This window comes from Anomaloglossus baeobatrachus, chromosome 4 (genome assembly GCF_048569485.1).
Source record: "Anomaloglossus baeobatrachus isolate aAnoBae1 chromosome 4, aAnoBae1.hap1, whole genome shotgun sequence".
NCBI classification, from domain to species: Eukaryota; Metazoa; Chordata; class Amphibia; order Anura; family Aromobatidae; genus Anomaloglossus; species Anomaloglossus baeobatrachus.
The window spans coordinates 293937622-294009710 of record NC_134356.1 but is presented as its reverse complement, the minus strand read 5'-3'; the positions used below and the strand labels follow the sequence as shown (position 1 = coordinate 294009710).

Genomic DNA, 72089 nt, shown 5'->3' with positions numbered 1-72089 from the left:
CAAATACTTTTGAGGGAAAAACATTTTTTTATATATTCTTCATTCAAAAGCATTTTTAGACATTCACACATAACAAAATAATATTTCTGATAAATTATCTTTGAAGTAATTGTCATATATATTTAAATTTTCCATTTTTTTTTTTAGCAATATCATTTGGCAATAAATTACTAGAAATATTATTTTATTCATGTAGGTCATGATATTGAAATGTCATTTAACTAAATTAAAAAAAAATATTAAAAATAAAAAAACATGAATTGAAATTGTGATACTAAAATTAGACTAATAAAACAGGGAATTTAAAAACACATGACAGTTTAATCAGTTAATTAATTAACTTCATGAAGAATTCAAAGTCAGATTACAAAAATAAGTATAATTTGATTTTTGTAAGTTATGAAATGTTTGGTTAACTTTTTAAAAATTTAACATGAACTCAATATATAGAGTAGTACATATACCAATTCTTCACAAAGATTTTTTAACTAAAAGACAACATAACTATAACAAAACATTCACAGTTTGTAATTATTTGAAAAATCCTAATATATATATTAAATAAATAAATATAAAAACATACAACAACTTACCATATTTAGCACGCTTTGCAGGCGAACATCTAGCCCATGCATTATTGGGGTACACTTCCTCAGCTACTTGATTCCAATGGCGGTCAACTGTCAGTCGGTCATGGTAACCATCAACACGTGTATCCCATAATGGTGGGTGAGTCTCGACAGCTGTTATCAGTTTCTCCGTGTCCACCCGTGGTGCCATTATTATATTTCGAAGCCGAAATTTTGCTCAAAATATCTCTTACAATACACAGAACTACAACTGCTTGCTTGCTCACTCCTTCTGCAAATGCATAGTTAGTTTTGTGCAAAAAAAATATGTTAGCTACGCCACCTGAAAGTATTTGAGATTGTAACAACCTTTCTAATTAAAAAACGGACACGGACCACACGGATAGCATACGGAGGCCATCCGTATCACGTACGTGTAAACACGGACCCATAGGATTTAATGGATCTGTGAGGACGTTATGCCGGTGGAAAACGGACATGTCAGCGCTTTTTCGGCACGCTCAAACGTACGCACGGAACGGACACACGCTCCGTGCGCAAACACTGACGTGAGGCTTTTTATATTAAAAATACTGTGTCAACATCAGCACGTGTCTCCGGTACGTGTAAAAAATGCCAAAAACGTACCGGAGGCACGGATGTGTGGCGCAGGCCTTAGACTTACATTGTGCATCGAATATTCGTATAGCGGCGACCTATTCGTCGGATATTCGTGAAGCCGAATTTTTGAGGTATTCGATTATCCCTAATTAATATCATAAAACAAAAAGAAATGTGATTAAAAAACTGTTGTACAAAAAAATACAGTGAAAAACATTACAATTACAAAAATGCTCCTTACTGCACTGGTTATTTGGTTGTGAGTTTTCCCATGGATAGATCACGCCTACCAGTAAATTGCTACCTTAATAAATAAAACACGTCTGGGAATATAATGATGAGATGATGACTTGACATTTTTTGTATGATATTATCCAGCTATAATTTTCAAGCTAACAAGTATATCATTCATTGCTCTCTGTGAGCCACAGGATAATCTTGTTGATGCAATTGTAACACTAATGACACCTTTCATGACTAAGAACACAAATTCAATAAAAACACAGAAGGGAAAGGCAGAGATTAAGTGCATTTATCTTTTCTTCTCACTGTATTATGTCTCTAAACATGCAGGGAAGATTTTCCAGCTTGAAGTAGTGAAGCCAAATTCAAAACAATATGGAGTCGTATTTTGCCGCACGTTCAAGGGAATGTTTCATGGAAAAAACGGCAGTAATCTTTTTTTTTTATATATAGCGCTAACATATTCCACAGCGCTTCACATACATCAGGAACGCTGTCCCCATTGGGGCTCACAATCTAAAATCCCTATCTGTATGTCTTTTGGAGTGTGGGAGGAAAAATGAGTACCCGGAGGATACCCATGCAAACACGGAGAGAGGATACAAACTCCTTGCAGATGGTGTCCTTGGTGGGATTCGAACCCAGGACCCCAGTGCTGCAAGGCTATAGTGCTAACCACTGAGCCACTGACAGTAAAGAATAAAGCCCATTACCAAACACTGTTTTAATGCGTATTGGTGGTTGTTAAAGGGTTAAACTCTTTTTGGAGTCAGGAGAAAGCTTTATGGCTTATACTTAGTAAAATCACAAAAACAAATGGGTTTCACATCCTCCTTAATTTGTATAAACAATGCAGCAAAACGTGAACACGTTTATATATATTTATATATAAATTTTATATGAGCAAGGATGGTTGACCTTAGGGAGATCAACATCCACCACTGCGGAGACACCATCACGTGTTTCTCAACGCAGTGATTCTAGAGCAATGCCCTCTATATATATACAGTTAGGTCCAGAAATATTTGGACAGTGACACAATTTTCGCGAGTTGGGCTCTGCATGCCACCACATTGGATTTGAAATGAAACCTCTACAACAGAATTCAAGTGCAGATTGTAACGTTTAATTTGAAGGTTTGAACAAAAATATCTGATAGAAATTGTAGGAATTGTACACATTTCTTTACAAACACTCCACATTTTAAGAGGTCAAAAGTAATTGGACAAATAAACCAAACCCAAACAAAATATTTTTATTTTCAATATTTTGTTGCGAATCCTTTGGAGGCAATCACTGCCTTAAGTCTGGAACCCATGGACATCACCAAACGCTGGGTTTCCTCCTTCTTAATGCTTTGCCAGGCCTTTACAGCCGCAGCCTTCAGGTCTTGCTTGTTTGTGGGTCTTTCCGTCTTAAGTCTGGATTTGAGCAAGTGAAATGCATGCTCAATTGGGTTAAGATCTGGTGATTGACTTGGCCATTGCAGAATGTTCCACTTTTTAGCACTCATGAACTCCTGGGTAGCTTTGGCTGTATGCTTGGGGTCATTGTCCATCTGTACTATGAAGCGCCGTCCGATCAACTTTGCGGCATTTGGCTGAATCTGGGCTGAAAATATATCCCGGTACACTTCAGAATTCATCCGGCTACTCTTGTCTGCTGTTATGTCATCAATAAACACAAGTGACCCAGTGCCATTGAAAGCCATGCATGCCCATGCCATCACGTTGCCTCCACCATGTTTTACAGAGGATGTGGTGTGCCTTGGATCATGTGCCGTTCCCTTTCTTCTCCAAACTTTTTTCTTCCCATCATTCTGGTACAGGTTGATCTTTGTCTCATCTGTCCATAGAATACTTTTCCAGAACTGAGCTGGCTTCATGAGGTGTTTTTCAGCAAATTTAACTCTGGCCTGTCTATTTTTGGAATTGATGAATGGTTTGCATCTAGATGTGAACCCTTTGTATTTACTTTCATGGAGTCTTCTCTTTACTGTTGACTTAGAGACAGATACACCTACTTCACTGAGAGTGTTCTGGACTTCAGTTGATGTTGTGAACGGGTTCTCCTTAACCAAAGAAAGTATGCGGCGATCATCCACCACTTTTGTCATCCGTGGACGCCCAGGCCTTTTTGAGTTCCCAAGCTCACCAGTCAATTCCTTTTTTCTCAGAATGTACCCGACTGTTGATTTTGCTACTCCAAGCATGTCTGCTATCTCTCTGATGGATTTTTTCTTTTTTTTTCAGCCTCAGGATGTTCTGCTTCACCTCAATTGAGAGTTCCTTAGACCGAATGTTGTCTGGTCACAGCAACAGCTTCCAAATGCAAAACCACACACCTGTAATCAACCCCAGACCTTTTAACTACTTCATTGATTACAGGTTAATGAGGGAGACGCCTTCAGAGTTAATTGCAGCCCTTAGAGTCCCTTGTCCAATTACTTTTGGTCCCTTGAAAAAGAGGAGGCTATGCATTACAGAGCTATGATTCCTACACCCTTTCTCCGATTTGGATGTGAAAACTCTCATGTTGCAGGTGGGAGTGTGCACTTTCAGCCCATATTATATATATAATTGTATTTCTGAACATGTTTTTGTAAACAGCTAAAATAACAAAACTTGTGTCACTGTCCAAATATTTCTGGACCTAACTGTGTATATATATATATATATATATATATATAAACAAACATATATTTATTGGTATAAAATATGAAAAATTATATTTAAAAAAGTTGTGATATTTTCAACTTTTAAACACTAGGGGGAGCTAACATTTGCCATGAAAGCCTAGTTTAGTACTAGCTCGCATTACGTCTGCAGTAATTATGTGCAGGGTCTGCTAATGTGTCTGATATCTTCTCTCCTTTTCAGGGTGTATACAAAAGGATAATGGAGAATAAAGTTTATAATGACAGTGCAGAGACATTTTGTTGGTGACTGCAATGTGATTACACATGTAATAGGACTAGATACACAAATGAGGGGATATCATATATGATAGGATTAGATATACTAGATTAGATACACTGTATCACACATGATAGGATTAGATACATGGCTCTGTGGAATGTATGACATATGATAGGATTAGGTACATGACTCAGTTGACTGTATTTTACAAGATAGGATTAGATACACAGCTCAGCATACTGTATCACATATGATAGGATTAGATACATGACTTGGTGGACTGTATCACATATGATGGAATTAGATAAACTGCTCAGCAGACAATTGCTGTGATAGAAACGGCGCCATCGTGTCATTGTGGCACTCAGATCACAGTAAGTACCGGTAAGCACAGGTACAGGGCACTAATGCTGACTGCAGCAATGATTTCCTTCAGTAATGTCTACTCACTGATGGTTGAAGTCACCGCCACAACTCTGGTGCCAGCTTTGCAGATGCAGCAGTAAAGCCTCATTCAGACATCCCCGCATCACAGATGTCAGAATGAGACTTTATACTGACTAAGCAGAGCTGAGTAAGTGTTCAGTGCACAGCAGCACGATGAATTTACTACTGTGCTGACTAAGCAGAGCTGAGTATGTGTCCAGTGCACAGCAGCATGATGAATTTACTACTATGCTCTGAACACTAGTGGTGACACTGGCAGCGAGACAGGTTGGACAGCCTGACATTGTAGCATTAATTCCAAGCTACCAATCTGTTCTCACCACTGGCAGAAGATACCATCACAACCCTACTTTCATTGCTCAGAGCAGGACTGTAGAGGTAATGTTAAAAACCCACACAGCGGATAGCAGTGGGTTTTCCATGGTCGCACAGGCATCCGGTATATAGCTTTTATATATATCGGTTCTTTAAGGGTTAATTTGATGATTTCATAATATGGAGTAATCTACCTGGTAACACGGACAGCTGGAATAAACTGGTTTTGTCCAGCTGTTGCGCGCTTGGGTTTTTCTAGGTCCTGATTGGCTGAATGTAAAAAGTGCGGGAATTTGAATTATATTTAAGGCAGTGTCCGTGGGTCAGCTGTGCAGTTCCAGCTGACTGAAGCAAGAAGCATGGAAGAAATGCTGCAGGAGCTGGTGCGGAGAGCGGGGGAAGAAGGCGGAGAAGACTGGCTGCGGGCGTGCCTCTCTACTGCGGCACCGTTACCCGAGCCTGAAGTGAATGAAACAGCGGCGATGGATGAAGCGAGCGAAGAAGAGGAGGTCGCGCCGCGTATGGATTCGGCTACTAGCAAGAACCTGCGGAAGAAAAGAAGCCGTCGGGATGTTTACTCACCTCCGCCGCTGCCAGCGAGGAAGACGACAAGCAGGAAGACGTCTGGGAGGCGGCGAGATCAGGACAACGCATCGCGTGAACAGAGTCGTCAGGGAAAAGCGACGGTCGGCGTGTCAACAGGAAGTGCGACGTCATCAAGCAGCGCGGACCGGAAGAAGATGGCGGCGACCAGCGAACGCGGCCGCTGCAGAGACCGGAGTGTCGCGCCGCTGCCCATGCAAAAGAACCTTTCTGGGGCAGCGGCGGCGCTCAGGGTCTGGGCAGGCAGTGCGCCTGCAACAGCGGTGAGCGATAGCCGGTCGGACACAGGGCGGCAGCAGATCGTGGAGGAAGAACCGGTGATCCTGGACGCGGCCCCCAGTGTGAATAGGGGTGAAGAGGTCCGTGGCTTGCCGACAGATGGAAAGGGTAAGAACACCCATACAATGTCTAATATGTCAAATACGAGTTTTGATGCTATTGAGTTTAGGGAATTAGTGAATGAAGCTGTATGTCATGTATTGCAGAATAGGGTTTGTACTAAAAAAGCATCTGAGGTGTCTGCCTTACGTAAGGACAGACCCTCGGGTGTAGCGGACACTTGTTTTAAGGAGACACTTACTTGTGAAATCTCTCCTTTAGGTTTCCATTTGAGTGTCTCCTTGAAAGAAAAAATATGGAACAGGGAGTTCATTGATTTGTTCTCCCTGTTGCCTTGTACTAGAGAACAGCAGCATAAATCGGATAAAAGAGATGAGAAACAGGATTTGGAGGGTAGGAAGGTGTACAAATCTTTTAATAATTGGGTGCAAGCGTTTGCCATTTATGCTGCTGTTCTAGGTGAAAAACGTCCGGAGCTGTGCAGCGGACTTTTCCAGCACTTAGATATAATATTGGAGGCATACCGTAACTTTGGCGGTTTGGCCTGGTTAAATTATAATGAATCTTTTCGTCAAAAAATAGCAATTCATCATAGTTTAACATGGGGTGTAAAGGATGTTGGGCTTTGGCTCAATCTAATGCTTCCACAAAGGAATGTTGGATTGAGACAAACATCTAATCAGACAATTAGGAAGGGAGTGTGTTTTGCCTTTAACGAATCCGCTTGTCGCTGGTTAAACAATTGTCGTTTTCGGCACGAGTGTTCGTTTTGCGGCGGAGCACACTCCATGTCAAAATGTTTTAAGAAACAATCCCAATCTACACAGCAGGTGCATAACACTAAAGAACACATTTCTAAAAGCAGTGACGCCAGTGAAGTGGGAAAACATGCTGCCATGGTTAGAAATGTTTCCAGACAGGGAGAAGTGTAATGTTGTTTTGAATGGTTTTAAGTCAGGTTTTCCGGTGCCAAGGTTTAATGGGGTTGGTTGTTTAATGTTTGAAAATTTGCGTTCAGTTAATGAGAATAGGGACATAGTGAGGGATAAAATTGCAAAGGAGGTTGAAGCCGGTAGAGTAGCAGGGCCCTTTGAAGGGCCACCATTTGTCAATTTTAGAGTGTCTCCATTGGGCTTGGTGCCAAAGAAGGAATTGGGTACGTTTCGGCTTATCCATCATCTTTCTTACCCAAGTGGTTTCTCTTTAAATGACGAGGTAGATTCATCGGTGGCCTCAGTGAAATATGCGTCATTTGATATGGCGGTTGATTTAGTGAGGAGGTTTGGTAGGGATGCTCTGTTGGCAAAATCAGATATTAAATCGGCATTTAGGTTGTTACCTGTGGATCCTGATGGTTTTAGTTCTTTAGGTTTTTCTTTTGATGGTTATTTTTATTTTGATCGTTGTCTCCCTATGGGTTTCTCCCTGTCGTGTTATTATTTTGAGGCTTTTTCGTCTTTCCTACAATGGGTGGTTGAGTTTGAGTTACCTATAGGGGGAATTGTTCATTATCTTGATGATTTTTTATTTGTGGGTAAGGCTGGTTCGACGTGTTGTCAAGAGCTGCTTTTTAAATTTATGGCAATGAGTGGTCTCTTTGGTATCCCGTTAGCAGAGGAAAAAACAGTTTTTCCTTGTACTAGTTTAGAATTTTTGGGTATTTTGATTGATTCTACAAAAATGGAATGCAGTTTACCAATAGAGAAGATTGTGAAATTAAAAGAGCGGGTGTTGGAGCTGCTTGGAAAGGAAAAAGTGACATTGAAAACGTTGCAGTCTCTGCTAGGATTGTTGAATTTTAGTTTGAGAATCATTCCAATGGGAAGAGTTTTTTCCAGGAGCTTGTATGATGCAACAAAAGGGGTTAAATCTAATAGGTGTCATATTAGAGTGACGAAGCATATGAAAGATGATTTAGTTGTTTGGTTGGAATTTTTGGAGAATTTCAATGGGATTAATTGTTGGCAGGATGAATTTCAGTCGTCAGATGCGTTATCTTTATTTTCTGACGCAGCCGGAGGTGTTGGTTATGGAGTATTGTTGGGTAATCATTGGTCAGCGGAGTTGTGGCATGAGTCTTGGGTTCGACAAGGTGTTACCAAGAATATTTTAGTATTGGAATTATTTCCAGTTTTAGTGGCTTTAGTGCTTTGGGGTAGTGTTCTAGCAAACAAGAGGATATTGTTGTTTTCAGATAATCAGGGTGTTGTATTTAGTGTTAATACATTGGGGTCCAAGTGTCGGTGGACTGTCAGGATTTTAAGACAGATAGTGTTATGCTGTCTTAAATTCAATATTTGGATGAAAGCGAAGTATATTGAGGGTAAGTCTAATGTCATGGCTGACTCTCTTTCTCGCCAGCAGTGGGAGGAGTTTCATCGGGTGTGCCCAGAGGCAGATCAAGACAATACAGCCTGCCCACCGCATCTTTGGCAGGTTTTATGGGACTGATTCCCATGGTTATTCAAAATTCAGTAGCGCATAGTACATGGAAGGGGTATGCATCGGCATGGCTTAGATGGACAAAATTTTGTGCTCTGAATAATATTAATCCGTATGTGACTAATTCTGTGTCAGCATTGCAATTTGTTAATGAACTGCTTGAGGCTGGTGTCACTTATGCTTCATTGGCAAAATTGATAGCGGGTATTTCCTTTTTTCTGAAGCTTAGTGGCAGTAAGCCTTTGAGCGGTTTGTTCTCAATTGTGCAAGTGATGAAAGGGCTGAAAAGATTGAATTTTCAGCCGGATACAAGAAGACCTATATCCATTGATTTATTATATCGGTTATGGGAGGTCTTGAACTTTGTATGTAAGAATGAGTTTGAGACTTGTTTGTTTCAGACAGCATTCATTTTAATGTTTTTTGCTGCATTACGAGTCGGTGAATTACTTAGTGCTAGCAAAAGTCGTCCTTCAGGGCTGAGAGTTGAGGACGTGGCTTTTGTTAACACTCAGTTGTTAATTAATATTAGAAGATCTAAAACGGATCAGATGGGGAGAGGGTCATTAATAAAGTTGAATCCTTTGCTTTACACATCTATTTGCCCGATTGCTAATCTTAAAAAGTGGCTTCAGGTACGGCCTGTTGGTAAGGGGCCTTTGTTAATACATATTGGAGGTGACCCTGCTACAATATTTCAATTCAATAGCGTATTGAAGAAATGTTTATGGAAGCTGAACATGGGTAAGTGTAACATTTCATCACACTCATTCAGAATAGGTGCAGCTACAATGGCTGCAGGGTTTGGTCTCAGTGAGGATAGTATTAAAGCTATAGGGCGGTGGCAGTCTAATAGATTTAAGTTATATGTCAGGCCTAATTTACTAAATTAATTGATCCTCATTTTTTTAGGCCCAATAATTGTCTGGATTTTGGGACATTCTTACGTTCATTGGGCACAGAAGAGAGCGAGTCAGCGGCAATATACAGAGAATTTGTCGTTTGATTTGGACTTTATTCAGGTTATGTGGTTTGGTTATAGAGGCATGGTTTGGTCACAGTTAATGGGTAAAATAAGGAAGTTGTTATTGTATTATCCTTCCCCTGATGTGATCATTATTCATCTTGGTGGGAATGATATAGGTAAAGTAAATACTGTAAATTTGTTATGGGAAATGCATAGAGACCTTGTAGCCCTAAAAAATTATTTTCCCAATACATGTCTAGTTTTTTCAGAAATAATCCCGCGTTTAGCGTGGAAATTGGGTGGAGTGCAATTTATGGATAAAATTCGAAAGAGGGTTAATAGAGATTTAGAGAAGTTTTTCAAATTGTTAGGTGGCTATACATATAGACACCTAGATCTTGAAGGTTTTACGCCGGGATTATTTAGACATGATTGGGTTCATTTGTCGGATATAGGAATGGACATTTTTAATCTTGGCCTCCAATCAATGGTAGAAAAATGGCTGTGTGGTTTTGTGGGGGGGGCCACGCCTGTGTAGTCGTGTCCTGGTGGGAAAAATCACCCAGTTTTTGCTGGGTGGATTTGGTGTTTTTTTTTAAATAGATATATGGTTGAAAAAATTGTTATTAATTCAGTTAAAAGGTGGAATTTTGAATATTTAATTTTCTATGTTTCTGGTTGTTTTAATTCTTACGAAACTCTTAATAAAACATCACGGCCATTTTTCACCATTATTGACTTTGCTGTTTTTATTTACTATTGTAGTGTTATTAATGTAAGAATTATTTATATTAAGGTATGCCTTGTGCTACCATGTCTTCCACCAGTGAGAACAGTTTGGAAGCCTGGCATTAGTAGTACACTGTTAGGCTGCCCAACATGTGCTCACTGCAACTGCCCTGGAGTTCCTGTCACTGGCACTGCTTTAGTGCTCCTGTCACTGATACTGCCCTGGTGTTCCTGTCTTCACTCACCGCTGAACACTGCATGAGCGATGAAAGGGGGAAATTGTAGCTCAGAACGCTGCTCTAGACTATAATTTGATGGTTGCGTCGGCGGCTCCCACCTTAGTTGTGAAGTGGATGGCCCTCAGGTTGTACCTAGTCTTCTACGGCCTGAGGCTGCCATATTTTCATTGTGTAAGTGTCGTGTGTTCTGACAATTACACACGAGGAAATAAAAATGACACCCCCAGTGGCTGCAGAAAAAAAATGGTCAAACATTACATTTCATTGGGTTTAAAAATAAACTATTATATAATCAATAACTATTAATACAAAAATAATACTCCTGACACATTCCTTGTAAGGTGGGTTAGCACCACCCAACTGCGGCATTCGGTGACTTGTGGATATTTACTGTTCGGCAGTCGTTTAATAACCTGTTTGCACACACAGACCATGCTTAGCGATGCACACTCATTGATCTGTAATAGATAGTTCAGTGTGTATAGGCTGCTATTGGACAATGTGCTGCCAAGAAGGCACAATAGATTATTTCACCTGACAAACAAGCATTTTGCTCAATCATCGGGTGATTGTCAGCCTATTTAGCATGCACAATGATCATGAAACAAGCTTTCCAAGGAACGCTCATTTACGATAATCCTGAAGTGAAAATAGCACCCTAGTAGTAGTTTTTCATAGGCCAGAGTAATACATTGGACACTACAAGAAAGGCACAAACGAGTACCAGTAAAAGTGAAGGAGATCCAAAACGATTGACCCAAGTCATACAGTTTAAGGACAATGGTACCAAATACTAATGAAATGTACGTAAACTTATGACTGCAGAAAATAATAAAAATGACTTAAATCATTCTCTCTCTCATTATTCTGGCATTTGGCAAATATAAATAATTCTGGTTCCTAATTGACCTAAAACGGGAAAGGTTTATTCTGATTTCATGTCAGATAGTGAGGAAAAACATGCAGATATGTCTTTTTAGATAGTGTATGCGAAATTCTGGTTTCAACTGCATCTGCCCTCCCTTCAGTGTTGGCTTCCTGCACTGTCAGGCCTCTTTCACACGTCCGTGAAAAACTACACATGTTTTGCACGGATGTATAAAAGGTGCGTATGGTCCTCCGTGTGCCCTTGATTTTAGCACGAGTGTCCTCTGTGTGTTATCCATGATAATACACGGAGAACAGGAACTTTATGCTCACCTGTCCCTGGTGCTGCTGTTCGTGGTGCTGATGTCTTCCGCTCTGCGGTCTCCAGCCCTGCTGACTCCCCTCTGCTGCTGCTTCCGGTCCTCGGTGCAGTGCATATGCGATGAGCATAATATTTGGGGGTCAGAAGCAAGTGACAGCAGGGCCGAAGACAGCAGCAGTGGAGAAGGTGAATGTAGAAATTCATTTTATTTCACAGAAACTTGGTTTTCTCCGGTACATGTCCCACTGAATGTGAAAATGTCCATGTGAAAACACGCCCGTGTGTGCAGACATATTGATTTTAATGGGTCTATGTGTGTCAGTGTCTCCGGTACGTGTGAAAACGGACGTCACATGTCCCGGAGACACGGATGTGTAAAAGGGGCCTCAGACGTAGCTGCTCCATTCCCATGGGCGGTGCTAACAGAAGTAGTGTGGACGTCTGAGCTGGGTGGCTCTTATTCCATCAGGGATGAGGACTGGGCACCCCTGTTTCACCATTATCAAACATTCAGGGCATAACCAACCAAGTGGCACCTATAACATGTACAGTCATGGCCAAAGGTTTTGAGAATGACACCAAAATTATATTTTCACATGATCTGTTGCCCTTTGGTTTTTAATTGTGTTTGTCTGATGTTTACATCACATACAGAAATATAATTGCAATCATATTGTGAGTACCAAAAGGTTATATTGACAGTTAGAATGAGTTAATGCAGCAAGTCAATATTTGCAGTGTTGACCCTTCTTCTTCAGGACCTCAGCAATTCTCCCTGGCATGCTCTCAATCAACTTCTGGACCAAATCCTGACTGATAGCTGTCCATTCTTACTTAAGCAATGCTTGCATTTTGCCAGAATTTGTTGGTTTTTGTTTGTCCACCCGTCTCTTGATGATTGCCCACAAGTTCTCAATGGGATTAAGATCTGGGGAGTTTCCAGGCCATGGACCCAAAATCTCTATGTTTTGTTCCATGAGCCATTTAGTGATCACCTTTGCTTTATGGCAAGGTGCTCCATCATGCTGGAAAAGGCATTGTTGGGCGCCAAACTGCTCTTGGACAGTTGGGAGAAGTTGCTCTTGGAGGACATTCTGGTACCATTCTTTATTCATGGCTGTGTTTTTAGGCAAGACTGTGAGTGAGCCGATTCCCTTGGCTGAGAAGCAACCCCACACATGAATCGTTTCAGGATGCTTAACAGTTGGCATGACACAAGACTGGTGGTAGCGCTCACCTCTTCTTTTCCTAATAAGCTGTTTTCCAGATGTCCCAAACAATCGAAAAGGGGATTCATCTGAGAAAATGACTTTACCCCAGTCCTCAGCAGTCCACTCCCTGTACCTTTTGCAGAATATCAGTCGGTCCCTGATGTTTTTTTTGGAGAGAAGTGGCTTCTTTGCTGCCCTCCTTGAAACCAGGCCTTGCTCAAGCAGACTCCGCCTCACAGTGCGTGCAGAAGCACTCACACCAGCCTGCTGCCATTGCTGAGCTAGCTTGGCACTGCTGGTAGTCTGATCCCGCAGCTGAAACAGTTGTAAGATACGGTCCTGGCGTTTGCTGGTCCTTCTTGGGCGCCCTGGAGCCTTTTTGGCAACAATGGAAGCTCTCTCCTTGAAGTTCTTGATGACGCGATAGATTGTTGACTGAGGTGCAATCTTTGTAGCTGCGATACTCTTCCCTGTTAGGCCATTTTTGTGCAGAGCAATGATGGCTGCACGTGTTTCTTTAGAGATAACCATGGTTAACTGAAGAGAAACAATGATACCAAGCACCAGCCTCCTTTTAAAGTGTCCAGTGGTGTCATTCTTACTTAATCATGACTGATTGATCGCCAGCCCTGTCCTCATCAACACCCACACCTGTGTTAATGGAACAATCACTAAAACAATGTTAGCTGCTCCTTTTAAGGCAGGAATGCAATGATGTTGAAATGTGTTTTGTGGGTTAAAGTTCATTTTCTTAGCCAATATTGACTTTGCAAGTAATTTCTGTTAAGCTGATCACTCTTTATGACATTCTGGGGTATATGCAAATTGCCATTAGAAAAACTTAAGCAGTAGACTTTGTAAAAATCAATATTTGTAGCATTCTCAAAACTTTTGGCCATGACTGTATTCTTTGCATTCTCTTTTATACAGCTATCTTGTGGAGAAAGAAAGTTTGAGTTTAAAGCTGAAAAATATCTTTAGGCCAAAGCCATGTTCAATAAGGTTGCATTCAGAGCTCCATGTTTCTCATACATGTTCTATCTGTGTTTTTCATGAATAGAACCTGCACCCATTATATTCTGTAAGGCTGCTTACATGTCCGTGTGTTTTTGAGGACTGAGTGCTCCCCAAGCAGCCACCACCTCAAAAATGAAGATGTGATTTTGATTGGAGTTGATCGATCAAAATCAAACATTCAAGTGTATGGGTTTGTGAAACCTTGCACAGCGCACTGATGGCACTGTAGTTGTAATTGCACCCTAATGTTCACTAATGATCGCTGTCCGCTCATCCCCATCACGTGACCCGGGCTGCAGTGACCTCTGATGTCCGGTGATGTTAAGTTAACGTCTGGAATTGGAAGTTGACCCGGCATCTCCGTTAGTGACTGGGCTGTCGGAGAAGTTTCATCGCATGTTACAGCCCATCATCTCATGCGCTCGCTCTCTCCCTCACCGCAGAGCGCCACAAGCATGAGTGATGGGGGCTGGGATGTGCAGTGAAACTTCACCCACAGCCAAGTCACTCATGGAGATCGGGTGCCACCTCGGTGATGCCGGGTCCAATTTCAGAAGTTGACGTGACATCATCGGACATTAGAGGTTGCTGCAGCCCAGGTCACATGATGGCGGATGAGTGTACAGCGATAGCGCCGCTCACAGGCAGCATTGACAACAGAAGGTATTTAGAAAAAGCCTTCTATCGCCACATACATCGATGTAGATAATATGCTTTGTAGTGGACAACCCCTTTAATCCATGGATGGAAATTAGTAAATTTTTTTCATGTATAAGACAAAAACGGGTATTAGAAGATTAGAAGAAGGCCAAACAGTGTACTCACTGATTGCTCATAAATGCCCAAAATCCGTCTAAGGGTATGTTCACACATTCACATTTTCCTACAAAAATGTCTTTTACCATTCCAGCAAAATAAGAGATTTCTGAAATCTTGTACACATGTTGTGTATTTTTTTGTTGCAGACGTGAAGCAGTTTCATTCTGCAGCATGGCAATTCTTTAAGCGTTTTTGCAGAGCTTTTCATCCATTCTAATCAATGGGAAAAAAAGACATTAAAAGAAACTTAAAAATGTATGCAAAAACACACATTTTCTTATGCTGTTTTTTTTTCTGCCAAGAGACACATTTTTGATTTAGAAATGTCTGCAGAAATCCTTATGGTGTGCACATGCCCTAAAGGAACCTTTGAACTTGGAACCGACTTTACCAAGTCAAGGTTGACCATATAAGTGGGCGGTGATTGACAGAAGGCCCGTCTAGTTACGGGTACTAAATGGTTACATCTTGGAAGGGAAAGATGTTTTCTCATTACATGTCAATATCTGTCAGGCCAGATTCAGAAGGCCATACGAAAACTAGAGCCAATGGAATGTGCAGATTGTGGACGCCACCATGAGCAGAATGATGAATGGTGTGCTGCTAGGGTTGTCTTCCCAGCCCTACTGCTTCCTCGCCACTTCCAGGCTTGTGGCTGAGCCCTCCTTACAAAATCCCAAGCTCTTATGTCTCTGGATTGCTGCTGCCTGTGGGCGGGAATTGCTTCAAAAGCCAGAGGGGAAGATTTTCCAGGGAAAGCTCAAGGCTGCAGCTGTTGCAGTCACACAGGACAGAGTTGTGCTCCCTATTACAAGCCTGTCTATTTTACCGGAGGATTTATTTAATATATCTATATAGCCGCCTGCTGGAACCTAACACATTACTCCGCTTCTTGCCAAGTAAGTATCACCACTATTGTGGGGATCGTTATTTAATAGCATAACATCCTTCCCATAAAGGCCATGTAGAAGAAATAGACTTCATTTAGTTCTATATTAATATCAATCCGGTGCAGTGTAGTATATTACTGTTGTGCTTATCTCCAGCAATCTGTAATGTTATCCATAGGGGGAAATGGGATTTATCTGTTCCTTTATTCCTTGGAGCTGCATTGTCCTATAAAAAGCCATAGATGCCCTATTATTATTATTCTGTATCAGATTCTAATTACATTTACTATCTTGGCATGAAACATTAATGGTTTGGATATGTGGCAGTGTTGGCACTAAGTGCCAGCTGTAAAGTAGACCAGTAAAAAAGGATGTAGAAATCCTGTAAATCAAAGTTTATAGACACAGGTTCACTGTCATCACCTACAGTCATTGCATATACGTTATACCAGCTGGTTGGAAATAATAATATGATTGTATATAATTTCATGCAGATCCTAGGACATTTTTATATTTATGTCCTATCTACATTTGCTTTATAGATGAATGTATAATGTTTTCATCAACTTTAGGCTAGAGGGAACCAGAGGGGGAGATTTATTGTACTGTACCGAAATGACTGATCTGATCCATTCAGTCTCCAGTTCTCAGAATAGGGTTGTCCATCTCTGGGGACATCTATTTGGGGCCAAATGCCAATTATTCAATTTCATTGACCATTTTGCACCATTTGGCTTAGGCTGCTTTCACACTTGCGTTGAACGGCATCCGTTGCATTGCGTTGTGTGACGGATGTGTTGCATATAGTGGCAAAATGGATGCAACGGATCGTACAAAATAACGCAATCCGTTATAGTTTTTTTCCTTGACTTTACACATCTGAGCATGCACAGTTGTGTAAAGATGGATGCGTTAACGGAATCCGTCAAATGACAGATTCTAACGAAATTGCGTCACCATTGGCGTCCATTATAAAAACAATGGACGCCGACGGAATCCTGCAGGTTGCGTTTTTTTGACAGTCCGCCAAGCGCAGAAAAACAGTACATGCAGCGTTCCATCCGCCAGGCGGATGCAACGCAGTGTCGGCTGATGCATCCATTGCTATCCGTAGCTAATAGAAGTCTATGAGTAAGAAAATGGTTTCCTGCAACGGTTACCGTAATTCCTCAAGGCGGCGAATAGCAACGGATGCCGTTCAACGCAAGTGTGAAAGCGCCCTTATACCAGCTCTTTATTGCCCTGTAAATTCAACTTTGATGTGGTCTATGGTTTATTGCCCTGTAAATTCAACTTTGATGTGGTCTATGGTCATAAATCAGCTGAGAGCAGCAAATAAAATACATATAAAAGTTGCAATTTCTCCAATTGGACCTCAGAGCAAGCTCACTGATTGATCGATTCTCAATGAAATGAGTTAACAAGAAATTGTACAAAATGTTTAATAAAAAATTGTTTAAAAGAACTGAAGTTCTCAGTGGTTTATACCTTTTAATGGCTAACTGAAAAGATGGTAATAGCTAATAGCAAGCTTTCGAGACTACTCAGGTCTCTTCATCAGGCATGGTAGAGACCTGAGTAGTCTTGAAAGCTTGCTATTACAATCTTTTCAGTTAGACATTAAAAGGTATCAACCACTGAGGACTTCAGTTCTTTTAAACAATTTTTTATCTCTACTGGCTAACACGGTACAAAGATATGTTTTACCTGTAACAAAATGTTTAATATCACTCAATTACAAAAATGATTTTTAGCCAAAACTACATTTACTTGAGAAATTAAAAAAAGACCCAAAATGTAAGTATAATAAAAAAATACCTTTTCACAGCTAGGCAATAAAATAAATACATAGATCTAGAGCTCTGTGAAAAATGAGCTGCAATGATGCACATTAGCCAGCAGGTGGCGCCTACTGCCTAGCTCTGGAGAGCGCCATGTTCTGGGAAGTCTCCAGAGCAGACTGCAGCTGCTGCCGTCACGCTGCCCACAGTGCTGCTGTCTGCTGCCACATCTCACTGTTAATGATTCCTTTTCAGAGTCTGGTCTCGCATTGGATCTCCCTGCTCAAGTCGTCTCCCACCCCTGTAGGCTCAGCAGGGCTTCACCGTTGGCACCTGCACCCATCAGTGACTAGTATGTTGGAGAGCAGCTGTAAGGTGGTGAAGGAAGGACTTCTGGAGAAGAGGAGCGATGGCTTGCTGCAGCTCTGGAAGAAGAAGAGGTGCCTGCTGACCGAGGAAGGTCTTCTGCTCATTCCACCCAAACAGCTGGAGCAGCCTCAGCAGCCTCAGCAGCCTGGCTCTCCAACCGAACCGGCCAGGATCAAGGAGCTGCATTTCTCCAACATGAAGACTGTGGACTGTGTGGAGAGGAAAGGCAAATATGTGTATTTCACAGTGGTCATGGCAGAGGGCCGGGAGATAGATTTTCGGTGTCCACAGGACGAGGGCTGGAATGCAGAGATCACATTGCAGATGGTGCAGTATAAGAACAGACAAGCCATCCTGGCAGTAAAGTCCACCAGGCAGAAGCAGCAGCACCTGGTCCAGCAGCATGGGCACCGCATCAGGAGTGCCTCCAACTCCGCATAACCCCAGAGCCTGGGCAGCACCCTCCAGATTCCAGGTAATCCCCAGGGCACACACCAGACATGGGTCACCCTGGAGCTGCTAGAGATAAAAAGGACTAAGAGTGCCTAAAAGTTTTGGGTTATAGAACAGTTCTGGATCATAGAGTTCTATACAAATACTTTGTTATCATATTTTGTAAATATTGTGCTGTAGTATCCTGTCTGTTGCATATTCTTATAGGGAATACATATCCTTATGGGAAGGACTGAATGCTTATTAAGGGATTTTGTTTCTGACATTGTAACATGTTCTGACTTGTCTCTAGACATTTCAGGAAGGTCCTATTGTTGGCTCTGGGAGCTAGGACTACCACCAATGTGCTAATATTATAGGCAAGCTAAATACACCCCCATGGGCACTCTGATGGGTTCATTGTAGGTTAGAATTGTGCCATATGAGGGAGATGAGCAGGGCTTTATGGAGCTGGCATGGCTTTATACACTCTCTATGATAGTAGTAGAGCTGAACACATTCCACTATTCTATGGGTTGGTTGCTTGCTGCAGACTTTTGGCTGCTGCACCTGGAGAAATGGTGCTGTTCTTTGTTCTGCTTAATGATACTCTTGCTTTGCCAGTCCTGTCACAGAACACACTACAATCATCTGGCCCTGCCTGCAGGGAAGTCGCACATCTGCACATTGCTAAGAATAACACTGCCATAGTAAGGAAGCCCATGCTTCAGTTCCCTGCCACTAAAGATTTCATGGGAAGCCATCGTCTGCATGGCTAATGTGGGGTTATCTTCTTCACATGCCACACAATCCTTCACAACTGAAACATATTCTGCATCATTGGCTAGAGGTGGGGATCCTTACAACTTATATAGAAACAAAAGGAGGGCACATGGAAAAGGTGTTATGTAAAACGGAAAATATACAAAAATGTAAGGTCCATGTTTCCAAATTTAGTAAAGTGCGGTTCTGTGAAGAATGACTTCTTGAGAACTGCACCTTTATCCCTTTTTACACATTACCAACAAAACCATCTGGTTTAGAGTTCAAAGGGGACTTGAGAATAGTGATCCTTGAAAGTTTGCAAATCCTTCAGAATGTTTCATATTTCTGCATTAATTTGATCCAGATTTGCTCACAAGTAGAGAAATGAGGAACATCAACATGTCTTAGGTCAGCAGAAATCTCCTTTGTTTGTGCCATGACACACTTCTACAAACGTGTGGTGAAGATCAGGCTGATAGATCCCTGTGCTTTAATAAGACAGGTTACCCACTAACCCCTGATTATCAGCCCATTGATGAAAACACCAGACACTAAAAACAGGTTACCCACTAACCCCTGATTATCAGCCCAATGATGAAAACACCAGACACTAAAAACAGGTTACCCACTAACCCCTGATTATCAGCCCATTGATGAAAACACCAGACACTAATTTCACCTTCAAATTATCATTAAGTAATTTGTGAACAGCAATTTTAAAGTCTTGTAACAGATTCTCAATGGGATGAGGGTCTCGACTTTGACCCCCATTCAAACACAATAAGCTTTAATCTTAATCATTCCATTGTAGCTGACAGTAGGTTTAGGGTCGTTGTCCAGATAGAAGGGGAACCTACTCCTCAATCTCAAGTCTTTTGCAGCATCTAACAGGTTTTTCCTCCAGCATTGTCCTGTATTTCGTTCCATCAATATTCCCATTAACTGACCAGCTTCCTTGTCTCTGCTGAAGAAAAGCACCTCCACAGCATGATGCTGCCACCACCATGTTTGACAGTGGTTATGGTGTTTTCAGGGTGATATGTAGTGTTAATTTTCCACCACACGCAGAATTTTGCATTTATCCCAAAAAAAAGCTCAGAGCACATTCTTTCACATCCTAGCTGTGTCCCCCTACAATGCTTTTTATAAACTGCAAACAGGACTTATGGCTTACTTTCAAAAATGTCTTTTGTCTCCCCAATCTGATTAATAGCCAGATTTGTGAAGTATATGACTAATAGCTGTCCTGTGGATAGATCGTTCCACCTGAGCTGTGGATCTCTGAAACTTCTCCAGAGTTACCGAGGGCTTCTTGCCTGTTTCTCCAACTAGTGCTCTCCTTGCTTGGCATATCAGTTTAGGTGGATGGTACGATACGATACGATACACTTTTGTTGATCCCGTGGGAATTTATGGTATCACAGCAGCACAACTTAAATCATAACATGAATTACTATTTGACAAGACAGTAGAGTTGACAGGAGAACATTATACATTAGATTAGGTCATACACAGTGGGTAAACTGAAAAGTAGAAGAAATAAAGAAGTAGAAATTCACCTTGATGAATGGTTTGCAGTTGTGCCGTACACCTTTTCATTTTTGAATGATGGATCTAAGTGCTCAATGGCTTTTTTTTTTTTTAGCTTGGGCTATTTTTGTACAACCTATCCCTGCTTTGCTCTTCTCCACAACTTTTCCCCTGACCTGTCTGGTGTGTTCCTTTTTGTTTGTGGGGGTTTTTTTATATATTTTTTTTAATGATTCTGTTTGATTCTTAATATTCTCAAACAATCCTTCACAGAACAGCTGTAGTTCTACTGAGAATAAATTCTCCACAGGTGTACTCATTTTGTCAGGTGATTTGTTGAAGCAGTTGCTCACTTGGGATGTTATTGAGGGGTGTTGGACTACAGGGGGCTGAATACAAATGGACCTCACAATTTCCAGATTTATATTTTTACAATGTTTAGAAAGCCATGTATAATTTCCATTGCACTTCACTAATGCTTGCTATCTTGTTTTGGATATCACATAGAATCTAAATAAAGTACACTTAAGTTTGGGGGTGTAACATGAAAAAGCTAATGGAGTATAATTACTTTTTCATGGCACTGTATTTTAGTCAAATTTTATGCAGAAATGTGGAAAATTTCGAGGTGTTCACAAAGTTTCAAGCACTATTGTACCTTTTTTTATTATTTAGTAAGTGGATATTAGAACAATTTTTTTTTTTAATTGTGACCACTTCTAGATATACATATATTGTGGACAAATCCCCAAAAGCCAGCTTTTTTGTTTAGGAATGTTCTAGTGCCCAACTTTGACAGTTGTTTGTATTGATTTCCATGAAAGTACTTGTTTCTAGAATTCCTGAACTCTACGAGATCTTTGCACCTCCCTGTGGTATGCAATCTTAGGCTGCTTTCACACCTCCGGTTTTTCCTGTGTGGCACAATCCGGCACTTTGCAGGAAAAACGCAACCGGTTTTTTATTCTGCCGGTTGCGTTTTTCCTGCATAGACTTTAATTAGTGCCGCATTGTGCCGCATGGGCTTGCATTCCATCCAGTTTTTGCTGCATGCGGCAGATTTAGCCGATGCGGCGGCCGGATGGAACGTTGCCTGGCACGTTTTTTTGTGCGGCAAAAAAAACCCGCATCGCGCCGCATCCGGCCGATGCGACGCATTCTTCAATGCATGCCTATGGTTGCCGGATGAGCCGCATCCGGCCGCCGCATGCGGTTTTTGCCACTGCGCATGCTCAGTAGCATGCTGCAAGCGGCAAAAACCGGACGGGCCGCATTTAAAAAACTTATGCAAAGGATGTGGCTTTTTCGCTGCATCCGTTGCATAGTTTTTAGAGCTGGACTGGCCGGCTCTGCACCTACCGGATGTGTGAAAGCAGCCTTAGGCTCTATTCTACTACCTGGATTGTGTAAAGTTTACATAAAGATCCTCACGCTTTTTACTTGTTGGGTCTGAATTTCTTAGAAACTTTGGTTGGCATTCTGGGGATCTTGCACTATGGCATAAATACCGTAATCATTTCCTTCTCTATTGTACATATGCACTATACTGTTTTATGTGAATGGATGTTTTCTAAATGCGTCCCTTGGTGTGTATGCTCAGTGTCTCTACACGAATGCTTTGAAATGTAAAGCAGTTGACGATGCTGAAGTTGGTTTCTTATTCGTCCAGTTTCTTATTCGGGGCTGAAGTTGATTTCTTATTCGTCAGTTTCTTATTCGGCAATTTAGTTTTTTCAGTTTTTTACACGTTTAACAACAAAAATAACACATGACAATAATAAAATACAATGCACTGATGTGCTCTAATATACATACACTCAAAACCAGCTGCAAAAATTATAAAACTGGCATAAAAATGGGCATCAAAGTGGGCACCAAAGTATGTTAGTGAAAGGGTTAAATGGCTTTGGGCCACTGATCTAACACCAGAGTTGCATATCTAGTGATGCCTCTAATCAAACTGAAGTGACTCCAGCCTGGCCCAAAGGGGTTCTGGGCATCAGAACTGGCATCAAAGTGGGCACACAGCCAATTTTCACAGATTTGAATAAGTAACTGGTGTTTTTGAGGGGTTAAATGGCTTTGGGCCACTGATCTTACACCACATTTACATACCTAGTGATGTCCCACATCAAATTCAGATCATTCCAGCCTGGCCCAAACAGGTTCTGGGCATCAGAACTGGCAACAAAGTTGGCAAAATCGCAGTTTTCACAGATTTGAATAAGTAACTGGTGTTATTCAGGGGTTAAATGGCTTTGGGCCACTGATCTCACACCAAATTTACATACCTAGTGATGCCACACATCAAATTCAGATCACTCCAGCCTGGCCCAAACAGTTTCTGGGCATCAGAACTGGCATCAAAGTGGGCAAAACCTCAGTTTTCACAGATTTGAATAAGTAACTGGTGTTTTTGAGGGGTTAAATGGCTTTGGGCCACTGATCTCACACCACATTTACATACCTAGTGTTGCCGCACATCAAATTCAGATCACTCCAGCCTAGCCCAAACAGGTTCTGGGCATCAGAACTGGCATCAAAGTGGGCAAAACCACAGTTTTCATAGATTTCAATAAGTAACTGGTGTTTTTGAGGGGTTAAATGGCTTTGGGCCACTGATGTCACACCACATTTACATACCTAGTGATGCCGCACATCAAATTCAGATCACTCCAGCCTGGCCCAAACAGGTTCTGGGCATCAAAACTGGCATCAAAGTGGTCAAAACCCCAGTTTTCACAGATTTGAATAAGTAACTGGTGTTTTTGAGGGGTTAAATGGCTTTGGGCCACTGATCTCACACCACATTTACATACCTAGTGATGCCACACATGAAATTCAGATCACTCCAGCCTGGCCCAAACAGGTTCTGGGCATCAGAACTGGCATCAAAGTGGGCACACAGCCAATTTTCACAGATTTGAATAAGTAACTGGTGTTTTTGAGGGGTTAAATGGCTTTGGGCCACTGATCTTACACCACATTTACATACCTAGTGTTGCCGCACATCAAATTCTGATAACTCCAGCCTGGCCCAAACAGGTTCTGGGCATCAGAACTGGCATCAAAGTGGGCAAAACCCCAGTTTTCATAGATTTGAATAAGTAACTGGTGTTTCTGAGGGGTTAAATGGCTTTGGGCCACTGATCTCACACTACATTTACATACCTAGTGACGCCACACATCAAATTCAGATCACTCCAGCCTGGCCCAAACAGGTTCTGGGCATCAGAACTGGCATCAAAGTTGGCAAAATCGCAGTTTTCACAGATTTGAATAAGTAACTGGTGTTTTTGAGGGGTTAAATGGCTTTGGGCCACTGATCTCACACTACATTGACATACCTAGTGATGCCACACATCAAATTCAGATCACTACAGCCTTTCCCAAACAGGTTCTGGGCATCAGAACTGGCATCAAAGTGGGCACACAGCCAATTTTCACAGATTTGAATAAGTAACTGATGTTTGTGAGGGGTTAAATGGCTTTGGGCCACTGATCTCACACCACATTTACATACCTAGTGATGCCACACATCAAATTCAGATCACTACAGCCTGGCCCAAACAGGTTCTGGGCATCAGAACTGGCATCAAAGTTGGCAAAATCGCAGTTTTCACAGATTTGAATAAGTAACTGGTGTTTTTTAGGGGTTAAATGGCTTTGGACCACTGATCTCACACCATATTTACATACCTAGTAATGCCACACATCAAATTCAGATCACTACAGCCTGGCCCAAACAGGTTCTGGGCATCAGAACTGGCATCAAAGTGGGCACACAGCCAATTTTCACAGATTTGAATAAGTAACTGGTGTTTTTGAGGGGTGAAATGGCTTTGGGCCACTGATCTCACACTACATTTACATACCTAGTGATGCCACACATCAAATTCAGATCACTCCAGGCTGGCCCAAACAGATTCTGGGCATCAGAACTGGCATCAAAGTTGGCAAAATCGCAGTTTTCACAGATTTGAATAAGTAACTGGTGTTTTTGAGGGGTTAAATGGCTTTGGACCACTGATCTCACACCACAGTTACATACCTAGTGATGCCACACATCAAATTCAGATCACTCCAGCCTGGCCCAAACTGGGCATCAGAACTGGCATCAAAGTGGGCACCAAAGTATGTTAGTGAAAGGGTTAAATGGCTTTGGGCCACTGATCTAACACCAGAGTTGCATATCTAGTGATGCCTCTAATCAAACTGAAGTGACTCCAGCCTGGCCCAAAGGGGTTCTGGGCATCAGAACTGGCATCAAAGTGGGCACACAGCCAATTTTCACAGATTTGAATAAGTAACTGGTGTTTTTGAGGGGTTAAATGGCTTTGGGCCACTGATCTTACACCACATTTACATACCTAGTGATGTCCCACATCAAATTCAGATCATTCCAGCCTGGCCCAAACAGGTTCTGGGCATCAGAACTGGCAACAAAGTTGGCAAAATCGCAGTTTTCACAGATTTGAATAAGTAACTGGTGTTATTCAGGGGTTAAATGGCTTTGGGCCACTGATCTCACACCAAATTTACATACCTAGTGATGCCACACATCAAATTCAGATCACTCCAGCCTGGCCCAAACAGTTTCTGGGCATCAGAACTGGCATCAAAGTGGGCAAAACCTCAGTTTTCACAGATTTGAATAAGTAACTGGTGTTTTTGAGGGGTTAAATGGCTTTGGGCCACTGATCTCACACCACATTTACATACCTAGTGTTGCCGCACATCAAATTCAGATCACTCCAGCCTAGCCCAAACAGGTTCTGGGCATCAGAACTGGCATCAAAGTGGGCAAAACCACAGTTTTCATAGATTTCAATAAGTAACTGGTGTTTTTGAGGGGTTAAATGGCTTTGGGCCACTGATGTCACACCACATTTACATACCTAGTGATGCCGCACATCAAATTCAGATCACTCCAGCCTGGCCCAAACAGGTTCTGGGCATCAAAACTGGCATCAAAGTGGTCAAAACCCCAGTTTTCACAGATTTGAATAAGTAACTGGTGTTTTTGAGGGGTTAAATGGCTTTGGGCCACTGATCTCACACCACATTTACATACCTAGTGATGCCACACATGAAATTCAGATCACTCCAGCCTGGCCCAAACAGGTTCTGGGCATCAGAACTGGCATCAAAGTGGGCACACAGCCAATTTTCACAGATTTGAATAAGTAACTGGTGTTTTTGAGGGGTTAAATGGCTTTGGGCCACTGATCTTACACCACATTTACATACCTAGTGTTGCCGCACATCAAATTCTGATAACTCCAGCCTGGCCCAAACAGGTTCTGGGCATCAGAACTGGCATCAAAGTGGGCAAAACCCCAGTTTTCATAGATTTGAATAAGTAACTGGTGTTTCTGAGGGGTTAAATGGCTTTGGGCCACTGATCTCACACTACATTTACATACCTAGTGACGCCACACATCAAATTCAGATCACTCCAGCCTGGCCCAAACAGGTTCTGGGCATCAGAACTGGCATCAAAGTTGGCAAAATCGCAGTTTTCACAGATTTGAATAAGTAACTGGTGTTTTTGAGGGGTTAAATGGCTTTGGGCCACTGATCTCACACTACATTGACATACCTAGTGATGCCACACATCAAATTCAGATCACTACAGCCTTTCCCAAACAGGTTCTGGGCATCAGAACTGGCATCAAAGTGGGCACACAGCCAATTTTCACAGATTTGAATAAGTAACTGATGTTTGTGAGGGGTTAAATGGCTTTGGGCCACTGATCTCACACCACATTTACATACCTAGTGATGCCACACATCAAATTCAGATCACTACAGCCTGGCCCAAACAGGTTCTGGGCATCAGAACTGGCATCAAAGTTGGCAAAATCGCAGTTTTCACAGATTTGAATAAGTAACTGGTGTTTTTTAGGGGTTAAATGGCTTTGGACCACTGATCTCACACCATATTTACATACCTAGTAATGCCACACATCAAATTCAGATCACTACAGCCTGGCCCAAACAGGTTCTGGGCATCAGAACTGGCATCAAAGTGGGCACACAGCCAATTTTCACAGATTTGAATAAGTAACTGGTGTTTTTGAGGGGTGAAATGGCTTTGGGCCACTGATCTCACACTACATTTACATACCTAGTGATGCCACACATCAAATTCAGATCACTCCAGGCTGGCCCAAACAGATTCTGGGCATCAGAACTGGCATCAAAGTTGGCAAAATCGCAGTTTTCACAGATTTGAATAAGTAACTGGTGTTTTTGAGGGGTTAAATGGCTTTGGACCACTGATCTCACACCACAGTTACATACCTAGTGATGCCACACATCAAATTCAGATCACTCCAGCCTGGCCCAAACTGGGCATCAGAACTGGCATCAAAGTGGGCACCAAAGTATGTTAGTGAAAGGGTTAAATGGCTTTGGGCCACTGATCTAACACCAGAGTTGCATATCTAGTGATGCCTCTAATCAAACTGAAGTGACTCCAGCCTGGCCCAAAGGGGTTCTGGGCATCAGAACTGGCATCAAAGTGGGCACACAGCCAATTTTCACAGATTTGAATAAGTAACTGGTGTTTTTGAGGGGTTAAATGGCTTTGGGCCACTGATCTTACACCACATTTACATACCTAGTGATGTCCCACATCAAATTCAGATCATTCCAGCCTGGCCCAAACAGGTTCTGGGCATCAGAACTGGCAACAAAGTTGGCAAAATCGCAGTTTTCACAGATTTGAATAAGTAACTGGTGTTATTCAGGGGTTAAATGGCTTTGGGCCCCTGATCTCACACCAAATTTACATACCTAGTGATGCCACACATCAAATTCAGATCACTCCAGCCTGGCCCAAACAGTTTCTGGGCATCAGAACTGGCATCAAAGTGGGCAAAACCTCAGTTTTCACAGATTTGAATAAGTAACTGGTGTTTTTGAGGGGTTAAATGGCTTTGGGCCACTGATCTCACACCACATTTACATACCTAGTGATGCCGCACATCAAATTCAGATCACTACAGCCTGGCCCAAACAGGTTCTGGGCATCAGAACTGGCATCAAAGTGGGCAAAACCCCAGTTTTACAGATTTGAATAAGTAACTGGTGTTTTTGAGGGGTTAAATGGCTTTGGGCCACTGATCTCACACCACAGTTACATACCTAGTGATGACACACATCAAATTCAGATCACTCCAGCCTGGCCCAAACAGGTTCTGGGCATCAGAACTGGCATCAAAGTGGGCACACAGCCAATTTTCACAGATTTGAATAAGTAACTGGTGTTTTTGAGGGGTTAAATGGCTTTGGGCCACTGATCTTACACCACACTTACATACCTAGTGATGCCACACATCAAATTCAGATCACTACAGCCTGGCCCAAACAGGTTCTGGGCATCAGAACTGGCATCAAAGTGGGCAAAAACCTAGTTTTACAGATTTGAATAAGTAACTGGTGTTTTTGAGGGGTTAAATGGCTTTGGGCCACTGATCTCACACCACAGTTACATACCTAGTGATGCCACACATCAAATTAAGATCACTCCAGCCTGGCCCAAACAGGTTCTGGGCATCAGAACTGGCATCAAAGTGGGCACACAGCCAATTTTCACAGATTTGAATAAGTAACTGGTGTTTTTGAGGGGTTAATTGGCTTTGGGCCACTGATCTTACACCATATTTACATACCTAGTGATGCCACACATCAAATTCAGATCACTCCAGCCTTGCCCAAACAGTTTCTGGGCATCAGAACTGGCATCAAAGTGGGCAAAACCTCAGTTTTCACAGATTTGAATAAGTAACTGGTGTTTTTGAGGGGTTAAATGGCTTTGGGCCACTGATCTCACACCACAGTTACATACCTAGTGATGCCACACATCAAATTCAGATCACTCCAGCCTGGCCCAAACAGTTTCTGGGCATCAGAATTGGCATCAAAGTGGGCAAAACCTCAGTTTTCACAGATTTGAATAAGTAACTGGTGTTTTTGAGGGGTTAAATGGCTTTGGGCCACTGATCTCACACTACATTGACATACCTAGTGATGCCACACATCAAATTCAGATCACTACAGCCTTTCCCAAACAGGTTCTGGGCATCAGAACTGGCATCAAAGTGGGCACACAGCCAATTTTCACAGATTTGAATAAGTAACTGATGTTTGTGAGGGGTTAAATGGCTTTGGGCCACTGATCTCACACCACATTTACATACCTAGTGATGCCACACATCAAATTCAGATCACTACAGCCTGGCCCAAACAGGTTCTGGGCATCAGAACTGGCATCAAAGTTGGCAAAATCGCAGTTTTCACAGATTTGAATAAGTAACTGGTGTTTTTTAGGGGTTAAATGGCTTTGGACCACTGATCTCACACCATATTTACATACCTAGTAATGCCACACATCAAATTCAGATCACTACAGCCTGGCCCAAACAGGTTCTGGGCATCAGAACTGGCATCAAAGTGGGCACACAGCCAATTTTCACAGATTTGAATAAGTAACTGGTGTTTTTGAGGGGTGAAATGGCTTTGGGCCACTGATCTCACACTACATTTACATACCTAGTGATGCCACACATCAAATTCAGATCACTCCAGGCTGGCCCAAACAGATTCTGGGCATCAGAACTGGCATCAAAGTTGGCAAAATCGCAGTTTTCACAGATTTGAATAAGTAACTGGTGTTTTTGAGGGGTTAAATGGCTTTGGACCACTGATCTCACACCACAGTTACATACCTAGTGATGCCACACATCAAATTCAGATCACTCCAGCCTGGCCCAAACTGGGCATCAGAACTGGCATCAAAGTGGGCACCAAAGTATGTTAGTGAAAGGGTTAAATGGCTTTGGGCCACTGATCTAACACCAGAGTTGCATATCTAGTGATGCCTCTAATCAAACTGAAGTGACTCCAGCCTGGCCCAAAGGGGTTCTGGGCATCAGAACTGGCATCAAAGTGGGCACACAGCCAATTTTCACAGATTTGAATAAGTAACTGGTGTTTTTGAGGGGTTAAATGGCTTTGGGCCACTGATCTTACACCACATTTACATACCTAGTGATGTCCCACATCAAATTCAGATCATTCCAGCCTGGCCCAAACAGGTTCTGGGCATCAGAACTGGCAACAAAGTTGGCAAAATCGCAGTTTTCACAGATTTGAATAAGTAACTGGTGTTATTCAGGGGTTAAATGGCTTTGGGCCCCTGATCTCACACCAAATTTACATACCTAGTGATGCCACACATCAAATTCAGATCACTCCAGCCTGGCCCAAACAGTTTCTGGGCATCAGAACTGGCATCAAAGTGGGCAAAACCTCAGTTTTCACAGATTTGAATAAGTAACTGGTGTTTTTGAGGGGTTAAATGGCTTTGGGCCACTGATCTCACACCACATTTACATACCTAGTGATGCCGCACATCAAATTCAGATCACTACAGCCTGGCCCAAACAGGTTCTGGGCATCAGAACTGGCATCAAAGTGGGCAAAACCCCAGTTTTACAGATTTGAATAAGTAACTGGTGTTTTTGAGGGGTTAAATGGCTTTGGGCCACTGATCTCACACCACAGTTACATACCTAGTGATGACACACATCAAATTCAGATCACTCCAGCCTGGCCCAAACAGGTTCTGGGCATCAGAACTGGCATCAAAGTGGGCACACAGCCAATTTTCACAGATTTGAATAAGTAACTGGTGTTTTTGAGGGGTTAAATGGCTTTGGGCCACTGATCTTACACCACACTTACATACCTAGTGATGCCACACATCAAATTCAGATCACTACAGCCTGGCCCAAACAGGTTCTGGGCATCAGAACTGGCATCAAAGTGGGCAAAAACCTAGTTTTACAGATTTGAATAAGTAACTGGTGTTTTTGAGGGGTTAAATGGCTTTGGGCCACTGATCTCACACCACAGTTACATACCTAGTGATGCCACACATCAAATTAAGATCACTCCAGCCTGGCCCAAACAGGTTCTGGGCATCAGAACTGGCATCAAAGTGGGCACACAGCCAATTTTCACAGATTTGAATAAGTAACTGGTGTTTTTGAGGGGTTAATTGGCTTTGGGCCACTGATCTTACACCATATTTACATACCTAGTGATGCCACACATCAAATTCAGATCACTCCAGCCTTGCCCAAACAGTTTCTGGGCATCAGAACTGGCATCAAAGTGGGCAAAACCTCAGTTTTCACAGATTTGAATAAGTAACTGGTGTTTTTGAGGGGTTAAATGGCTTTGGGCCACTGATCTCACACCACAGTTACATACCTAGTGATGCCACACATCAAATTCAGATCACTCCAGCCTGGCCCAAACAGTTTCTGGGCATCAGAATTGGCATCAAAGTGGGCAAAACCTCAGTTTTCACAGATTTGAATAAGTAACTGGTGTTTTTGAGGGGTTAAATGGCTTTGGGCCACTGATCTCACACTACATTGACATACCTAGTGATGCCACACATCAAATTCAGATCACTCCAGCCTGGCCCAAACAGGTTCTGGGCATCAGAACTGGCATCAAAGTGGGCACACAGCCAATTTTCACAGATTTGAATAAGTAACTGGTGTTTTTGAGGGGTTAAATGGCTTTGGGCCACTGATCTCACACCACATTTACATACCTAGTGTTGCCGCACATCAAATTCAGATCACTCCAGCCTAGCCCAAACAGGTTCTGGGCATCAGAACTGGCATCAAAGTGGGCAAAACCACAGTTTTCATAGATTTGAATAAGTAACTGGTGTTTTTGAGGGGTTAAATGGCTTTGGGCCACTGATGTCACACCACATTTACATACCTAGTGATGCCGCACATCAAATTCAGATCACTCCAGCCTGGCCCAAACAGGTTCTGGGCATCAGAACTGGCATCAAAGTGGGCACACAGCCAATTTTCACAGATTTGAATAAGTAACTGGTGTTTTTGAGGGGTTAAATGGCTTTGGGCCACTGATCTCACACTACATTTACATACCTAGTGATGCCACACATCAAATTCAGATCACTCCAGGCTGGCCCAAACAGATTCTGGGCATCAGAACTGGCATCAAAGTTGGCAAAATCGCAGTTTTCACAGATTTGAATAAGTAACTGGTGTTTTTGAGGGGTTAAATGGCTTTGGACCACTGATCTCACACCACAGTTACATACCTAGTGATGCCACACATCAAATTCAGATCACTCCAGCCTGGCCCAAACTGGGCATCAGAACTGGCATCAAAGTGGGCACCAAAGTATGTTAGTGAAAGGGTTAAATGGCTTTGGGCCACTGATCTAACACCAGAGTTGCATATCTAGTGATGCCTCTAATCAAACTGAAGTGACTCCAGCCTGGCCCAAAGGGGTTCTGGGCATCAGAACTGGCATCAAAGTGGGCACACAGCCAATTTTCACAGATTTGAATAAGTAACTGGTGTTTTTGAGGGGTTAAATGGCTTTGGGCCACTGATCTTACACCACATTTACATACCTAGTGATGTCCCACATCAAATTCAGATCATTCCAGCCTGGCCCAAACAGGTTCTGGGCATCAGAACTGGCAACAAAGTTGGCAAAATCGCAGTTTTCACAGATTTGAATAAGTAACTGGTGTTATTCAGGGGTTAAATGGCTTTGGGCCCCTGATCTCACACCAAATTTACATACCTAGTGATGCCACACATCAAATTCAGATCACTCCAGCCTGGCCCAAACAGTTTCTGGGCATCAGAACTGGCATCAAAGTGGGCAAAACCTCAGTTTTCACAGATTTGAATAAGTAACTGGTGTTTTTGAGGGGTTAAATGGCTTTGGGCCACTGATCTCACACCACATTTACATACCTAGTGATGCCGCACATCAAATTCAGATCACTACAGCCTGGCCCAAACAGGTTCTGGGCATCAGAACTGGCATCAAAGTGGGCAAAACCCCAGTTTTACAGATTTGAATAAGTAACTGGTGTTTTTGAGGGGTTAAATGGCTTTGGGCCACTGATCTCACACCACAGTTACATACCTAGTGATGACACACATCAAATTCAGATCACTCCAGCCTGGCCCAAACAGGTTCTGGGCATCAGAACTGGCATCAAAGTGGGCACACAGCCAATTTTCACAGATTTGAATAAGTAACTGGTGTTTTTGAGGGGTTAAATGGCTTTGGGCCACTGATCTTACACCACACTTACATACCTAGTGATGCCACACATCAAATTCAGATCACTACAGCCTGGCCCAAACAGGTTCTGGGCATCAGAACTGGCATCAAAGTGGGCAAAAACCTAGTTTTACAGATTTGAATAAGTAACTGGTGTTTTTGAGGGGTTAAATGGCTTTGGGCCACTGATCTCACACCACAGTTACATACCTAGTGATGCCACACATCAAATTAAGATCACTCCAGCCTGGCCCAAACAGGTTCTGGGCATCAGAACTGGCATCAAAGTGGGCACACAGCCAATTTTCACAGATTTGAATAAGTAACTGGTGTTTTTGAGGGGTTAATTGGCTTTGGGCCACTGATCTTACACCATATTTACATAGCTAGTGATGCCACACATCAAATTCAGATCACTCCAGCCTTGCCCAAACAGTTTCTGGGCATCAGAACTGGCATCAAAGTGGGCAAAACCTCAGTTTTCACAGATTTGAATAAGTAACTGGTGTTTTTGAGGGGTTAAATGGCTTTGGGCCACTGATCTCACACCACAGTTACATACCTAGTGATGCCACACATCAAATTCAGATCACTCCAGCCTGGCCCAAACAGTTTCTGGGCATCAGAATTGGCATCAAAGTGGGCAAAACCTCAGTTTTCACAGATTTGAATAAGTAACTGGTGTTTTTGAGGGGTTAAATGGCTTTGGGCCACTGATCTCACACCACATTTACATACCTAGTGATGCCACACATCAAATTCAGATCACTCCAGCCTGGCCCAAACAGGTTCTGGGCATCAGAACTGGCATCAAAGTGGGCACACAGCCAATTTTCACAGATTTGAATAAGTAACTGGTGTTTTTGAGGGATTAAATGGCTTTGGGCCACTGATCTCACACCACATTTACATACCTAGTGTTGCCGCACATCAAATTCAGATCACTCCAGCCTAGCCCAAACAGGTTCTGGGCATCAGAACTGGCATCAAAGTGGGCAAAACCACAGTTTTCATAGATTTGAATAAGTAACTGGTGTTTTTGAGGGGTTAAATGGCTTTGGGCCACTGATGTCACACCACATTTACATACCTAGTGATGCCGCACATCAAATTCAGATCACTCCAGCCTGGCCCAAACAGGTTCTGGGCATCAAAACTGGCATCAAAGTGGTCAAAACCCCAGTTTTCACAGATTTGAATAAGTAACTGGTGTTTTTGAGGGGTTAAATGGCTTTGGGCCACTGATCTCACACCACATTTACATACCTAGTGATGCCACACATGAAATTCAGATCACTCCAGCCTGGCCCAAACAGGTTCTGGGCATCAGAACTGGCATCAAAGTGGGCACACAGCCAATTTTCACAGATTTGAATAAGTAACTGGTGTTTTTGAGGGGTTAAATGGCTTTGGGCCACTGATCTTACACCACATTTACATACCTAGTGTTGCCGCACATCAAATTCTGATAACTCCAGCCTGGCCCAAACAGGTTCTGGGCATCAGAACTGGCATCAAAGTGGGCAAAACCCCAGTTTTCATAGATTTGAATAAGTAACTGGTGTTTCTGAGGGGTTAAATGGCTTTGGGCCACTGATCTCACACTACATTTACATACCTAGTGACGCCACACATCAAATTCAGATCACTCCAGCCTGGCCCAAACAGGTTCTGGGCATCAGAACTGGCATCAAAGTTGGCAAAATCGCAGTTTTCACAGATTTGAATAAGTAACTGGTGTTTTTGAGGGGTTAAATGGCTTTGGGCCACTGATCTCACACTACATTGACATACCTAGTGATGCCACACATCAAATTCAGATCACTACAGCCTTTCCCAAACAGGTTCTGGGCATCAGAACTGGCATCAAAGTGGGCACACAGCCAATTTTCACAGATTTGAATAAGTAACTGGTGTTTTTGAGGGGTTAAATGGCTTTGGGCCACTGATCTCACACCACATTTACATACCTAGTGTTGCCGCACATCAAATTCAGATCACTCCAGCCTAGCCCAAACAGGTTCTGGGCATCAGAACTGGCATCAAAGTGGGCAAAACCACAGTTTTCACAGATTTGAATAAGTAACTGGTGTTTTTGAGGGGTTAAATGGCTTTGGGCCACTGATCTCACACTACGTTTACATACCTAGTGAGGCCACACATCAAATTCAGATCACTCCAGGCTGGCCCAAACAGATTCTGGGCATCAGAACTGGCATCAAAGTTGGCAAAATCGCAGTTTTCACAGATTTGAATAAGTAACTGGTGTTTTTGAGGGGTTAAATGGCTTTGGGCCACTGATCTCACACCACAGTTACATACCTAGTGATGCCACACATCAAATTCAGATCACTCCAGCCTGGCCCAAACTGGGCATCAGAACTGGCATCAAAGTGGGCACCAAAGTATGTTAGTGAAAGGGTTAAATGGCTTTGGGCCACTGATCTAACACCAGAGTTGCATATCTAGTGATGCCTCTAATCAAACTGAAGTGACTCCAGCCTGGCCCAAAGGGGTTCTGGGCATCAGAACTGGCATCAAAGTGGGCACACAGCCAATTTTCACAGATTTGAATAAGTAACTGGTGTTTTTGAGGGGTTAAATGGCTTTGGGCCACTGATCTTACACCACATTTACATACCTAGTGATGTCCCACATCAAATTCAGATCATTCCAGCCTGGCCCAAACAGGTTCTGGGCATCAGAACTGGCAACAAAGTTGGCAAAATCGCAGTTTTCACAGATTTGAATAAGTAACTGGTGTTATTCAGGGGTTAAATGGCTTTGGGCCCCTGATCTCACACCAAATTTACATACCTAGTGATGCCACACATCAAATTCAGATCACTCCAGCCTGGCCCAAACAGTTTCTGGGCATCAGAACTGGCATCAAAGTGGGCAAAACCTCAGTTTTCACAGATTTGAATAAGTAACTGGTGTTTTTGAGGGGTTAAATGGCTTTGGGCCACTGATCTCACACCACATTTACATACCTAGTGATGCCGCACATCAAATTCAGATCACTACAGCCTGGCCCAAACAGGTTCTGGGCATCAGAACTGGCATCAAAGTGGGCAAAACCCCAGTTTTACAGATTTGAATAAGTAACTGGTGTTTTTGAGGGGTTAAATGGCTTTGGGCCACTGATCTCACACCACAGTTACATACCTAGTGATGACACACATCAAATTCAGATCACTCCAGCCTGGCCCAAACAGGTTCTGGGCATCAGAACTGGCATCAAAGTGGGCACACAGCCAATTTTCACAGATTTGAATAAGTAACTGGTGTTTTTGAGGGGTTAAATGGCTTTGGGCCACTGATCTTACACCACACTTACATACCTAGTGATGCCACACATCAAATTCAGATCACTACAGCCTGGCCCAAACAGGTTCTGGGCATCAGAACTGGCATCAAAGTGGGCAAAAACCTAGTTTTACAGATTTGAATAAGTAACTGGTGTTTTTGAGGGGTTAAATGGCTTTGGGCCACTGATCTCACACCACAGTTACATACCTAGTGATGCCACACATCAAATTAAGATCACTCCAGCCTGGCCCAAACAGGTTCTGGGCATCAGAACTGGCATCAAAGTGGGCACACAGCCAATTTTCACAGATTTGAATAAGTAACTGGTGTTTTTGAGGGGTTAATTGGCTTTGGGCCACTGATCTTACACCATATTTACATAGCTAGTGATGCCACACATCAAATTCAGATCACTCCAGCCTTGCCCAAACAGTTTCTGGGCATCAGAACTGGCATCAAAGTGGGCAAAACCTCAGTTTTCACAGATTTGAATAAGTAACTGGTGTTTTTGAGGGGTTAAATGGCTTTGGGCCACTGATCTCACACCACAGTTACATACCTAGTGATGCCACACATCAAATTCAGATCACTCCAGCCTGGCCCAAACAGTTTCTGGGCATCAGAATTGGCATCAAAGTGGGCAAAACCTCAGTTTTCACAGATTTGAATAAGTAACTGGTGTTTTTGAGGGGTTAAATGGCTTTGGGCCACTGATCTCACACCACATTTACATACCTAGTGATGCCACACATCAAATTCAGATCACTCCAGCCTGGCCCAAACAGGTTCTGGGCATCAGAACTGGCATCAAAGTGGGCACACAGCCAATTTTCACAGATTTGAATAAGTAACTGGTGTTTTTGAGGGATTAAATGGCTTTGGGCCACTGATCTCACACCACATTTACATACCTAGTGTTGCCGCACATCAAATTCAGATCACTCCAGCCTAGCCCAAACAGGTTCTGGGCATCAGAACTGGCATCAAAGTGGGCAAAACCACAGTTTTCATAGATTTGAATAAGTAACTGGTGTTTTTGAGGGGTTAAATGGCTTTGGGCCACTGATGTCACACCACATTTACATACCTAGTGATGCCGCACATCAAATTCAGATCACTCCAGCCTGGCCCAAACAGGTTCTGGGCATCAAAACTGGCATCAAAGTGGTCAAAACCCCAGTTTTCACAGATTTGAATAAGTAACTGGTGTTTTTGAGGGGTTAAATGGCTTTGGGCCACTGATCTCACACCACATTTACATACCTAGTGATGCCACACATGAAATTCAGATCACTCCAGCCTGGCCCAAACAGGTTCTGGGCATCAGAACTGGCATCAAAGTGGGCACACAGCCAATTTTCACAGATTTGAATAAGTAACTGGTGTTTTTGAGGGGTTAAATGGCTTTGGGCCACTGATCTTACACCACATTTACATACCTAGTGTTGCCGCACATCAAATTCTGATAACTCCAGCCTGGCCCAAACAGGTTCTGGGCATCAGAACTGGCATCAAAGTGGGCAAAACCCCAGTTTTCATAGATTTGAATAAGTAACTGGTGTTTCTGAGGGGTTAAATGGCTTTGGGCCACTGATCTCACACTACATTTACATACCTAGTGACGCCACACATCAAATTCAGATCACTCCAGCCTGGCCCAAACAGGTTCTGGGCATCAGAACTGGCATCAAAGTTGGCAAAATCGCAGTTTTCACAGATTTGAATAAGTAACTGGTGTTTTTGAGGGGTTAAATGGCTTTGGGCCACTGATCTCACACTACATTGACATACCTAGTGATGCCACACATCAAATTCAGATCACTACAGCCTTTCCCAAACAGGTTCTGGGCATCAGAACTGGCATCAAAGTGGGCACACAGCCAATTTTCACAGATTTGAATAAGTAACTGGTGTTTTTGAGGGGTTAAATGGCTTTGGGCCACTGATCTCACACCACATTTACATACCTAGTGTTGCCGCACATCAAATTCAGATCACTCCAGCCTAGCCCAAACAGGTTCTGGGCATCAGAACTGGCATCAAAGTGGGCAAAACCACAGTTTTCACAGATTTGAATAAGTAACTGGTGTTTTTGAGGGGTTAAATGGCTTTGGGCCACTGATCTCACACTACGTTTACATACCTAGTGAGGCCACACATCAAATTCAGATCACTCCAGGCTGGCCCAAACAGATTCTGGGCATCAGAACTGGCATCAAAGTTGGCAAAATCGCAGTTTTCACAGATTTGAATAAGTAACTGGTGTTTTTGAGGGGTTAAATGGCTTTGGGCCACTGATCTCACACCACAGTTACATACCTAGTGATGCCACACATCAAATTCAGATCACTCCAGCCTGGCCCAAACTGGGCATCAGAACTGGCATCAAAGTGGGCACACAGCCAATTTTCACAGATTTGAATAAGTAACTGGTGTTTTTGAGGGATTAAATGGCTTTGGGCCACTGATCTCACACCACATTTACATACCTAGTGTTGCCGCACATCAAATTCAGATAACTCCAGCCTGGCCCAAACAGGTTCTGGGCATCAGAACTGGCATCAAAGTGGGCAAAACCCCAGTTTTCATAGATTTGAATAAGTAACTGGTGTTTTTGAGGGGTTAAATGGCTTTGGGCCACTGATCTCACACTACATTTACATACCTAGTGAGGCCACACATCAAATTCAGATCACTCCAGCCTGGCCCAAACAGGTTCTGGGCATCAGAACTGGCATCAAAGTGGGCAAAATCGCAGTTTTCACAGATTTGAATAAGTAACTGGTGTTTTTGAGGGGTTAAATGGCTTTGGGCCACTGATCTCACACTACATTTACATACCTAGGGATGCCACACATCAAATTCATATCACTCCAGCCTGGCCCAAACAGGTTCTGGGCATCAAAACTGGCATCAAAGTGGGCAAAACCCCAGTTTTCACAGATTTGAATAAGTAACTGGTGTTTTTGAGGGGTTAAATGGCTTTGGGCCACTGATCTCACACCACATTTACATACCTAGTGTTGCCGCACATCAAATTCAGATAACTCCAGCCTGGCCCAAACAGGTTCTGAGCATCAGAACTGGCATCAAAGTGAGCAAAACCTCAGTTTTCATAGATTTGAATAAGTAACTGGTGTTTTTGAGGGGTTAAATGGCTTTGGGACACTGATCTCACACTACATTTACATACCTAGTGATGCCACACATCAAATTCAGATCACTCCAGCCTGGCCCAAACAGGTTCTGAGCATCAGAACTGGCATCAAAGTGGGCAAAACCCCAGTTTTCACAGATTTGAATAAGTAACTGATGTTTTTGAGGGGTTAAATGGCTTTGGGCCACTGATCTCACACCACATTTACATACCTAGTGATGCCACACATCAAATTCAGATCACTGCAGCCTGGCTCAAACAGGTTCTGGGCATCAGAACTGGCATCAAAGTGGGCACACAGCCAATTTTCACAGATTTGAATAAGTAACTGGTGTTTTTGAGGGGTTAAATGGCTTTGGGCCACAGATCTTACACCACATTTACATACCTAGTGATGCCACACATCAAATTCAGATCACTCCAGCCTGGCCCAAACAGGTTCTGGGCATCAGAACTGGCATCAAAGTGGGCAAAACCCCAGTTTTCACAGATTTGAATAAGTAACTGGTGTTTTTGAGGGGTTAAATGGCTTTGGGCCACTGACCTCACACCACATTCACATACCTAGTGATGCCGCACATCAAATTCAGATCACTCCAGCCTGGCCCAAACAGTTTCTGGGCATCAGAACTGGCATCAAAGTGGGCAAAACCCCAGTTTTCACAGATTTGAATAAGTAACTGGTGTTTTTGAGGGGTTAAATGGCTTTGGGCCACTGATGTCACACCACATTTACATACCTAGTGATGCCACACATGAAATTCAGATCACTCCAGCCTGGCCCAAACAGGTTCTGGGCATCAGAACTGGCATCAAAGTGGGCACACAGCCAATTTTCACAGATTTGAATAAGTAACTGGTGTTTTTGAGAGGTTAATTGGCTTTGGGCCACTGATCTCACACTACATTTACATACCTAGTGATGCCACACATCAAATTCATATCACTCCAGCCTGGCCCAAACAGGTTCTGGGCATCAGAACTGGCATCAAAGTGGGCACACAGCCAATTTTCACAGATTTGAATAAGTAACTGGTGTTTTTGAGGGGTTAATTGGCTTTGGGCCACTGATCTTACACTACATTTACATACCTAGTGATGCCACACATCAAATTCAGATCACTCCAGCCTGGCCCAAACAGGTTCTGGGCATCAGAACTGGCATCAAAGTGGGCACACAGCCAATTTTCACAGATTTGAATAAGTAATTGGTGTTTTTGAGGGGTTAAATGGCTTTGGGCCACTAATCTTACACCACACTTACATACCTAGTGATGCCACACATCAAATTCAGATCACTACAGCCTGGCCCAAACAGGTTCTGGGCATCAGAACTGGCATCAAAGTGGGCAAAAACCTAGTTTTACAGATTTGAATAAGTAGCTGGTGTTTTTGAGGGGTTAAATGGCTTTGGGCCACTGATCTCACACCACAGTTACATACCTAGTGATGCCACACATCAAATTCAGATCACTCCAGCCTGGCCCAAACAGGTTCTAGGCATCAGAACTGGCATCAAAGTGGGCACACAGCCAATTTTCACAGATTTGAATAAGTAACTGGTGTTTTTGAGGGGTTAATTGGCTTTGGGCCACTGATCTTACACCACATTTACATACCTAGTGATGCCACACATCAAATTCAGATCACTACAGCCTGGCCCAAACAGGTTCTGGGCATCAGAACTGGCATCAAAGTTGGCAAAATCGCAGTTTTCACAGATTTGAATAAGTAACTGGTGTTTTTGAGGGGTTAAATGGCTTTGGGCCACTGATCTCACACTACATTGACATACCTAGTGATGCCACACATCAAATTCAGATCACTACAGCCTTTCCCAAACAGGTTCTGGGCATCAGAACTGGCATCAAAGTGGGCACACAGCCAATTTTCACAGATTTGAATAAGTAACTGATGTTTTTGAGGGGTTAAATGGCTTTGGGCCACTGATCTCACACCACATTTACATACCTAGTGATGCCACACATCAAATTCAGATCACTACAGCCTGGCCCAAACAGGTTCTGTAGTTATGGTAGTGGTGGTATGTAGTGGTGTAAGATCAGTGTCCCAAAGCCAATTAACCCCTCAAAAACACTGGTTACTTATTCAAATCTGTGAAAATTGGCTGTGTGCCCACTTTGATGCCAGTTCTGATGCCCAGAACCTGTTTGGGCCAGGCTGGAGTTATCTGAATTTGATGTGCGGCAACACTAGGTATGTAAATGTGGTGTGAGATCAGTGGCCCAAAGCCATTTAATCCCTCAAAAACACCAGTTACTTATTCAAATCTGTGAAAATTGGCTGTGTGCCCACTTTGATGCCAGTTCTGATGCCCAGTTTGGGCCAGGCTGGAGTGATCTGAATTTGATGTGTGGCATCACTAGGTATGTAAGTGTTGTGTAAGATCAGTGGCCCAAAGCCATTTAACCCCTCAAAAACACCAGTTACTTATTCAAATCTGTGAAAATTGGCTGTGTGCCCACTTTGATGCCAGTTCTGATGCCCAGAACCTGTTTGGGCCAGGCTGGAGTGATCTGAATTTGATGTGTGTCATCACTAGGTATGTAACTGTGGTGTGAGATCAGTGGCCCAAAGCCATTTAACCCCTCAAAAACACCAGTTACTTATTCAAATCTGTAAAACTGGGGTTTTGCCCACTTTGATGCCAGTTCTGATGCCCAGAACCTGTTTGGGCCAGGCTGTAGTGATCTGAATTTGATGTGTGGCATCACTAGGTATGTAAGTGTGATGTGAGATCAGTGGCCCAAAGCCATTTAACCCCTCAAAAACACCAGTTACTTATTCAAATCTATGAAAACTGGGGTTTTGCCCACTTTGATGCCAGTTCTGATGCCCAGAACCTGTTTGGGCCAGGCTGGAGTGATCTGAATTTGATGTGCGGCATCACTAGGTATGTAAATGTGGTGTGAGATCAGTGGCCCAAAGCCATTTAACCCCTCAAAAACACCAGTTACTTATTCAAATCTGTGAAAACTGAGGTTTTGCCCACTTTGATGCCAGTTCTGATGCCCAGAAACTGTTTGGGCCAGGCTGGAGTGATCTGAATTTGATGTGTGGCATCACTAGGTATGTAAATTTGGTGTGAGATCAGTGGCCCAAAGCCATTTAACCCCTGAATAACACCAGTTACTTATTCAAATCTGTGAAAACTGCGATTTTGCCAACTTTGTTGCCAGTTCTGATGCCCAGAACCTGTTTGGGCCAGGCTGGAGTGATCTGAATTTGATGTGTGTCATCACTAGGTATGTAACTGTGGTGTGAGATCAGTGGCCCAAAGCCATTTAACCCCTCAAAAACACCAGTTACTTATTCAAATCTGTAAAACTGGGGTTTTGCCCACTTTGATGCCAGTTCTGATGCCCAGAACCTGTTTGGGCCAGGCTGTAGTGATCTGAATTTGATGTGTGGCATCACTAGGTATGTAAGTGTGATGTGAGATCAGTGGCCCAAAGCCATTTAACCCCTCAAAAACACCAGTTACTTATTCAAATCTATGAAAACTGGGGTTTTGCCCACTTTGATGCCAGTTCTGATGCCCAGAACCTGTTTGGGCCAGGCTGGAGTGATCTGAATTTGATGTGCGGCATCACTAGGTATGTAAATGTGGTGTGAGATCAGTGGCCCAAAGCCATTTAACCCCTCAAAAACACCAGTTACTTATTCAAATCTGTGAAAACTGAGGTTTTGCCCACTTTGATGCCAGTTCTGATGCCCAGAAATTGTTTGGGCCAGGCTGGAGTGATCTGAATTTGATGTGTGGCATCACTAGGTATGTAAATTTGGTGTGAGATCAGTGGCCCAAAGCCATTTAACCCCTGAATAACACCAGTTACTTATTCAAATCTGTGAAAACTGCGATTTTGCCAACTTTGTTGCCAGTTCTGATGCCCAGAACCTGTTTGGGCCAGGCTGGAGTGATCTGAATTTGATGTGTGGCATCACTAGGTATGTAAATGTGGTGTAAGATCAGTGGCCCAAAGCCATTTAACCCCTCAAAAAAACAGTTACTTATTCAAATCTGTGAAAATTGGCTGTGTGCCCACTTTGATGCCAGTTCTGATGCCCAGAACCCCTTTGGGCCAGGCTGGAGTCACTTCAGTTTGATTAGAGGCATCACTAGATATGCAATTCTGGTGTTAGATCAGTGGCCCAAAGCCATTTAACCCTTTCACTAACATACTTTGGTGCCCACTTTGATGCCCATTTTTATGCCAGTTTTATAATTTTTGCAGCTGGTTTTGAGTGTATTTATATTAGGGCACATCAGTGCATTGTATTTTATTATTGTCATGTGTTATTTTTGTTGTTAAACGTGTAAAAAACTGAAAAAACTAAATTGCCGAATAAGAAACTGACGAATAAGAAACCAACTTCAGCCCCGAATAAGAAACTGGACGAATAAGAAACCAACTTCAGCATCGTAAGCAGTTGAGTGTCTGAATGATTCACTTGATACTTTCCTGACTTATCTTCAGTGACATCGGAAGTCGTAAACAGATGCTGGATTACATTCTATTTTTATCCACATTTGTGCCACTTGCTAAATATTAACTTTTTCTTTTAAAGCTTTAGATGTAATGATGACATCATTGATGATTTTTGCAGATAATGCTATTTACTAGTTCCCTTCATTCCAGTTTATGCTTTGTTTTGTCAAGATTATGATGTTGTGAACTCTAGGAGCCCATACACAATAGATTAATGGGGGTTTCAGACACCCATGTCAAAATCTAAAATGCCTGTAATGCTCATAATTCCTTCAGGTGTGATCATTTATATAGTAGAACCTCACTTCATAAAGGTACACACCACTCTCACCTTTGTTCACATCCTGACAATACACATTAACTTGCCTTAACAAACTATACTTGATATCAGTTTTTTCTGGATGACAAAAAAAAAAATACTTGGGAAAACTTGGATTTTGGGAACAGGTGTATGTGTGTTGGTGTTTTGTTTTTTTTTTAATATATTATAAAATATTTTAGTCCCCCATTGGGGGCAGTCAATGCTTGGCTTGTTTAATGTTTGACTGTTGGGCAGCCTATTTAAACTCTCTCTTTCTGTGGATTTGATAGACTATAGTGCGTTGCAGACCTGGTAATCATTAACACGTCTCTGACAAAGAATTACGTTGGCACCCCGCAACCGAGCTGCAGGGTGCCGATGGAGGGAGCACTTTTCCTCTATCAAACTCCTCATGTATTATTATCAGTATTGACAGATAAGACATTCAACACTGATTCTAGCAGCTGCAGCAGAAACTCTTATGTGTATATCAATCTGGCTCCAACAGCTGATTGCAATGGTGCAGAAAATGATGGATATATGTGTCACGAAGCACTAACTAATATATGCTAATGTGCCAATAAGGGATATGTATGTCATATAGCTCTTAGGTGTTAAAGCAGGGGTCTCAAACTCGGATGGGTGTATGGGCCGCACAGAGGAAAAAAAATAATTTGGAGGGCCGCATTCTTTGCAGGACAAAGTGACATTTTTATTGGTACCATATATAATATATATATTTTATTTTTTTTTTACACACCTTGGGATCACTGATTTTGAACATTTTTACTTGTTCATTATAGCAAACGTGAACATTCTTTGTTTAAATATAAACATTTTTTATTTTTTTTTTTACATTTTATTCCTTTCTTGTAACTAATAGTCTTACAATTAGCACTACATAGAAATTTTGACCAACATCTTTTAGTAATGTTCCCCATATTGTTGTAACATGCCCATCCTAGTCTCCATCCCACGGTAATGTGCTCATCCTTGTCCCCATCCTAAAGTAATGTGCTCATCCTTGTCCCCATCCTAAAGTAATGTGCTCATCCTTGTCCCCATCCTAAAGTAATGTGCTCATCCTTGTCCCCATCCTAAAGTAATGTGCTCATCCTTGTCCCCATCCTAAAGTAATGTGTTCATCCTTGTCCCCATGTTATAGTAATATGTTCATCCTTGTCCCCATCCTATAGTAATGTCCCCAATCTATAGTAATGTGTCCATCCTTGTCCCCCATCCTATAGTAATGTTCCCCATCCTTGTCTCCTTGTAGCAATGTCCCCATCCTATAGTACTGTCCCCATTCTATAGTAATGTGCCCATCCTTTAGTAATGTGCCAACCTTGTCCCCACCCTATAGTAATGTCCCCAGCATTATCCCTATTCTATAGTAATGTTTCCCATCCTTATCCCCTTGTAGTAATGTCCCTATCCTACAGTAATTTGCCCACCTTGTCCCCATCCTGTAGTAATGTCCCCATCCTATAGTACTGTGCCTACCTTGTCCCCACCCTATAGTAATGTCCCCAGCCTTGTCCCCATCCTATAGTAATGTCCCCAGCCTTGTCCCCATCCTATAGTAATGTCCCCAGCCTTGTCCCCATTCTATAGTCATGTGCTCATCCTAGTCCCTATCCTATAGTAATGTCCCCATACTATAGTAATAATGTCCCCATCCAATAGTATTGTGCCCATCCTTGTAATGTCCCAATCCTATAGTAATGTCCCCAGCCTTATCCCCATCCCATAGTAATGTGCGCACTTTGTCCCCATCCTGTAGTAATGGGTCAGCAGCTCCACTCACCTTCCACAGACGCCGGAGTGAAGCTGAAGGGAGTGGTCTGCGGCCCCAGATCCACAGTGATTGGAGAGATTGGTCCCAAGGCCGGTCTCTCCAATCAGAGCTGGGGGCTGGTGAAACACAGGTCACCCAGCTCCAGCCAATGATCAGGGCTATAGCTGCTCTGATCATGGCTGGATTTCAAAGTTTCAGCGATTTTCAATGGCTGAAACATTAGTGGCTGTGATTGGCTGACGAACGCCACTCAGCCAATCACAGCCTCCGTAGGTCCGGGGAGGAGACACCATCCCTCCTGAGGTCCCCTCCTCCCCGAATCTAAGGTATTTGCTGCGATTTCGCCATGACGTACTGGGTATGTCATGGGTCCTTAAGTACCAGGGAGCCATAACGTACCCAGTACGTCATAGGTTGCTAAGGGGTTAACGTCCAACACACACACACACACAAACCATTCTTCTCACCTATCCCGCGCTCCCTCCGCTGCCTCACCTCTGCTTCGTGCAGCCCCCAGGCCCGTGCCCCCGTTCACTATCGCGGCAGTGTCACTGCCAGTGATTTACGCGAGATGATTGTATTGCCGGCGCAAGAGCGCAGCGCCGACAACACATTCATCTGACATACAGCGCAGACAGTGGCTGCAGCCCCTGCACCTCCCGCGATAGTGAACAGGGGCACGGGCCTGGGGGCCGCACGAACTACCCTGAGGGGCCGCATGCGGACCGCGGGCCGCGTGTTTGAGACCCCTGTGTTAAAGTATGTTGCTGGTTAAGCAAACAGGTTTTTTTAAACAATGGTTTATTAACTATCATAATACTGACCCAGTTATACACCTTTTAGCCAATATCGCACACAATACAGTATTCATTCAAACTTTTCATACATGTTCATTGACGCTAGGCAACAAAAGAACATTCTTTTTGGAATTATTCTTTGAACAAAATATTGTTCATTAACAAACTATCATTCTGTCTAAATTAAAAAATGTTTTGGCTGATTTTCATAAAATAAACCGCCACCAATTTTGTTTTGAAATGATTGCTTAGATTTGGTTGGCTAAAGGCTACTTTACACACTGCGATATCGGTCCCGATATCGCTAGTGTGGGTATCCGCCCCCATCTGTTGCGCGACACGGGCATATCGCTGCCCGTGCCGCACAACATCGCCCAGAGCCGTCACACATACTTACCTGTCCAGCGACGTCGCTGTGACCGGCGAACCGCCTCCTTTCTAAGGGGGCGGTCCGTGTGGCGTCACAGCGACGTCACTGAAACGTCACTGAACCGCCGCCCAATCGCAGCGGAGGGGCGGAGATGAGCGGGACGTAACATCCCGCCCACCTCCTTCCTTCCGCATAGCGGCCGGGAGGCAGGTAGGGAGAGCTTCCTCGCTCCTGCGGCGTCACACGCAGCGATGTGTGCTGCCGCAGGAACGACGAACAACCTCGTTACTGCTGAAGTAACGATAATTGAGAATGGACCCCCGTGTCGCCGATTAGCGATTTTGCACTGTTTTGCAACGATGCAAAATCGCTTATCGGTGTCACACGCAACGGCATCGCTAATGCGGCCGGATGTGCATCACAAAATCCGTGACCCCAACGACTCCGCATTAGCGATGTCGCAGCGTGTAAAGCCCGCTTAAAATGATTGTTCATTCTTAAGATTGTACTCCATGAAGGATCATTGCAATTGAATCTTCATTTTAATCAACGTTTATCTGTGCATGGGGGCTTTAAGGTCTTGTGCGCACACTGCGTTTTTATCTGCGGTTTTGCTGCAGAAATTACTTGAGAAATGTTTGTAACCTTTCTGCAGACATTTCCCAGCAAAACCTATGGGAAAAAAAAATAGCTGTGCGCACACTGCGTTTTTTTCTCAAGAACATTCTTTCTGCAGAATTTCTTGAGAAAAATCACTTTTCTAGTGCGCACATAGCCTAAAGGCTGCTTTACACACAACGACCTCACTAGTGATCTCGTTAGCAATGTGACACGCCAGATCGTATATATGATTTGCCGAAATCGCACATAGGTCGTTTTGTGACAGGTCGTTTTTGTAGCGCCGATGTGCGATCTCGGCAAATCGTATCTGCGATCTGGCGTGTCACATCGCTAACGAGATCGCTAGCGATATCGTTGTGTGTAAAGCAGCCTTAACTCTGCTTCAAAGATCAAGTCCTTTTCCTATATGTGTGTGTGTGTGTGTGTGTGTGTGTATGTGAGTACACCTCTCACATTTTTGTAAATATTTTATTATGTCTTTTCATGGGACAACACTGACGATATGACACTTTGATATAATATAACGTAGTCAGTGTCCAGCTGGTATAAGGGTACGTGCACATAATCAGTGTTCACAGCGTTTTGGATGCAGCATGCTTCAGCTGTGTCCAAAACGCAGTGTTGTACAATACAAGCATAGTGGATAGGATTTCTAGAAATCCTGTGCCCACTGTGATTGGTTTTCCCACAGCAAACACTGACCTGCAGTGCGGCTTTTCGAGCCGCAGCATGTCAACTGTTTACTGCGGAGCTGTAAGTGTCTTTCATAGGGAGAGCACAAGCGAGAGACCACAGCGCACTGAACCCTGATCATGAGCACGGACAGCTGCATTCTCCTGAGGAAGAGTCTCGCGGACCTGTAGGTCCCACTGAGTCAAGGACACGGCGAGTCCTGATCGTGTCCACGTACCCTAATAGTGTAAATTTGGTGTGCCCCCTAAATAAGTCAACAAACAACCATTAATATATAAATGACTGGAAATAAAACAGAGTACACCCCTGAGGGAAAATGGCCAAATTGTGCCCGATATGTTGTGTGGCCACTATTATTTTCAAGCACTGCCTTAACTATCTAGGGCAGGGAGTTCACTAGACCTTCATAGTTTGCCACCAAATTCCTCTTCCATCCTCCATGACAACATTATGGAGATGGTAGATTTACAGACACTGCGCTTCTCCACCTTCTGTTTGAGGATGCCTCACAGATGCTCAATAGGGTTTAGATCTGGAGACATACTTGGCAAGTCCAGCACCTTTACCCTCAGTTTCTTTAGCAAGGCAGTGGACATGTTTGGGGAAGTTATGTTGGAATACAAAGGGAGGGGATCATGCTCTGCTTGAGTACATCACAGTATATGTTGGCATTCATGGTTCCCTCAATGAACTGTAGCTCACCAAAGTTGGCAGCACTCGTGCAGTGCCAAACCATGACACTTCAATTGCTGTGCTTGACCGTAGGCAAGAGACATTTGTCTTTGTGGCAACAACCAGGTGAGGAGTACAAACGCTTGGCATCATCTAAACCAAGTAAGTTTGTCTTGGTCTCATCATACTACAGGATGACATGGTTCCAGTAATCCATGTCCTTAGTCTGCTTGTCTTCAACAAAATGTTTTCAGGCTTTCTTGTGCATCATCTTTAGAAGAGGCTTACCTCTGGGGCAACAGCCATGCAGTCCAGCTTGATCCAGTCTGACAGTCTCATTTATCCTCTGCAGCAATGCTGTGTCTTTTTTGTAAAGACAACCACTGGATATGACGCTGAGCATGTGCACTCAGCTTCTTTGGTCGACCATGGCGAGGCCTGTTCTGAGTGGAACCTGTCTTGTTAAATGACTGTATGGTCTTGGCCACAGTGCTGCAGCTATTGGCTGAACTACTTGCATGAGTTATGCACTCACACATGTTGCAAGCAGAGAAAGCTTTGCCTCTGTAGCACATAAGGCGCACAGGGGCTCTAAAACTGACCTGATCCAGTGATCTAGGTAGCTTCAGAGCAGCGCTTACAATCTCAGTAGTCAAGAGCATGCACATGCACACCCCTTTTCTAAGAAACCAGCCACATCTGACAGGCTACTAAGCTTTCCAGTAACCAACGAGTAGTACACAACAAAAATAAAAAGCCCTTTTGTTCTTTGGATTTCTGGCTGTGCATGTGACGTCACAGGGACACGAAGAGAAGAGGAGGAGAAATAATGACAACCGGAGGCAGTCTTATCTTCCGCCAGCATACACCACATGGCCTGTAAGATCAAAGCTATCAAAGATGAATTTTACTGAACAAGCCATCATAATTTCAGCTGTCTACAACCTGTATGCCCATATTAACAGCTCAAAAGGGTGACAGTCATATTTCCTTTAAAATTAATACATACCCATAATTTTAACTGTAGATCATGGAGCTAAGTTTTTAATGTGTCTTTATCTTCTCTTTTTTTTTTCTAATACTTTCTAACCTAATTGGATGGATAAACAAAATAGGTTCCCACAGTGTGACAGATACATATTTGCCTTCGCACTAAAGTCCTGATTGCACACTCAGGGCTCCCTGACAAAACCATAAAGAATTGCATGAGTGCCATCCATTTTCCTTTTGTTCGTTTTTCTTCCTCATGTCAACCCTGCATTAGAAAATATCACAACGTGCTGCAGTTTGACACGTCAAGCGGAAGCAGCTCGACTATGCAAGTCTATGGGTGCGTGGAACACATCAGACTGCACTCTAAAGACATCCGAGTGCAGTCTGATTTCTACCTATTTGCACAATGGAGACATTTTGTTCCCCAATATCTCACACTGTCTTCCGATTTCTTTATTTTTGTCATCCTAGAGAATCGGAGCACTCTATGCTGACACTTGATCAACCTCTGAGCAAATTTGATCCTAGTGTCATTAACGTAATAGAGCAGATTCTCTTCAGTGAGAGAATCTATGCTTGTGTGACCCTTGCCTAAAAGTGAGAATGTATTATTTCCAGTAATCTTCTATGGAGAGCTCCTCTTTCAGGGCTATTTCCTTGACTGGCTCTCTTCACACTTACATTAATTTCCCACTGATGGTTAAAATTGTTTAGCTTATTGTACTACTCTGTCCAGTGAATAAATGGATATCTAGCAGACCCATTACAAATCAGTTCATAAGTCAATAAAATGCATCATAACGTTAATGTATACCTTAGTAGTGTCTATATCTGCAAGCGCCAAATAATAACTGGTATAAAAATGAGGCTTTATGGATTGCATAGAAATTAACCCATTAGTCCTAGGTATCATAATTGGAGTTATAATTATGGACCTCAAAGCCTGGGACCTAAGCCTGCATCTACCCCCGCTGCCAGTGCTGTGAACAGGTCATAAAAGCAGGTTATCTGCAGAGTGAAGATGCTTTCACCGAGGGCTGCCACCAGGCATTTCAGGGCCTTATATTGGCAAAATGTTCGAGCCCCCCCTTGAGACTCTGCCCATGCTCCACCCCAGTACCGCCTCCACCCCTCAAACCTTCCACAGTACCACCTGCACTCTTGGGAAAACTCCACTTCTGCATTACATCCTCACCAATCACACAGTAACAGCTCCCAACAAACACCATCTGCTGACTGAAAATATATGCGAAAGATGCAGAAGGAAGCAACTGTTTTTAGAGGATAACCTTGTATGCGGCTTGATTCATATGTCCTTTGCAAAGTTTAATCTGTCCAATTCCAGCCTTGCTGAAAAATCCTCAGATCATCACCGATCCTCCACCAAATTTCACAGTGAGTGGAAGACACTGGCTTGAATGCCTCTCCAGGTCTCCGTCTAACCATTAGACGACCAGGTGTTGGGCAAAGCTGAAAATTAGACTCATCAGAGAAGATTACCTTACTCCAGTCCTCTATGGTCCAATTGGGCAGATTAAACTTTGCGAAGGATGTATAAATCAAGCAGCATACAAGGTTATCCTGGAAAAACAGTTGCTTCCTTCTGCTTAGGCAATCTTGCTCAACTCCGATGACTGTTTTTTCCAGCAGGACAAATTGCCATGCCACACAGCTAGGTCAGTCAATGTGTAGATGAAGGAACACCACATGAAAACCCTGTCATTGCCAGCCCAATCTCCAGACCTGAACCCCATTGAAAACCTCTGGTATGTAATCAAGAGGAAGATGGATAGTCACAAGCCATCAAACAAAGAAGAACAGCTTAAATTTTGTCACCAGAAGGGGGGCATAAGGTCACCCAAAAGCAGTGTGAAAGACTGGTGGAAAGGACTGGAACTCCCGCTGTCGGCACCGGCGGGCTACAACCTTGCCCCGGTCCACTTAAGGTCTCCCGCGACCAGATCTCCGTCGCCCTGTCTGCCGACTGCCACCTAGTCAGTAGTCCAGAAGCTCCAACCCTTGACTACCCTGTCACTTCACACTCCTCTCACTTCCTCTCTCTGCCCTGAACTCTACTCAACTCTTTTGTTCCCTCTCAGGACACCTCGGAACCCCTAGGTGGGCGTCACCATCCACTTGGCCCCGCCCACTGTTGTGTCCCTATTGTCATGGGGGGTGACTAGGCTTTGCTGGTTGATGTTGTGTACCTGGGTGTGGGTTTGTGTTGGTATGCCAAGCAGGATGGAGTCCTGCACCTGGAAGATTTGTGCAGTCTCTGACATATATTATATATATATATGTATGTATGTATTTATGCATGCGTGCGTGTGTATGTGTGTGTGTATATATATATATATATATATACACACACACACACACACACGTCTTAGCACCTTCAAGGTGTTCCAGAAAGTGAAGCATTTCGTAATGCACCCACTATATTGTCACCTTACATAATGCACCCTTTACACCACCCGAGGATTAATAAAACAAAGTAAGTAGCCCAGGCCGGGCCCCTTATTCACCTGGCCCCAAACACAAGTAAGGGCAGTAATGTCTTAATGGCAGCCCTACTTTACCTGCTTTTACCAGTCTATCTGATATAATTAGGAAAAAGTAAAACATAATTCAAAAAAGCTTAAAATAAAATATTCCAGTTCTACAGACTCAATGGATATATCCATGATCGGAGAGACTATTTGCATCTTTGGGGGAATATTGCAAAAGGTTTGGTAGCTGGCAACTCACAGAAAAGCAATCCCCGAAATATGGATATATCATTCATGTGTGATGTGTATATAAAGAATGATTTATGGTCAGTAAGATGATGGCCATATTATTTCTCTAGGAGGTTCCTTTGGGGAAATATGGCTAACCGCATAAATATGGCTGGAGGCTGGTCTAGAATTTAATAAGTTGTCCTTCTCTGACCTCATTGGAGGGAAGAGTAAGTGCTCTGGTAAGACCCTTTATAACATCTCTAAGAAATATCAGTGTCCAATCCCAGGAGAAATGCCAAGTATTGCAGATCTGCCCATATTTCCTGCAGCGTTCTCCTTTGCCAGAAGCTCTCACAGATGCATTCTGTAAGACTTTTCTGGGGGGGGTGGGGGGTTATTTAATGGTTTAGTTTTTTTGTCCTGTATTTAGATCTTTTTATTATTTAATCTTTTGGAACTATTTTAAGCACTGTATTTGTTTCTGTATATTAGATGTAAAATTTTAGATGTTTGTTCCTTGTTGCTCTATGAACCAACAATCCCTGAGGAAGGAGCTTGAGAATAGCTTGGTTGTTACCCTGTGTATGCCAGAGTATAAGAAGACTACCTATCAGGTGACCAGGAAAGCGTGGTGGCGTGAGTGCTAGTGTGTTACCCAATGCAGGCATCTGATCCAAGGCACGTGTATCGTGAGTGGTGTTGGTGACAGTGGTGTTGATCCCTTAAGCGGGCTTTACACGCTACGATATCGTTAATGAATTATCGTCGGGGTCACGTTGTTTGTGACGCACATCCGGCGTCATTAACGATATCGCAGCGTGTAACACTTATGTGCGACCTTAAACGATCGCAAAAGCGGCCAAAATCGTTTGCTGCGGAGAAGTCGTCCTGAAACAAAAATCGTTTTCTTCTCATTAGCGATGTTGTTCCTCGTTCCTGCGGCAGCACACATCGCTGTGTGTGAAGCCGCAGGAGTGAGGAACATCTCCTTACCTGCCTCCATCGGCAATGCGGAATGAAGGAGGTGGGCGGGATGTTACGTCCCGCTCATCTCCGCCCCTCCGCTTCTATTGGCCGCCTGCCGTGTGACGTCGCTGTGACGCCGCATGACCCGCCCCCTTAGGAAGGAGTCGGGTCATCGGCCAGAGCGACGTCACAGGGCAGGTAAGTGCGTGTGATGGGGGTAAGCGAGGTTGTGCGACACGGGCAGCGATATGCCCGTGTCGCACAACCGACGGGGCCGGGTACGATCTAGCGTGTAAAGCCCGCTTTACACTGGTTGTCGCCAATTCCTCTTACATCTCGAAGAAACTTTAGCAATGGGTGGTGGCAGAAGTGCAAATATACAGTGTGATTGTAGTTATCCAGTTATGTAAACACATTAGTCGATTTTTATATCGCGATACATATCAATACTTCACATTACACATTCAATAGCATCTATATATGATGAAGCCCATCATGTGTAGCAGCATCAATAGTCTTCAGTAGTGAGACTTACAACATAGAGATTGGGGCATATTTGCTCATTCATCAGATTTTTCTACACTTTGTCATGGGTTGAGATGATTTTCGGATTCTCAAGTCATAAATTAATTCCTTGTGCCCTTTTTTTTTTTTCTTTTGAGTTGTAGATTTAATCCAGTGAAATCTTGAACTATAGACATTCGTACGGCGTGCACAAGCATGCATTATCCATATAAAGGGGAATCATTCTGCTAAATATAATTAATTTGATACACTGATACTTAGCACTGTTTCTTCTCGTCCAGGCATGCAAAATTGCTAAAATAACTTATTTTTATATTCTTCTATTTCACAAGCCTATTTTGTTAGAGACTTTGAAGACTGACAATAAATTAATCCAGATGTCAGAATTTTTTTTTTTCTCTGACTTCAACAATTTGTATTTTGACCTAGGATGTAATTAAGGTCAAATGTAGATTTACGCTTCTGGCGCGACCAGGAGTGTCCCTGCAAAGTGGGATCATTAAATGATAAAATAGTGGTAAGATACTGTATGAAATATCAGAGGGAAACTGTGTATATGAAACAGAGACCATGATTCATAGTTAAAGGTTGAATGTGGCCACTCTTCTTCTGCTCTTGAATTGCAAATTGTTTACTGTAATTCTCATTTATTATCTAAATGTTGGTAAATTCTGTGCTACTTCGTTTCATTACGGTATATATCTCTATCAGGGTCTGATCTCTGTTAGGCCTATTTCACACGTCCATGAAAAACACAAACGTTTTTCACTGACGTGTTAAAAACGCATATGTCCCTCCGTGTGCTGTGATTCACTATGCTGTCCATGATACCACATGGAGATAAACTCACCTGTCCCCGCTCCTGCTGTCTATGATGCTGAACATCTTCGGCTCTGCTGTGTATCGGCTGCCGCCGACACCCCCCCCCCGCTGCAGCTTCTTCCGGGTCGCTGTGCTGTGCATAAATGCATATACATGAGAATAATTAATTGTCTTGGCTGAACACAGCATCGCTGAGTTTAAAAAGCTTTATATTTTCCATGTACTTGTTTTTCTGGTACTTGTTTCACGGATCACACCATATTTGTGGTCTGTGGGCCATCAGTGATGCCAGAATAAAATGGACATGTCTTCGTGCGGAAATCATGGACACGCATATCACGCCGCACGGAGACGCGGTCAGTGAAAAATCACTGATGTGTGCTCAGACCCATTGGTTTTAAAGAGTCTGCATATGTCAGTGATTCTGGTACGTATAAAGCTAGCACATACGTACCAGAATCACTGACGTGTGAAAGAGGCCTAAAGCGGGCTTTACACACTGCGATATCGCCCGAATTTTGTCGTTGGGGTCACGGTTTTGGTGACGCACTTCCGCAATCGTTAGCGATATAGCTTTGTGTAACAGCGTTCAGCGATGTAAAATCGTCGCAAAAGCGTGATTTATCGCTAATCGGCTACACGGGTCCTAATTCCCAAAAATCGTTACTTCAGCAGTAACGAGGTTGTTCCTCGTTCCTGCGGCATCACACATCGCTGCGTGTGACGCTGCAGGAGCGAGGAACGTCTCCCTACCTGCCTCCCGGCCGCTATGCGGAAGGAAGGAGGTGGGCGGGATGTTACGTCCCGCTCATCTCCGCCCCTCCGCTGCGATTGGGCGGCGGTTCAGTGACGTCGCTGTGACGCCGCACGGACCGCCCCCTTAGAAAGGAGGCGGTTCGCCGGTCACAGCGACGTCGCCGGACAGGTAAGTATGTGTGACGGCTCTGGGCGATGTTGTGCGGCACGGGCAGCGATATGCCCGTGTCGCGCAACAGATGGGGGCGGGTACGCACACTAGCGATATCGGGACCGATATCGCAGTGTGTAAAGTAGCCTTTACTCTCTGAAAAGACAGTGCTGGAACTCTGTAACATACATGGAGTTAACTCACCATTAGGAGGAGCATAGGAGCTAAAACAATGCGGATTAAAAGGAAACCCACCCAACAAAATACATAGACATGTAAGCCTTAAGGCTGCTTTACACCAGACAATCTATCGTGCGATAGATCGTCGGGGTCACGTTTTTTGTGACGCACATCCGGCATCGCTGGCGATGCCGGCCTGTGTGACACCTCCTAGCGACGCAGTATCGCTCACAAATCGTGAGTCGGGTACTGCTCACTAGGTTCCATAATATCGTTTAATTTAGTTGACCATCGTTTCCGTGGTAGCACACGCCGCTCCGTGTGACACCACGGGAACGATGAGCAGCTCACCTGCCTCCCGCGGCCGCCGCCGGCTCTATGTGGAAGGAAGGAGGTGGGCGGGATGTTTACGTCCCGCTCATCTCCGCCCCTCCGCTTCTATTGGCCGGCGGCCGTGTGACGTCGCTGTGACGCCGAACGTCCCTCCCACTCCAGGAAGTGGACGTTCGCCGCCCACAGCGAGGTCGCACGAGAGGTAAGTATGTGTGATGGGGGTTACTGACTTTGTGCGACACGGGCAGCGATTTGCCCGTGACGCAAAAAGGACGGGGGCGGGTACGATCGATTGTGAAATCGCACAATCGGTCGTACCGTGTAAAGCAGGCTTTAGGCTCTGTGCGCACTAGAAAAGTGATTTTTTTCTCAAGAAAATTTCTTGAGAAACTTCTGGGAGTTGAAGATTTCCGCACCTGCGGAAAAATCCGCGGGAAAAACGCATGCGGATTTGCCGCGGATTTACCGCAGGTTGGTCCCTGCGGTTTTGCAATAAATAATATAGATAATCGATAGATTATGGATAGAGTGAAAAATGGATAGATGAATAGATAGATAGATAGATAGATAGATGAGAAAGACCTATATAATGTCCCACCTCCCTGCATTTTCTAAGCTGGTACCCTTTAGTGACTTTCATGTGGCACTAAAGGGTGCTTAGCCTTGTATTTAGCCATAAAATAAATAAATAATTAAAAAAAAACCGACGTGAGGTGAGGTCCCCCCATCTTTTGTAGCCAGCTAGGGTAAAGCAGACGGCTGCAGCCTGCAAACCACAGCTGGCAGCTTCACCTTGGCTGGTAATCCAAAATAGAGGGCACTCCACGCTGTTATTTTACATTAAATAAATAATTTAAAACAAAAAACGTGGGGTCCCCCACAAATTGGATCACCAGCCAAGGTAAAGCGAACAGCTGTGGTCTGGTATTCTCAGACTAGGGAGGTCCACTGTTATTGGACACTCCCCAGCTTAAAAAATAGCAGGCCGCAGCTGCCCCAGAAGTGGCGCATCCATTAGATGTGCCAATCCTGGCGCTTCGCCCCAACTCATCCCGTTGCCCTGGTGCGTTGGCCAACGAGGTAATATATGGGGTTGATGCCAGATGTGTAATGCCACCTGGCATCAAGCCCTGGGGTTTGTGAGGTCAGGCGTCTATCAGATACCCGACATCACCAACCCAGTCAGTAATAAAAAAAAAATAGACAACAAAAAAAGTTTTATTTGAAAAAACACTCCCCAAAACATTCCCTCTTTAACCAATTTATTGAAAAGAACAATCAATTCCACGTCCGGTGTAATCCAATAAGGGGGGGGGAGAGACACGGCGATCCATACCATAGTCGCTGTCCCAGTCAATGAAGAACAGAATGTTCCCCATTGGCTGGGAGAGCAATGCAGTGACCTGAGCTAACATCAATAGCCCAGGTCACTGCAGGGGATGCCAAGCGCTGCCATCAGGAGCATAGATGAGATCATTACCTTCTGTGATGATCTCCTGTACTGCTGACGTCAGCACTGTCACTGACTTCTATGCCCGCCGCGTTGTCAGAAGTATCGCGAGAGCCCGTGACGTCACCGCTAGTGACAGTCTCGGCCGCCCGCGAGACGGGCATAGACAGCAGTGACAGCGGTGATGTCAGGAGGCAGGAGATCGTCACAGCAGGTAATGATCTCACCTGACAGCAGCGATCGTCATCCCCGCGGCTGCCAGCACTGCAGGGTGTCAGTGTCTGCCTGCGCTGCCGCGTGACAGGCTGCTGACACTGCGGGCAGACACTGACACCCTGCAGTGCAGGCAGCCGCGAGGCTGGAGCGGGACACAGACTGCACGGGCACCTGGACGTCGCACGGAAGTGCTTCTGTGCGGCGTTCAGGGAGTGTGACGTGTGTGTTTACTCTGCTCCGCTTCCTCTTCCTGGCATAATGACATTGCTTCCTGCAAAACCGCAGGCAGCGATGAGCATTACCGCAGGTAAATCGCGGCTATACCGGGGGTATACCACACATCATTTGCTACCTGCGGTATACCCCCGAAATTTCGCGATTACATTACAGTGAATGGAGTGAAATTCCGGGGGTATTCCGCAGGTACCTGCGGAAAATAATGGACATGCTCATTTTCTCAAGAAAGTCTCTCGAGAAAATTTTCTCAAGGAAATTTCTTGAGAAAAATCCGCAGTGTGCGCACAGCTATTTTTTTTTCTCATAGGATTTGCTGGGAAATGTCTGCACAAAGATTGCAGACATTTCTCAAGAAATTTCCGCAGCAAATCCGCGGGTAAATCCGCGGGCAAAATGGCCTAGTGCGCACAGAGCCTTAAGGGCTCATTCGCACGTAACTGCAGAATATTCTGCAGCGATTTGACAGCACGTGTGTGTCAAATCGCTGCAGAAACACTGCATAATGAATGCAGTTTTTATTAAAAAAAAGCCGATTTCATGCTGCCCCCACCATTGAGTGGGAGCTGCATCCAGAACGCATAAATAATTGACATGCTGCTTTTATGAATGCACGGATTTGGGTAAAAAATTTAGCACCCAAATCGCTACGTTCATAATAGCATCGTGTGAACGTCTCATGCACAATCTTCATAGATTGTGCAAGGGACGCAGGACGCATGCATTTACGCTGCAGTGCAATAGCCAGCGTAAATGCATGCTATTACGCAACGTGCGCATGAGCCCTTAAGGGGTTCATCGACCATTAACGTGAATGCAGACTTGTACCCTAAGTTACTACAGACTTGTGAATCCTCACACTATGTGCACTCCGCGCGGTGAGGTTTCATCGCAATTACGAGATTTGCAAACATGTCTCATGTACAAACTAGACTTGCGCAGCCTTGTTAAATCCAAATGTCAAATACGTCTTGTCAAAATATGGCCTGAAGTGTGCAAATCACATACACACATGACCAGACATAGGGATCAGAGAATCATCACAGCGCCCAGTGCGCGCTGCAAGGACTCACAAGTCTGCAGTCACATAATGTGACTGCAGACTTGTACCCTAAGGGGTACTTTGCACGCTGCGACATCGCAAGCCGATGCTGTGATGTCAAGCGCGATAGTCCCTGCCCCTGTCGCAGCAGCGATATCTTGTGATTGCTGGCGTAGCGAACATTATCGCTACGCCGGCTTCACACGCACTTACCTGCCCTGCGACGTCGCTCTGGCCTGCAACCCGCCTCCTTCCTAAGGGGGCGAGTCATGCGGCGTCACAGCGACGTCACACGGCAGGCGGCCAATAGCAGCGGAGGGGCGAAGATGAGCAGGATGTAAACATCCCGCCCACCTCCTTCCTTCCGCATTGCAGCCGGGACGCAGGTAGGAGATGTTCCTCGCTCCTGCGGCTTCACACACAGCGATGTGTGCTGCCGCAGGAACGAGGAACAACATCATACCGTCGCTGCACCGGCATTATGGAAGTGTCGGACCCTACACCGATGATACGATAACGACGCTTTTGCACTCGTTAATCGTATCAAAAAGGATTTGCACACTACGATATCGACTGCGACGCCGCATGTGCGTCATTTTCAATTTGACCCCACCGACATCGCACCTGCGATGTCGCAGTGTGCAAAGCCTGCCTAAGGCTGGGCAACCCATTTAAAATACAAGACAATAGATTCCTAAATGGCCCAAAAGTGCTGCTCCAGCATTGTGAAATTCTGCTGAAATTTCGATAAGTGCATTATTACCACTCTAGGCACCCTCCTCTCCTTGGTTAACAACTCCGCTCAACGCGACGTTAGGGAGTTAGGAATATGGGAGCTCCAGAAATCTCCTAGCTTAGCAGGCTTGCTTGGCTTTGTTTCGGGACCTCTTTGTATCGGTCATTTATAGGGCATTTTTTGGGATACCTGTCTAAGATGACAATACCCCTTAACTATTGAATATGAACAGCTGTATACCTCCACCCAAGGTGACATCAAGCGTTTGTAAATCTATGACTGTGTGAAAGAAATCGGGATGCTGAGGTCCGTTAGATAAAACACAAAGACCTGACCTTTATAAATAGTCTGTGATCACAAAATATTTGGCCCATTTAGGTACATCATAAGACATTTTCCCTTAGTGTAGCCATTTTTCCGTTGGTGTGGCTGCACGCTCTGCATTCACTATTCTGATTCTTATGAATGTCTTCAGTATATTTATATACGCTATCAGGAATTCAGCCATAAATAAAGCTATTCAACCATAGCTAAACATTGATTTCCTGCAGAAAGGAAAATTGCACAGCAGGGTAATTGTCACAAATATTCTACAGGGAATAATGGAGTTCCTCTTTAGTATTGTTTTCCCCATAATTAAATGTAATGGCATTTCAGGCATACGTGCCATTAAATTCACATTACTGTAAGGAGCCGCACTCAAGCAGGCTGGTGGGGAGAGATCCTACATATCCACCCCTCCACTGCTCTGTGCTTCAAGATAAGACCACCACAACAAAATACAGCCATATTGACATGCGGGGGTCACACGCAGTGATGGCGAACCTGTGGCACTCCAGCTGTTGCAAAACTACAATTCCCATCATGTCTTCACAGCCAAAGTTTTTGCTTTGAATGGCCAGGCATGATGGGAATTGTAGTTTTGCAACAGCTGGAGTGCCACAGGTTCGCCATCACTGCGACTAGTGTATGGCACGCAATGCAAGAGAATCACAAGCTATGTGCTGATGACACTCGGCTCCGACTCGAGTGTGAGCCGTGGCATGTTCAGTGCTCCAATTCTTTCCGACATGAGAATCGGAGCACACGTGTGCAGAAGATGGAGAGTTTAGTTTCTCCATCTCCTCCATTGTCTGTCTCTGCGTATATCACAGTACAGTCCAATGTTTCACATACTCCCATAGACTTGTGGCCTGAATTGCGAAGACCTTCTCATAAAGCTGCAATTGTTTTCTCAGAATCACAGATCTGCTCTGCCTCACTGACTTACATTGGTCCGAATTCAATGCAAGATGTTCTTACTATGCACTCGTCTGATTTAACCGCTAATGTGGGCGAGTAATCAGAGGCCGAATCTTATAAACCGATGGCCAACTATGATTTATTCTCTCTTTTCTAAGGGAAGCATAGAACTCTAATGACCTATTGGAATATTATATTCATTTAATTATGATAGTAGTCATTTTGACATCTTTCTGCTATGCCCTAGCCAATTTCTTATAACAAAAGTTATAGTTTAAAAACCCCTTTTATAGGGTTTTTCACCTTTAACAAAAGTGAAGCCCAAACGACAGCATATTAGTAAAAGGATAGGACTTGCCCTTTCCGGGTCCCAAGCTGGATTTTCAACACTGCTCTCGCCTCTGTCTGTTGGCTGCAGCCAGTCACTGTCAAACTGTCTACATCAGCAGAGTCGCTGTCCCAGTGTCTGACTGCAGCGTAGATTACATAACTACAGTACACATTGCCACACTCAGTATCGATGTGCAATGTAGTTGTGATGTCACCGCTGCAGCCAAAACTGAGCTTGGTCATTTTGTCCCAGTTAACTTTGGATATCTCAATAGGAAAAGTAAGCGGGCCTGCGTGTATAACCTCTAAATAAGGCCGGAGTCACACACGCATGAGTCTCGCATCGCATCACCTGGCACGGCCACACACTCTGTGGACAGGAGCATCTCAGCTACATAGAACTACATGCAGGTCAACCCCGCTCCTGTCCGGAGAATGTGTAGCCATGTCAGGTGATGCGATGCGAGTGTGACTCCGGCCTTACAGTGACAAATCCTCAATAAGCTAATCCACTGGGGAGAACCAATAGGCCTGTATTTCTTTTTGTTGCTGTTTAGGAGAACTGCTTTTTTGTATATGCACACTTCTTGCTGTGTGGTGGTTTGTTTTTGTTCATGAGTTTTATGCAAATTTAAAATCAACTTTTTTACAGAACCAGTAAAAGCGATGAGATTTCTGATATCTCCTGCACAAAATTGCTTTTTGTTCCTGACTGAAATGGAAAACTGCTGTAATTTTGAAAGAAGCAGCGTGTCAATTGTTGCGTTTTTCACCATTGAAAGCAATGAGAATAGTGCAAAAATGCAATGGCTGCTTTTGTGGTGCATGAAACTAACTTTATCAAACATGAGAATCCAAAAATGCAGCAAGAAAGCAGAAAAAAACACTGCAGCAAAAATGCAACGTGTGAGCATAGCCTTAAGGCCTCTTTCACACGTCCGTGCCTTCGGTACGTGTATGGTCAGTTTTCTCACGTGCCGGAGACACGGGCACACGTAGACCCATTAAAATCAATGGATCTGCGTTCACGTGCGTATTCTGCCATGGACCGTGTGTATGTGTGGAGCTTACGTGTGTCCATGTGCTCCACACGTAGACACATCCGCTTTTCTCCGGCATCACTGGTGTCACACAACGCAAACGGACCACACGGATGTGTTCCGTGTGACACGTGCCAGAGAAAACACACGTGTCTGAGAAAAAAATAACAAAACTTTACTCACCTTGTCCAACCCTGCAGTCTCTGCCGCTGCTGTCACTTGCTTCCGACCACCGCTCATTATGCTCATTTAATATTCTCTTCACTGCGGCCGGAAGCTGCAGCAGCGGGGAGTTGGCAGGACCGGAGACCGAAGATCAGTACCATGGACAGCAACACCAGGGACAGGTGAGCAGAAAGTTCCCGTTCTCTGTGTGTTATCACGGAGAACACACATGAGCCATAAAAACGCCTTACGGAGGGCAATACACACCTTTGACACGTCCGTGAAAAACGTGCGTGGTTTTTCACGAACGTGTCAAAGAGGCCTAACAGAGCGTTAAAGGCTCCCAGATGCTCCCAATGGATATGATGACAATCAGTGCTATTCCAAAACATCTGCAAAGAGTTTGTAGGTTCTCCTCGTGTTTGTGTCGCTTTTCTCCGGGTACTCCGGTTTCCTCCCACACTCCAAAGACATACTGATAGGAAATTCAGACTGTGAGCCCCAATGGGGACAGTGAGGATGTATGACACTGCTCCGCAATATGATGGTGTTATATAAGCAAGCATAATATGACATGGGGAGCCATAATTATATACTCCTAGTCATTCCAAAGCATAGCATTAATGGTAAATGTTACACATTACTTATGCACTTTACAATGTCTGTGTCATTAATTCCTTTATTGTGTTGCTTTTTCCAGGTTGAATCAAGGACGCACTTTACTGGGTACAAGAAGTCTTTGCTCAACTCTTTTAATACATTCAGTGATTTGGATTTGATTATGTGGACTGAGAACATGCTGCAGCTGAAGCCATGCGGGAATGTCTGCGAGTCTCCTCGGACCATAGGGGATAATGTGGGGACAATGAACATTCATGTTACTGTATTCTATTTATTTCTTCCTTTCTTGCTATGTGCCAAACATGACTGTATAAGGCGATCAGCTCAGTGTAATGATGTCTAATCCGCTCCAACGTCTCGCTTGGCTTCTCCATTGTGAAAGCGTTAATGTATCAGCGCTTCCCCTAAGCACAGGATAGCTTGCATTTCTTCTGCTTTCCGTTCTATGGAGGGGACAGACTTTTTCCGCTGAGATCCATACCTGAGATTGAACCATATGAAATATTTATTTTTCCAGCCGAATGAACCTGAAAGACAGCCGAAGATGAAAATCAAACACAGGGATGTAATGGTTCTGTCTGGTCAGGCTGATAATTCCCGTCTGATCTTTTCCGTCTTTGTACTGTCAACTGGATTTGCAGCTTTTAGCCGCTGTATATTTGTAGCCGGTGTGCAGCTTCTGTTAGCTATGTAAAGGGTGAGAGCACTTCACCGCTGAGTACTCCATGGACGCGTCGTGTTCCCCAGCTTGGGTAATCTTCATTTTAAAAAGTTGTCCATCTTTTGAGAATATCTTTTTTTTTTTTTTTCTCATTACTTAAAAAATATACATATATTATCATCCAAATCTACATATACTTACCTGGGTTTCACTAAGATTTTGCACCATTTAGCTTCCATAGCCTCTGTATTGCCCTGTCTATTGCTGGCTGCAGAAAGAGTTAACTGAGAATCCATCAGTGAACTCGTATTGACAGTCGAATGGGGAGTTTCTATCAGGTGATTTGTGACCACATCAAAGTTAAATATGCAGGGAAAACAAAAAGCCTGTAAAAGTAAGGCCTAAGCCGCACGGCATGAAAATCGGTGCGAGTGGAGTGTGATAAAAAAATCGCATTCCACTTTGACCAATATCAGCCTGTGTGTCAGCGCACATGAGCGATTATTTTCTCAGCCCTAATCGGACCGAGAAAACAATCGCAGTATGCTGCGGGTGCTATGCGATCCTTGTTTCTCTCGCACCCATTCAAGTCTATGGGGCAAGAGAAAAATCGCACTGCACTTGCGGTACACCGATGTACTGCGAGTGCAGAGCAAGAATGGCAATAGCCGGCTATGGAGGAGAGAGGGAGAAAAGTCCCTCCCTCCACTCCTCAGTGCCGGTCAGTCCCCCGCAGCTGAGGTCCGCTCGCACGGTCGGACCTCAGTCGCAGGGACACTCGCTGCTGTACTGCCAGCGTGAGCCGAGTGTCATGCGAGGGGATCGCAGTAATCCCCGTGTAACTCCGACCTAACAGTGATTTTATTTTTTGTTTACGAAACCAGACAACCCTTTTAAGCGGGCTTTACACGCTGCGATATCGGTACTGATATCGCCAGCGTGGGTAACCGCCCCCATCTGTTGTGCGACACGGGCAAATCGCTGCCCGTGCCGCACAACATCGCCCAGACCCGTCACACATACTTACCTGCTCGGCGACATCGCTGTGACCGGCGAACCGCCTCCTTTCTAAGGGGGCGGTCCGTGCGGCGTCACAGCAGCGTCACTGAGCGGCCACCCAATAGCGGAGGGGCGGAGCTGAGCGGGACGTAACATCCCGCCCACCTCCTTCCTTCCGCATAGCGGACGGGAGGCAGGTAAGGAGAGCTTCCTCGTTCCTGCGGTGTCACACGGAGCGATGTGTGCTGCCGCAGGAACGAGGAACGATTTTTGAGAATGGACCCCCATGTCACCGATGAGCGATTTTGCACGTTTTTGCAACGATGCAAAATCGCTCATCGGTGTCACACGCAACGGCATCGCTAATGCGGCCGGATGTGCGTCACCAATTCCGTGACCCCAAGGAGTTCGCATTAGCGATGTCGTAGCGTGTAAAGCCCCCTTTATACTATAAAAGCCTCACAGGGCAGAGTCTGAGTGTTGGATCGCAGCCTTTTATATTGTGGTTTGAACACATTGACTAAAATCCATTAGGAGGCCCACTATTTTCACAGAGATCTACTATGGAAAGTGATGATCATTTGTGCTGTAGCATTTTTGGTGGCTAGCCACTTTCACATACAATAAATGCTTTTAAAAGGGAATTTAATAAGACGATTTTACTATCGTAACTTGTGCTATGGCTGTATAGGCTCTAATACAACTATAAAAAAAATTATACCCGTTTTGTAGTAAACCCCAATGTCATTCCCAGGTAACTGGATGTGGTTTAAAGGGAATCTGAGAGCAGCAAAATGTAGAGACACAGATTCCAGCAATTTGTCACTTACTGCGCTTCTTGAGGCAGTTTTGATAAAATCTCTGTTTTATCTGCTTTAGATCTACACGTTGTCTCTGAATGCTGAGCTCTGTATAACCCTGCCCACACCACTGATTGACCGATATCTCCTATGCACAGTGTACACAGCTGCCAATCATTAATGGGGGTGGAGTTATGCAAAGCTCATGAATATGGAGGACTCCATGGCTGCAAGTTTACTAGTCCTCCAGTGATAGTCTCTTGCAGATAAAACAGGGATTTTATTAAAACTACAGCAAACAGCCAGGTCAGTGATACATCGCTGGAATCAGGAGCTCTGTTTCATACTAGATTCCATTTTGAGCAGGATTTCTCAGCACTGACCTTTTAGGCCTGTTTCACACATCTGGCATTTCGCCGGATCCGGTGCACTTCAGTACAGTGTAATACAGTACAATGGCATCGTGGCAACCTCCAGTCACATGCTGGCATGTGACCGGAGCTTGCAGCGATGCCATTATACAGTATTAACACTGTACTGGAGTGTGCCGGATCCGGCAATCCGGTGAAATGCCAGATGTGTGAAACGGCCCTTAAGCTATTCGTGTCTAGTAAAGATTTGGCAACACACACTGAAAGAGCTGATTTAAGATTTGGTGAGTTACCTGGGGAAAAAATAAATGTATTAATTATTTTTACAAGTTGGGGGTAGTGTTAATGATTTCCATTTTTTATGCGGTTGCCACCAGCTGTTTTATATCTGATCTAGCTCCCTGTAGCCATATTTATGTTTTGATAAGGACTTGTTCACACTTGTGGTTTCATAGCATGAGCTATTATAGCACATCAGCGGTTTACAGATCTCTCAGTGGCCAGATGTAATACATGGAGCTAGAACACCACTGCGCTGTAGGCTGTAGGGAGGTTCTTCACTGGTCGCTGAGCTGCAGTACCCGAGAGTGGCCTGTACATAATGTACAGAGTTGTGGTGTACCGGCTATATACACACACTTCAGTTCTGGAACCGGCGGGACCTGAGAATCGGACCCCACCAATCTGATTCTGATTGTCTACACTAAGGATAAAGGCCGCTTTATACACTGCGATATCGTGACCGATATCGCTAGCGTGCGTACCCGCCCCCATCGTTTGTGCGTCACAGGCAAATCGCTGCCCGTGGCGCACAACATTGCGCGGACCCGTCACACTACTTACCTGCCTAGCGACGTCGCTGTGACCGGCGAACCGCCTCCTTTCTAAGGGGGCGGTTCGTTCAGCATCACAGCGACGTCACAGCAGCGTCACTGAACCGCTGCCCAATAGAAGCGGAGGGGGGAGATCAGCGGGACGTAACATCCCGCCCACCTCCTTCCTTCCTCATTGCGGGCGGCCACAGGTAAGGTGAGGTTCCTCCTTCCTGCGGTGTCACACGTAGCGATGTGTGCTGCCGCAGGAGCGACAAACTATTTCGTACACCGAGCAGCAGCGATATTCGAGAATAGGGGGGCATGTCACGATGAGCGATTTTGAATGTTTTTGCGACGATTGAAAATCGCTCATAGGTGTCACACGCAACGACATCGCTAAAGTGACCGAATGTGCATCACAAATTCCGTGACCCCAACGAGATCGCTTTAGCGATGTCGCAGCGTGTAAAGCGGCCTTTAGTCATCAAAGTCCTGAGCAGCCCCTTAAATTGTTTCCGTCTTAGCTGTGAAGTTTCATTGTAGGAGCATCTGTCCTGAACAGGTGTCAGTGATGTATTACCATACATATACATTTATTTCTACAGCCTTTGTATTCCTATTGTCCTTACATGCCTTTTGATTATAAATTCTTGTATGTTCCCAAGATCTTTACAGAAACCTTTTGTTTTCATCAAATCACCTAATAATGTTTCAGTGTTTAATATGAAGTGTAAATGTCCATTTGTTGCCTTTGTATTTGGTGATCTGAATAATGTCCTTGTATATAGGTTTTTGTTTTGCTGGAATGTGACTCCTGGTCATACATATATATATTTTCTCTTTGCGGTATAATCCAACTTTGTGGTTACCTTCTGCTTTGGGGGTTTTTTGTCATAATTTTCCAAATATGTAGCAAAAAGCTACACTTCTACCATGATTTTGGGAAAAACACGCTAAAATCATAACATGTCTGCAATGAGTAAGTCCTCAGATGGCACACAGTGAGAAGTACAATGCAACCAACAACACTAGACACCCAACGTATAAGGGTAGGGCTTGCCGAAATGTACAGTATCTGTAATACTTTCCTCCACCGAGCTGTTTATATACTATCAGAACCATGAAGCCTTGAGAGAGGATTATGAAAAGTGCCAAGTAACAGAGGAACACTGAGCCATTTACAGTGTCACAATCTGCAAAGGGCAGCCTTTCTGGACAGCACACATTTTCCGGTGACGTGTCCTGTGCTGGCTCGTCGCTGTGTTGTGAAGAATGTGTTCATACACTTGTTCCGGACTGATGTCACCAGATCAGTACATGAATAGCATCCAAGCACGGCCCGAACGTCCTCTTGTCTGTGTATTACGGCTCTGTCGTGTGTCTTAGATGTCATAGTGCACTGATTATAGTATCGATGCTAGGCCACCAGGGAGGTAGATGATTGACTCTCAGGTACCATCAATAGGTCCTGTGCAATATATTAGGTCTCCGCCTCTACCAAACCTGTGGAAATCACAGTGGACGAAGTAATACATGAAATCAATCACAATATAATATATTCCAAAATCACATTACAGCCTCTAGCTGCAGCGGATACAGCACAATGACATCTTGGCTCTGTGTTCCAAATAGTGATATCTAATAAACGCTTGACGGCTGATGGCCCGGTACAATCAGGTATTCTGACTGCGTGAGATCCTGTGCCATTCTGTTTCCTTTTATTCATATTATGCAAATTAGGGGGATATGCAAATGAGAGACTCTTAAAGCTGCAATCATCTGCCAAATGTTTCATCATGTCACCTACTGTGAAACAGACACAATGCTGTTGCCGCTATGTGTGCGTGTGTGTAAATATCAGAGATGTGATTTATTTTTTAAAAGACATTCCATTTCAATAAACTACCAATGGAAATTACCTTTTATTTTGACTGATGGACGATTATTTCAACGGAACTCCAGAGAATACATAGAGAAACCTGGTTTGCTGGGTTAATGAAATTTTGCACTGGCGGACATGTGAGAATAATGGGACGATCCTTCAGCAGTTTACTCCTCGCTGCTGGCGTTTTTATTGTGTACAGCAAAATCTCAGAACAGAAGGAGATCAGGCTAGGCGTGCTCTGCTTCTATACTCATACCATATATATATATATATATATATATATATATATATATGGTATGAGTATAGAAGCAGAGCACGCCTGCTTCTATACTGCGCCTATACTGCTATACTGCGCCTATATATATATTTATTTATTGCACACACATACACTCAGTATATATATATATATATATATATATATATATACATACATACATACACACTATTTTATATATATATATATATATATATATACACACACACATACACATACACACAGTGTATATTATCATCCTGTTCAAAATGAGGACCACAGGACTATATAGTGTCCAAGCAAAAAATGCTATATGTTCACATCATGATTGAATGTATGTATATTATACATCTTAAAAATGTGTCCATAGAGTTATATATGCCAAATGAGGCTAAAAAGGTTTCTGGCCGTGGCGATGCTAGAGTCAGACAAGATTAGGGACCCAAGTCCTAGCACCCCGCCAAATAAAAAATGGAATACCACAACATAACTCTTTGACTACAGATATTGTAGTAGATGACATATGCAGTCCTATGTAACACCTCAGAAAACAGTGATAACTCTCTGAATACAGATAATGTATGTAGATAACACATGCAGTCCTACGTAACATCTCAGAAAACACAGTGATCACTTTCTGAATACAGATAATGTAGTACCGTGTTTTTCCAAAAATAAGCCCTGCCCCAGAAATAAGCCCTAGCAGGGATTTTCAGCATTTTAAGAGCAAGGCTTAAATATAAGCCCTTCCCCCGAAAATAAGCCCTAGTTGCGGATCAATAATGAAGTATCCATGCAGATAAAAAAGTTACAGATACTGCAGGACACTTCATTATAGACAGCGGGAACACCGTAATCACACTCACCCGACGCTGAGCGGCAGGACTTGCAGTGATCGCACACTCACACAGATCCGATGTCACACACACACACACATCGGATCGCACACACAATCAGATCACACATAATCAGATCGCACACATAATCAGATCGCACACACAAGCATCAGATCACACACACAAACATCAGATCACACACGTAACCGTCAAATCACACACACAAACATCGCATCACATACACATCGGATCGTACACATACTCACCACATCCAGCGACACCGATCTCTTCTCACCGGCAGAATCCTGAGAGGCTGTGCGGTGGAGCGCAAGGACTGCCGCAACAGGACCTGCGGACACAGGTAACTTCCTCCCATCATTCCCTGCGGCTGGCAGCGCGTGATGTGAGTCAGCAGCGGGGGAGGACGGCATGCAGCACCCACCAGAGATCACAGGAGGACCTGGGAGCTATGCAGACGTCTGGGTCTGGTAAGTATGCTTCTCCTTTGAAGACTTAAGCGGGCTTTACACGCTGCGACATCGCTAATGCGGAGTCGTTGGGGTCACGGAGTTTGTGACGCACATCCGGCCGCATTAGCGATGCCGTTGCGTGTGACACCGATAAGCGATTTTGCATCGTTGCAAAAACGTGCAAAATCGCTAATCGGCGACACGGGGGTCCATTCTCAAAAATCGTTACTGCAGCAATAACGAAGTTGTTCCTCGTTCCTGCGGCAGCACACATCGCTGCGTGTGACGCCGCAGGAACGAGGAAGCTCTCGTTACCTGCCTCCCGGCCGCTATGCGGAAGGAAGGAGGTGGGCGGGATGTTACGTCCCGCTCATCTCCGCCCCTCCGCTGCTATTGGGCAGCGGTTCAGTGACGCTTCAGTGACGTCGCTGTGACGCCGCACGGACCGCCCCCTTAGAAAGGAGGCGGTTCGCCCGTCACAGCGACGTCGCCGGACAGGTAAGTATGTGTGACGGCTGTTGTGCGACACGGGCAGCGATTTGCCCGTGTCGGGCAACAGATGGGGGCGGGTACCCACACTAGCGATATCGGGACCGATATCGCAGTGTGTAAAGTAGCCTTTACCCCCAACTGTGTGTCTCCAAGAATAAGATTGCCTCCAAAAATAAGCCCTAGTGCTTTTTGGGGTGGGGGGCAAAAAAAATATAAGACAGTGTCTTATTTTTGGAAAAACATGGTAGATGTTACCTGTAGTCCTATGTAACACAATGGAAAACACAGTGATAACTCTGACTACAGATAATGTAGTAGATGTCACCTGCCATCTTATGTAACACAATTGCAAAAGGTGATAACTCTCACTAGTAGATATCACCTGCAGTCCTATGTAACATCACCGATAACATGGTGATAACTATCTGACTACAGGTAATGTATTAGATGTCACCTACAGTCCTATGTAACACCAAGGCTGGCTGTTGCAATGCGATTCACACGCAAGTGTGATCTCAGCCTAACAGTTGATAAGGTCGGTTTCAGACGTCCATGTTTAATCAGGTACCAGTCACACGCATGGTTATGGTCATACGTGTGACATCCGTGTTTGCATACGTGTGACAGGTACTGGAGAATACACGAGTCTGTGAAATAAAAAGATTTTCCATATTTAGCTACAGTCTCTGACTCTACTGCCTCCCGCTCCTGACCCCCGCTCATTATATTCATCGATTATTCACCGCACTCAAGACCTGGAAGCCAGAGCAGCGCTGGATACAGCACCGCTGAGGACAGCATCGCAGGGACAGGTGAGTATTCTGCAAGCACAGTGACATCCAGGAGGTTATTTGCGTTCCCAATGAACTCTGATGACATCCTGATGACCCCCCGCGTCACCCGCGCTACAGCTTCATGGGTTCATCAGAGTTCATTGGGAACTGTGATGAGTCCCCGATGCTGTCCCTGCGATACTCCGGCTTCCAGGTTCTCGTTCTCACTACACACACACACACACACACACACACAGACACACGTATACACTGAGTACATATACACCCATATGTATACACACAAAGCAGACACACATGGATACACCGAGCACATACACAAACATAGCGCACATGCATGTATACACTGAACACACACACACATACATTCATACAC

At 44.0% G+C, this 72089-nt stretch overlaps 1 protein-coding gene across 3 annotated transcripts; it reads left to right on the top strand.

Moving 5' to 3' along the window:
- The first annotated feature begins 15403 nt into the window (after window positions 1-15403).
- PHLDA1 (pleckstrin homology like domain family A member 1) lies at window positions 15404-68904 on the top strand. 3 transcript variants are annotated; one of them, XM_075344910.1, is made up of 3 exons: window positions 15404-15567; window positions 17595-18183; window positions 63420-68904. In XM_075344910.1, the coding sequence occupies exon 2, from the start codon at window positions 17694-17696 to the stop codon at window positions 18147-18149; it is 456 nt and encodes a 151-aa protein (XP_075201025.1). In that variant the 5' UTR covers window positions 15404-15567; window positions 17595-17693; the 3' UTR covers window positions 18150-18183; window positions 63420-68904. The 3 variants fall into 3 exon arrangements, 2 of the variants coding, with proteins under 2 accessions (XP_075201025.1, XP_075201024.1); XR_012753035.1 differs by lacking the exon at window positions 15404-15567 and having other exon boundaries at window positions 17520-18183; window positions 63420-65197; window positions 65255-68904; XM_075344909.1 differs by lacking the exon at window positions 15404-15567 and having other exon boundaries at window positions 17520-18183.
- The last annotated feature ends 3185 nt before the right edge of the window (window positions 68905-72089 follow it).

Bases quoted from the DNA above. Each gene is read 5' to 3' on its own strand.
- PHLDA1 (XM_075344909.1), top strand. From the start codon at position 17,580: ATGATTCCTTTTCAGAGTCTGGTCTCGCATTGGATCTCCCTGCTCAAG.